Genomic DNA, 69,208 nt, shown 5'->3' on the forward strand with positions numbered 1-69,208 from the left:
TTTGTTTTCTCTATTATTATGTTGCTCTTTGTTGTTTGCTGTCTCCTCTGTTTGTTTTTGTTTGTTTGTTTGGTTTTTTTTTTTTCTCCATACAGGTGACCCAGGAGTTTTTTTTTTTGTTTTTTTTTTTGTCTCTCTTCCCCCCCCTTCTCACCGTCTCTTCTCCCCTTTGGTTTTCTTTCTTTCTCTCCCCCTCTCTCTCTCATTCATTCCCCCTGTCCTATTTATTAAAAAAAAAAAAAATGACAAAGGATGAACTGAAGCTCTGCCATCACGTAATGTCGCATACTGCTGTTTCTGATGTCATTTAGAAAAAAAAAAAAAAAAAAAAAAAAAAGAAAAAAAAAACCTGCCGAACAATGAGGCTGCTGTTGTAAAAACGCCAACTTTCTTGCGTTGGCAAGGGGTCGTTGAAATATCACTAAGACCCTTTCTTTGTGTGATTCTTCGTAAAACTGTTTTAATCGGTTAAAACTGTAAAACTGACGACATAATCTATGTTTGAAAAAGAGCGCGAACAACTATTCACCACCTGGGTCTGTGCTTTTAACACAACAGCGCATTCGAAAACAAGTTATTGGCTGCAACATATTAATATACTTGCTTTTTTACGGAAAAAAAATAAACATAACGAAGGTTCCGTTTTACTTACAAGTTTCTCCAAATGTGTTCTCCAGTCGCTCGAGAAGGGCAGCCATATTGAACAGAATTTTCTGTCAACGTCGTTCAGGTTAGAGAGAAAAGGTCATGACGTCATGACATGCGGAGCTCGGAAAAAAAACATTTACTCAAAAATCATAATTAAGAAAGCAGTATTTACTCTTAACTTCTAAGCCATGTATAATTATAACTGTTTGAATCGTTAACCGAACAGAAAAGTTTTAAGTTGTTTTAACTATGTGAGGAGTTTCAATTGTTATATCCAGAAACTTTATAAGTCAGGTAGACTGTTGGGGTTTACAGTGCATGTGTGTCCGAGTCTTCTATCAAAAGTTACAGCTATTTATATGAAGTTGTACAAAAACGCTTTCTTTCGCCAAGACAGTGCGTTTCTCACTGTTACATGCATTTGAATGGGGAACTCGCCCGAAACAAAGTATAGGTTTTCATTATGTGAATAACTTGACAATCTTAGCTCACACAGCTTTAAAACCTGTTTGCCCAGCACGGGGATATTGAAGTCTATAAGATAAAGCCATAAACATGTGTGTCCGAGTCTTCTATCAAAAGTTACAGCTATTTATATGAAGTTGTACAAAAACGCTTTCTTTTGCCATGACAGTGCGTTTCTCACTGTTACATGCATTTGAATGGGGAACTCGCCCGAAACAAAGTATAGGTTTTCATTATGTGAATAACTTGAAAATCTTAGCTCACACAGCTTTAAAACCCGTTTTCCCAGCACGGGGACATTGAGTTCTATAAGATAAAGCCATAAACATGTGTATCCGAGTCTTTTATCAAAAGTTACAGCTATTTATATGAAGTTGTACAAAAACGCTTTCTTTCGCCAACACAGTGCGTTTCTCACTGTTACATGCATTTGAATGGGGAACTCGCCCGAAACAAAGTATAGGTTTTCATTATGTGAATAACCTGAAAATATTAGCTCAAACAGCTGTAAAACCTGTTTGCCCAGCACGGGGATATTGAATTGTATGAGATAAAGCCATAAATATGTGTGTCTGAGTCTTCTATCAAAAGTTACAGCTATTTATATGAAGTTGTACAAAAACGCTTTCTTTTGCCAAGACAGTGCGTTTCTCACTGTTACATGCATTTGAATTGAACTCGCCCGATAAACCCATAAATATGTTTGTCTGAGTTCTCACTGTTACATGCGCAAATATCATGCACATTTCACCACGGCCAGTAGTGTTAGCTAGAGCCATCCACATTACACCAGGGTGTATGGTGCTTACCAATGCCATTCATATTTCACCACAGCTAGTGTTGTTAGATCAGGCCATCCACATTATAACAGGGTCTGTGTTGTTAGATGAAGCCATGCACATTACAACACGACCTGTGCTACTGGCTGAGGCCAACTACATTTCACAAGGGCGTATGTTGCTGGCTGAGGGCATCTACATTTGACCAGCGCCTGTTTTTATGGCCAAGGCCAACTACATTTCACCAGGTCCTGTGTCGGTGGCTGATGCCATCAACAATACACAAAGGCCAGTTCTCCCTGTGAGGCCACCTTCACCACACCAGAGCCTTTGCTGCTTGCTGATACCATCTCCATTTCACCAGGGCCTGCGTTGCTGGCTAATGCCATCCACATTACAACAGGGCCCTGTGTGCTGGCCGAAACTATCCACATTTCAACCAGGTCCTGTGTTGGTGGCTGATGCCATCCACAATACACAAAGACCTGTGCCACTGGCTGATGCCATCCACATTACACAAGGGCCACTGCTCCCTGTGAGGTCATCTTCACCACACCAGGGCCTGTGCTTCTTGCTGATACCATCTACATTTCACCAGAGCCTGCGTTGCTGGCTGATGCCATCAAAATTACACCAGGGCCTTTGCTACTGGCCAATTCCATCCACATTACACCAGGGCCTGTGATACTGGCTTAGGCCAGCTATATTTCACCAGGGCGTGTTTTGCTGGGTGAGGCCATCTACATTTTACCAGGGCCTGTGATGCTGGCTGAGGCAAACTACAATACACAAGGGCCTCTGCTGGTTGCTGATTCCATCCACATTTCACCAAGGCCAGTGCTCCCTGTGAGACCATCTTCACCACACTAGGGCCTGTGCTACTGACTGAAGCCATCTACATTTCACCAGGGCCTGTGTTGCTAGATGCGGCCAACTTCATTTAAAAAGGACCTCTGTTGCGGGCTGATGCATCAACAATACACAAGGGCCTGTCTTGCTGGCTGATGCCATCCACAATACACCAGTGCCTCTTAGAGTTGCTGATGCCATCTACATTTCACCACGGCCAGTACTCCCTGTGAGGCCATCTTCACCACACCAGGGCCTGTGCTGTTGGCTGATGCCATCTTCACCAGAAAAGGGTCTGTGCTCCTGGCTGATGCCATCTTCACCAGAAAAGGGTCTGTGCTCCTGGCTGATGCCATCCACATTTCACCAGGGCCAGTGTTGTTAGCTAAGGCCATCCACATTACACCAGGGTCTCTGGTGCTGGCCATTACCATCCACATTTCACCACGGCCAGTGTTGTTAGATTAGGCCAGCCACATTTCACCAGGGCCTATGTTGCCGACTTAGGCCATTTCACCATGGCCAGTGCACCCTGTGAGGCCATCTTCACCACACCAGGGTGTGGTTATTACCAATACCGTCCATATTTCACCAGGGCCTGTGTTGCTACTGGCTGAGTCCACCTACATTTCACCAAGGCATATGTTCATGGCTGAGGCCATCTACATTTCACCACGGCCAGTGTTGTTAGATTAGGCCAGCCACATTTCACCAGGGCCTATGTTGCCGACTTAGGCCATTTCACCATGGCCAGTGCACCCTGTGAGGCCATCTTCACCACACCAGGGTGTGGTTATTACCAATACCGTCCATATTTCACCAGGGCCTGTGTTGCTACTGGCTGAGTCCACCTACATTTCACCAAGGCATATGTTCATGGCTGAGGCCATCTACATTTCACCAAGGCCAGTGTTCCCTGTGAGGCTATCTTCACCCCACCAGGGCCTGTGCTGTTGGCTGAGGACATCTTCACCAGACCAGGGTCTGTGCTGCTGGCTGATACCATCCACATTACCCAAGGGCCTGTGTTGCTGTCCGAAACCATCCACATTTCACAAGGGCCAGTGGTGTTGCTGCCTGATGCCATTCACAATACTCAAGGGCCTGTGCGACTGGCTGATGCCCTCTACATTACACTAGGGCCTGTGGTGCTGGCCAATACTATCCACATTTCACCAGGGACAGTGCTTCCTGTGAGGCCATCTTCACCACAACAGGGCCTGTGCTGTTGGCTGAAACCATCCACATTACAGCAGGGCCTTTGGTCCTTCCCGATATCATCCACATTTCACCAGGGCCAGTGGTGTTGGCTGAGGCTATCCACATTACACCAGGGAAAGTGCTTCCTGTGAGGCCATCATCCCCATTACACCAGGGCTTTTGCTGTTGGCTGAGGCCATCCACATTACACCAGGATCTGTGGTGCTGGCCATTACCATCCATATTTCACCAGGGCCAGTCTTGTTAGATGAGGCCATCCACATTACAAAAGGGCTTGTGCTACTGGCTGAGGCTAACTACATTTAACCAGGGCCTTTGGTGCTGGCCTATACCATCCACAATACACAAGGGAGTGTGTTGCTGGCTGTTGCCATCCACAATACACCAGTGCCTCTTAGAGTTGCTGATGCCATCTACATTTCACCACGGCCAGTACTCCCTGTGAGGCCATCTTCACCACACCAGGGCCTGTGCTGTTGGCTGATGCCATCTTCACCAGAAAAGGGTCTGTGCTCCTGGCTGATGCCATCCACATTTCACCAGGGCCAGTGTTGTTAGCTAAGGCCATCCACATTACACCAGGGTCTCTGGTGCTGGCCATTACCATCCACATTTCACCACGGCCAGTGTTGTTAGATTAGGCCAGCCACATTTCACCAGGGCCTATGTTGCCGGCTTAGGCCATTTCACCATGGCCAGTGCACCCTGTGAGGCCATCTTCACCACACCAGGGTGTGTGGTTATTACCAATACCGTCCATATTTCACCAGGGCCTGTGTTGCTACTGGCTGAGTCCACCTACATTTCACCAAGGCATATGTTCATGGCTGAGGCCATCTACATTTCACCAGGGCCAGTGTTCCCTGTGAGGCTATCTTCACCCCACCAGGGCCTGTGCTGCTGGCTGATACCATCCACATTACCCAAGGGCCTGTGTTGCTGTCCGAAACCATCCACATTTCACAAGGGCCAGTGGTGTTGCTGCCTGATGCCATTCACAATACTCAAGGGCCTGTGCGACTGGCTGATGCCATCTACATTACACTAGGGCCTGTGGTGCTGGCCAATACTATCCACATTTCACCAGGGACAGTGCTTCCTGTGAGGCCATCTTCACCACAACAGGGCCTGTGCTGTTGGCTGAAACCATCCACATTACAGCAGGGCCTTTGGTCCTTCCCGATATCATCCACATTTCACCAGGGCCAGTGGTGTTGGCTGAGGCTATCCACATTACACCAGGGAAAGTGCTTCCTGTGAGGCCATCATCCCCATTACACCAGGGCTTTTGCTGTTGGCTGAGGCCATCCACATTACACCAGGATCTGTGGTGCTGGCCATTACCATCCATATTTCACCAGGGCCAGTCTTGTTAGATGAGGCCATCCACATTACAAAAGGGCTTGTGCTACTGGCTGAGGCTAACTACATTTAACCAGGGCCTTTGGTGCTGGCCTATACCATCCACAATACACAAGGGAGTGTGTTGCTGGCTGTTGCCATCCACAATACACACGGGAGTGTGTTGCTGGCTGTTGCCATCCACAAGGGCCTCTGCTACTGGCTGATGCCATCCACATTGCACCGGGGCCAGTGGTGTTGGATGAGGACATTCACATTACACCAGGGCCTGTGTTGCTGGCTGAGGCCATTCACATTGCACCAGGGCCTGTGCTCCCTGTGAGACCATCTTCACCACACCAGGGCCTGTGCTGCTTTCTGAGGCCATCTATATTTCACCAGAGCCTGCGTTGCTGACTGGTGCCATCCACATTATACTAGGGCCTGTGGTACTGGCTGAGGCCATCTACATTACACCAGGGCCTCTGGTGCTTGCCAATACCATCCACATTTCACCAGGGCCAGTGTTGTTGGCTTAGGCCATCCACATTACACCAGGCTCTGTGGTGCTGGCCATTACCATCCATATTTCACCAGGGCCAGTGTTGTTAGATGAGGCCATCCACATTACAACAGGGCCTGTGCTACATTTAACCAAGGCGTATGTTGCTGGCTGAGGCCATCTACATTTCACCAGGGCCTTTGGTGCTGGCCTATACCATCCACATTTCACCAGGGCCTTTGTTGCTGGCTGATGCCATCCACATTGCACCAGGGCAAGTGGTGTTGGATGAGGCCATTCACATTGCACCAGGGCCTTTGCTACTGGCTGATGCCATCCCCATTACACCAGGGCCAGTGGTGCTGGCCAATACCATCCACATTTCACGAGGCCCTGTGCTGTTGTCTCAGGCAATCCACATTACACCAGAGACATAATGAAAACCTATACTTTGTTTCGGGCGAGTTCCCCATTCAAATGCATGTAACAGTGAGAAACGCACTGTCTTGGCGAAAGAAAGCGTTTTTGTACAACTTCATATAAATATCTGTAACTTTTGATAGAAGACTGGGACACACATGTTTATGGCTTTATCTTATAGACTTCAATATCCCCGTTCTGGGCAAACAGGGTTTGCAGCTGTTTGAGCTAAGATTTTAAAGTTATTCACATAATGAAAACCTATACATTGTTTCGGGCGAGTTCCCCATTCAAATGCATGTAACAGTGAGAAACGCACTGTCTTGGCGAAAGAAAGCGTTTTTGTACAACTTCATATAAATAGCTGTAACTTTTGATAGAAGACTCGGACACACATGGCTTCATCTCATAGACTTCAATATCCCCGTTCTGAGCAAACAGGTTTTAAAGCTGTGTGAGCTAAGATTTTCAAGTTATTCACATAATGAAAACCTATACTTTGTATACTTTGTTTCGGGCGAGTTCCCCATTCAAATGCATGTAACAGTGAGAAACGCACTGTCTTGGCGAAAGAAAGCGTTTTTGTACAACTTCATATAAATATCTGTAACTTTTGATAGAAGACTGGGACACACATGTTCATGGCTTTATCTTATAGACTTCAATATCCCCGTTCTGGGCAAACAGGGTTTGCAGCTGTTTGAGCTAAGATTTTAAAGTTATTCACATAATGAAAACCTATACATTGTTTCGGGCGAGTTCCCCATTCAAATGCATGTAACAGTGAGAAACGCACTGTCTTGGCGAAAGAAAGCGTTTTTGTACAACTTCATATAAATAGCTGTAACTTTTGATAGAAGACTCGTACACACATGTTTATGGCTTTATCTTATAGACTTCAATATCCCCGTTCTGGGCAAACAGGGTTTGCAGCTGTTTGAGCTAAGATTTTCAGGTTATTCACATAATGAAAACCTATACTTTGTTTCGGGCGAGTTCCCCATTCAAATGCATGTAATCGTAAGAAACGCACTGTCTTGGCGAAAGAAAGCGTTTTTGTACAACTTCATATAAATAGCTGTAACTTTTGATAGAAGACTCAGACACACATGTTTATGGATTTATCTTATAGACTTCAATATCCCCGTGCTGGGAAAACAGGTTTTGCAGCTGTTTGAGCTAAGATTTTAAAGTTATTCACGTAATGAAAACCTATACTTTGTTTCGGGCGAGTTCCCCATTCAAATGCATGTAACAGTGAGAAACGCACTGTCTTGGCGAAAGAAAGCGTTTTTGTACAACTTCATATAAATAGCTGTAACTTTTGATAGAAGACTCCGACACACATATTCATGGCTTTATCTTATAGACTTCAATATCCCCGTGCTGGGCAAACAGGGTTTGCAGCTGTTTGAGCTAAGATTTTCAGGTTATTCACATAATGAAAACCTATACTTTGTTTCGGACGAGTTCCCCATTCAAATGTATGTAATCGTAAGAAACGCACTGTCTTGGCGAAAGAAAGCGTTTTTGTACAACTTCATATAAATAGCTGTAACTTTTGATAGAAGACTCGGACAGCCATTGTTTCACAATGAACACACCCGAAACTCTGGCTGATTGGGACCCACACCCAGTTTAACACCTTGGCTCGGTTTCACAATGAACACACCCGAAACTCTGGCTGATTGGGACCCACACCCAGTTTAACACCTTGGCTCGGTTTCACAATGAACACACCCGAAACTCTGGCTGATTGGGACCCACACCCAGTTTCACACCTTGGCTCAGGCGATTAGAGGATCATCAGGGGGTCCTTTTGTCCCTCTGTGGGGGGTTACTCCCACTAGGTTTATATCTGGGACTCTCCACCATTTGACCTTAGAACTGAAGAAGCTTCTCGGATGAGAGGTGAAACGTCTTCAAGCAACTTAAAGAAGTCCAGACGCTTTTCTTTGCAAGCTCCTTTGACTACGATGACCTGGATGACTGAGAACCTTCACAGACATATCTGTCTTTAGCTTCCTCTCTATAATCTTAACTGCTCTCAGAGAGAAACACTTTATAAAAAGTCTTATAATTTTAACTTTGATTCTTACAAGTGTGGTGTGTATTGTCAACATAATAATAATGGATTTATATAGCGCTTTTCAAGGCACCCAAAGTGCTTTACAACGCCACTATTCATTCACTCTCGCATTCACACACTGGTGGAGGCAAGCTAAGGTTGTAGCCACAGCTGCCCTGGGGCAGACTGACAGAAGCAAGGCTGTCATATTGCACCATCAGCCCCTCTGGCCAACACCAGTAGGGTAAAGTGTCTTGCCCAAGGACACAACGACCAGGACAGAGAGCCCGGGGATCGAACCGGCGACCTTCCGGTTACAGACACACTTCCCAACCCCCTGAGCCACTGTCGCCATAAGAATGTACCACTTAAAGATTTAATGCCACATTTGACCTCCGACCTGTCCATTTGACTTCTCATATAGTGAGGGTCAAAAAGATCATAATGTTATTTAGAGCTATGTTCCTTACTGCCATTGTTTGTCTTGGCAAGATTTAGGAGATTATATACTAATATATGTGGATTCTAAATATCACATTATAGTTTACATACAAATATCCTGTCACATTTTATCTCTGTGAGGCCAAAAGTCAAATTTACAAATGAATACCTTTTATCTGTGACCTACTCCTACAGCATTTACAGGTTTGTGTAATCATCTGCCACATTTTAATATAATAGTTGCTACTAAAATGTTTGATTTTGAATAGAATAACAAATACACATGTTCAGTCTAAGCTGAAAATGTAGACATTTGTGTGGCAATGAAAAAATAGAATGGCGCTGCTGATAAGGCTAGTCTAAGGAGCTTGGAAAGAACAGCGTCTGGACTTCTTTGAGTTGCATGAAGACGTTTCACCTCTCATCCGAGAAGCTTCTTCAGTTCTAAGGGTCAAATGGTGGAGAGTCCCAGATTTAAACCCAGTGGGAATTTCCTCCCAAAGAGGGACAAAGGACCCCCTGATGATCCTCTACCTAATCACATGAGCCAAGGTGTGAAAGCGGGTGTGGGTCACAATCAGCTGGGGTTTCAGGTGAGCTCATTGTGAAACCTGGCCCCACCCTATCATGTGATTTCCTGAGGTCAGATGGCCCAGGATGAGAGTGATCTCAAAACTGGATTATAGATGGCAGACAGTTGGTGTCGTAAACCACCGCCTCTGTTCAAAGATGGTCGCTCACAGTAGACGTAAATGGTTTCTTTCACTCCTCTTTCAAACCATCTGTCCTCTCTGTCCAAAATGTGAACATTGGCATCCTCGAAAGAGTGACCTTTGTCCTTTAGATGCAGATGGACAGCTGAGTCTTGTCCTGTGGTGGCTCTTCTATGTTGTGCCATGGCTGTTTGGTCTCTCTGATGTAGAGGTCCGGGCATTCCTCGCTGCACTGTACAGCATACACCACGTTGCTAAGTTTGTGTTTAGGAGTTTTGTCTTTCGGGTGAAACAGTTTTTGTCTGAGTGTGTTGCTGGGTCTGAAATGCACTGGGATGTCGTGCTTGGAGAGAACCCTCCTGAGTTTCTCTGATACACTAGCTACATAGGGGATGACAATGTTGTTGCGTCTGTCTTTCTTATCCTCCCTCGCTGGTGTCTGATCTTCTTTCCTGTGTATCTTTGCTGACTTTATAAACGCCCATTTAGGATAGCCGCACGTTTTGAGTGCTTCCTTTACATGTGTGTGTTCCTCCTTTTTCCCTTCAGGCTTAGAGGGAACATGTTCTGCCTGGTGGTGTAGGGTCCTGATTACCCCAAGTTTGTGTTCCAGAGGGTGATGGGAGTCAAAGAGGAGGTACTGGTCCGTATGTGTGGGCTTCCGGTAAACTTCGATGTTGAGTTTGCCTTTCTCTTCAATGTGCACGCGCAGTCCAGGGAAGGCAAACAGTTATCCTTTGTGTCTTCCCTGGTGAACTTGATGTTTTTATCCAGGGCGTTAATGTGCGCAGTGAAGGATTCCACTTCTTGTGTTTTGATTTTGACCCAGGTGTCGTCTACATATCTTTACCAGTGGCTGGGTACTCTCCCTTTAAAAGAGCCAAGAGCCTTTCTTTCCACTTCTTCCATGTAAAGGTTGGCTACAATAGGTGACACGGGGGAGCCCATGGTGCAGCCATGTTTTTGTCTGTAGAAACCCTCGTATTTGAAATATGGTAAATGGCCTGTATTTATATAGCGCTTTACTAGTCCCTAAGGACCCCAAAGCGCTTTACATATCCAGTCATCCACCCATTCACACACACATTCACACACTGGTGTATATGTAGCAATTTACGTCCATTTACGTCCACTGTGAGCAACCATCTTTGAACAGAGGTGGTGGTTTACGACACCGACTGTCATACTGCAACTCAAAGAAGTCCAGATGCTTTTCTTTCCAAGCTCCTTAGACTACGATTACCTGTATGACTGAGAACCTTCACAGAGATATTGCTGATAAGGCTAAGTGCAAGAAAATTGATGTGGCAGATTACAGGGTGCTGGCTTGACCGTGACTTACAAATGACGACTTACTTGACCGCAGTCCAATATTAGTCTAATCAAACTGTTTTATTGTTTTACACATAACATAGTTTAATAACACATAGTTTTAATATGTTGCCACACTTTTGTTACTGTGAAATCAGGACACCTGGTGGTTAGTAGTTTTGTGAGTCTCTGTTGAGCAGTAGTGTTGCAGTTACTTCTAGTTGCTCTTGTTGCTTTGTTTAACTCATATACACAGTGGCCTTAAATTTCATGTCTTGGAATTTGCAGCATCCATGAGTAGTTGTCTTACAGTATCTGTGCTGAATATCTCGGGTCAGGGCTGTGATGCTCGATCAAGTTATAGACCTGCTGCTGTTTTTTGGGAAGCATTGATCAAATCTGTTCCTGCGGGTTTTTCTGTAAAAAAAATTCTCTGTAGCAGGTTTTATGTTATTGTAGAATATTTTCTATTAAATTTGTAGATTGGCTTTTAATATGTTACATTCATATCTATAATGGAGCTAGATTAGTCTGCCCTGTTCCAAACATGTCTATTAAGCTCTTAAATTCTCAACTAGTTAATAAATGGTCTTGATGCTGTGTGGTGGTGAGTGCAGTGGAGGCATCAGAAAAAACTGCTGAAAACAGATGCAAGCTACATCTGCAAACATGATGGAGAGGCAAATTTATGAGATGGAAAAAAACTAATCAGTCCTACTGTGCATAGAGCAGTTGAGTAGGGCACGAAGCAGAAACACTGCTGTTTGGAACACTGGAATACTGTTTGGAAGCTCTGCCAGGGATGAAACATTACAGACGTGCACCATGTATAGATGGGAACACCCTGTGGGTAGATCACTGTGACTGACTCCTATACACACTCATTTAAACTAGAGATGGCACGATACCACTTTTTTATGTCTAATACCGATATCATAAATTTGGATATCTGCCGATACCGATATGAATCCGATATAGTGTTTTTTAATCAACAAAACTGTTTTTTAAATATCTTGCTGCATTTTGTATAAGTTCATACTCAAGTTTAAAACAACAACTACACTAAAGCTATTCTGTTATACCTGTATGCAAAAAAAAAAAATTTTCATAGTTCAGCAATACTGATCAATCTAATAAACTTAAACCTGCACCATCCTCCCTATTCTGGTATTTTAAAGAGTACTTAGCATAAATATTAAGCAACCTAACTAATAGGGTTCCAACTCCCAGCAACAACAAAAATAAATAAATAAAAAATAGGGAACCACCCTTCACGCTCCACCTCATGATGCTTAATCGACGTAATCAACCTTAATTTGATGCAGTGTGAAAAAAAATGCACAGAAATCAATTATTTTTCAAGAAATATTAAATAGATTCAACATCTTTCTTCAACAAAATTGCAGACTGCACAGATGGTACCTTCCCAAAGGAAAAAGTACTATAGCTTACTAGGGTATATATATTAGACTTAATAGTTACTATATACAGTAATTGACTTCTATTCATTTTACATCAAATTAAAACTTTGGGTGTCAGATAATTATTTATTAAAAGCTAGACATTTTAAATGAGAATAAGAAAGAAAAGTATGTCTTTGTGCCCCCTTTTCCCTGTTAATGCCCTATCGGCCCCCCTGGCTAAACTTTGCTAGATCCGCCCCTGCACAGTTACCAGCATCAGCTATGTAGAAAAAGATCCTCGAGTAGAAAGTAATATTAAATAAATTCTAACAACAGCTGATCAAGCTTAAACGTGCTGCTGTTGTTCAGCCGCTGGTTTCCTCTTTCTGGTGCAAAGTGGGCCAAAAGCAAACTAGAGACACGGACTCGCGACAGAAAAGCTGATCAGCTGATCGTTAAGCAGTTTCATGATTGAAGTAGCAGCAGGAGAGGCAGTCGCTTGTTAAGCTTAACGCAGGAATGCTTTACAAACATTCAGAGATGGACTTACACACTTGCTTTACTTCTCTCGGGATAACTTTGTCGGAGATGAAATGCCGGGTTGCTAGCGAAGCTCCACATGCTATCCAGACCACCGACAGGTCCCGCATGCCACAGCCGCTCTATCAGTGATGCATACTGCTCCGACGTGCTAACGTTCTGAGGTGAGTTACTGCGTGTTGCAAGTTTTGTGACGTGCTTTCGTGATATTTAATGGATCGGATTACATTTTTTATTTTTCTCCGATATCCGATCCAGTAATTTAGGTCAGTATCGGACCGATACGTAATATCGGATGGTCCATCTCTAATTTAAACCAATAGTAATCTGTCATTGGAATAAGATAACTGACCTTTGAAGTTAAATAGTTTGAAACTGGAAAGCTGTCTGCTAAAACAATTAGTGCATTAAAGGGGAGAGTTGAAATACAAAACCAAGTTCAAACAATCAGTTTAAATGGGAAAAAAAAGCACAAATTTAAACTATAGATGTACCATCATCTATTCAACCATTAAAAAAAAAGAAGAAGAAAAGACTGGTAAAAAAAACAAACAAAAAAACCCAAACAAAACTTGTAAACCTGCCTGACTTTCATGTCATTGAATTCAATAGACAGTGGGTCAACTCTAACACACTTTCCAGCCGTGGTGCGAATTTACTGCAAGTCAAACACTAGGTATATTTTCTCTCGTGGTAATGTGAATGTACTTTACCACACGTTTCAGTTCACTCCTTTTATTGATAGTCAAACACTGAAAAGATAAAGATTCAGAATTCATCACTACAAATCACGTGATTTATTTTACAAGACAGTCTGTCTTTACATAATAAACTCATATATAAAAAAAAAAAAAAAAAAAAATCATTCCTGTCCACAGAAATTCTTCATTCATATTTGGAATCTCAGTTTGATGTTTAGGACAAAATAAGACCAACTATTTTGGGTCTTTCACACTTGAACACTGGGGGTCTCCCATATTTCATCATCATACATATTTGAGATACATGTGATCCCATCCTTCGAGGACACATCCAGATGGTTTACATCACTGGCTGTTGTCTCCTCAGTATTTGGGATGAAATCACCTGTATAATCACCAACACTTCCTAAAGACTCCACAGTAGGTTCATTAGGTTCTCGTGTAGACCCTTGGTGATTCAGTATACAAGGAGCTTGCTTAACTGCAGAAACTTCACTAGTAACTAAACCCTCCGTACTGCCAAGATCCAGGACTGCTGAATGTCCCTCACTACTAATCAAGAAGGCAAACGGGGACGCAACTTGGATTTTCTCTGATGATTCTTCCCATCTTCCTTCATGCTCTCCGTTTGTAACAGCTGCTGTGCCCTTGTTTCCAGTTTTCTCCTGGTTGTGACATCTGCTCTCCAGCCCAAAGAAGTGGTTTCTGACAATGTAGCGTACACACTGCAGGAGGACATTCCTCTCGTGTCGGATATCTGGAGCCAGTAACTAAACAAAGAGACAAACAAGAGTTGGACTAAATAACACATCTAAATAGTATAGCTTTAAACAGCGTGTCCTTTTTTACTAAATCAAAATCATATAAATACGCACGCAGTGTCAAATGACTTCCATACCATCTCAAGCAAAGTGGGGCGATGTGACTGTGGTAGTCTTCCTCGTCCCGCTCTTTCCCCTTTGCTGTTGGGCATGTGAAGTCTGGAATCTGTCTGAACTGTTTTCTGTCTCTCTGCATTCTGTAAAAAAGCCCCTCTACCCCTGGCAGGTGCCCTCTCCTGAGGGTTGGGTGGTATTAAGTTTAGAAGGTCCTGGTTCTCTTGCACCAGCTCCTTACCTCTCTGAATGGGTGTGGCTAAAACGCAAAAGCACAAGCGTTAGTAGAAACACTGGACATAAGTTACACTTTGTTATATATCCATCCATCCATCCATTCGCGTCCGCTTATCCTTTTCAGGGTCGCGGGGGGTGCTGGAGCCTATCCCAGCTGTCATAGGGCGAGAGGCGGGGGACACCCTGGACAGGTCGCCAGTCTGTCGCAGGGCCAACACAGAGACAGACAACCATTCGCACTCACATTCACACCTAGTGACAATTTGGATTAACCAATTAACCTATCCCCACTAAGATTTGTTATAAACTACATAATAAAACCAAACAACAACAGAGCTACTCCGAGATAAAATTAAAGTACATGTTTAATGTTGAATCTGATGAAAACTAGGGCAAGTTATTGTGACTCAGGACACACACACACACACACACACACACACACACACACACACACACACACACACACACACACACACACACACACACACACACACACACACACACACACACACACACACACACACACACGTATCTGTATTGAACTGTTCGATACAGTGCCTTCAGTTCAGTACGCATATGTATTGAACGTATGGAACGATACAAAATTTTTAATTTATTTGATCAAATATTCTTCTGACGATGCCGTCTGTGTTGAGGGCTCAGTGGATCTGCATTTGATTACTCTGTCTAGGGTGCATTGTCGGGCGCAGATCAACTGAGTGCTGCCCATATGCATTCAGCCAAGTTTGCATGGCAACTCCTCAACGCTACCCAAAACTGAACCTCATCCACCGTCATTCAGATCTGGCGTTTGGAACCATTTTGGTTTTCATGTGAAGTATGACCCTACTTAAGCCTGTTGTGGAAAAAAGTACAACAGTATGTCGGATGTAACAAGCAATGCTCAATTACATCGGTCGGAACGCAACAAATATGATTACACATTTACGCCGACATCACACTAGTGCAAAGACAAGTGGAAGCAGACAAAAACAACACCAACAACAACACCAAGCACGCATGCTACGAACGGCGAGTCATTTAGACACCCGTTAGAACATGATTCTAAGAGGGCAAAGGGCAATTGCTACTTTTAATGCTGTCTACAAAATTGCTTTTCTTTTGGAAAGAGCCATTTCTCTGTAATAAACTCTTTTCCACAGATGAGTGATTTCGCCATCAGATGCAAAAAATAATATAATAACAAAATAAATGTATCGAAAAAAATATCTAACCGTGACACCCAATGTTCCCTCTAATCTGCGTGTGCGCAATTGTGCACTACTGGCATGGCCTTTGGAGTTAGTGCTGTTCTTTAGATTCTCTAGATAATTGGAAAACAGGGTTTTAAAAGCAAATATGTTTGGGCGCTGTTGAGAAAATTTTGTATGTGAAATTTGGCAAAAATAATCAGAAGATTGATAATATATGTTTTTCCTGGAGTTATTTTATCAGTATGTGAGAGGCCAAATAGAATATGTTGAAACTTCAGTTTACATGAGGGATCAATTTTGGTGTTTATAAAATTAATTGATAATTGACAATTATCATTCAGTAATTGACTAACAAGTAAAATTTTCCTATCCACCCATTTCTGAATATATATTGATTTGTTCTTAAATTTAATATCCTGATTATTCCAAATGAGATCTTTATGGGGAGAAAGGTTGTGAGAGTATATCATTAACCAAGAGATAGGAGTTGACTGAAAGTTGGAGAGTTTAATCGGTAATTTAGAGATATTGTAATTGCATTTTAGCAGAAAGTGCATTCCTCCAAGTGAGTTAAAGATATGGTTGGTAATAAAATTCCAAATTGAAATGGGATTTTTTAAAAAGAGTTTGATCCATTTGATTTTAAAAGACACATTTAAGGAAGTGAAATCTAAAGAATTTAGGCCACCAGAACACAACTTGTTTATCATTACATTTTTTTAATATAATGTATTCTCTTTTTCCAAATGAAGTTAAATAATATTTTATCAATTTTTGTGCATAATTCTTTTGAAACATCAGGTACCATATCTGCATATATAAGTCTGGAGAGGCCTTCAACTTTGGCTACTAACGATCTTCCAGTAATGGATAAATCTCTTTGAAGCCAAAGATTAAATCTTTGTTGTATTGCAGTTATAAGAGGGTCGAAATTTTCAGATAATCTAGCATCTTAGTCTTTTTGAATGGTAATACCAAGATATTTAACCTTATTTTTAACAGGAACACCTGATACAATTGTATCTGTGCAGAATTTAACAGGGAGAAGTTCACATTTTGTAATGTTGAGTGGTCTTAAACCAGAGGCTATTGAGAAATTATTGAGAACTTTGAGAGCTTCATCAACTTAATATTTATCCTTTAAAAAAAAAAAAAAGTGTTGTGTCATCTACTAGTTGAGTAATAGATAATGTTCTGCCAGCAACAGAGAGACCCATTACACTGCTGTTCTTAAAATGAATACAGAGTAACTGCATAGGAAGAAGGAAAGGATATGCAGAAAATGGACAACCTTGACGGATCCCACGGTTATTATCAAATCTTTGATATGTTTGATTATATGCAGATGCAAATAGCTCAAAGTTTGAATTGATTTTTTAAACATATTTCCAAAACCAAAAATATCAAGTGCTCTGAACATGAATTCATGTTCAATGGAGTCGAAAGCTTTATAAAAATCAAAAAAAAAAGAAAAAAAAAAAGAAAGGAAAAAAAGAAAAGAAACTATTATCTGTGATTAAATCTGAATGATCCAAAATATCAATTACCAGTCTTATATTGTTAGTTATGTGTCTGCCAGTCATAAAACCAGACTGTTTCATCAATTAGGTGCACATTTTAATTTTTTAGCCAAACACATAGCAATTATTTTATAATCATTATTCAGGAGTGAAATAGGTCTCCAATTTTCTATCAAAAGGGCGTCTTTATGAGGTTTAGGAATCAAAGTAATCAGTCCCTGAGTCAAGGAAGGAGGGAGCTTTCCATTATCAATGCTTTCAATAAGTCCTTTGAAAATAATTTGTAAAATTCAGAAGTCAAACCGTCATTCCCTGGACTCTTAAGTTTCATTTTATTAATAGCACCTTCAATATCTAGTGTTGTGATGGGGCATCACACATAGTTTTATTATTGTCACTAATTTTTTTTAATATTTAATATTAATATAATAAGGAATTATAGAATTTTTCCATGGCTTCTGTAGAAAAATTAGATTTATATAAATTTTTATAAAAGTTCACAAGTCTTGGAAATCACTTGAGGATCTTGTGTGATGACCCCATCTGAACAAAGTTTAGTCATGCTGCCAAGAGTATTGTGATGTTTTTCTAATTTGAAAAACTAGCTAGAGTTTTGTTCTCCCTCTTCAAGCCATTTCCTTCTTGACCGCACAAAGGCACCTTTTGCCTTGTAAATGAAATTATTTCCGACTCTTTTTTTTTCTCTTCTATTTTTAACTATTTCAGCTCCTCTTTTCATTAAAAGGGACCTCAATTCAAATTTCATGAGCTCCCAATTTTTACAAAAAGCATTTTCAACACATGCCTTGTTCTAATACTGATCTATTTTTGTTTTAATTTCCTTTACCAAAGAATCATTCAGTAGAAGAGAATTATTTAATTTCCAATATGAATTCACTCTTTTAGACGGATTACTGGCATACAAACATATCTCCAAAAAAAAATTGTTCTATGAGCTGTCAAGGGTGTTGGCAACATTTTTGATGTAGAAACATATTCAGATAAAGGATCAGAAATTAGCCAATAATCAATACGAGACTGTAATGAACCTGATCTATTTTTCCATGAAAATTCCTTAATGGTTTGATTTTTGAATCTCCAGATATCAATTAGGTCTCTTTCATTAATAAAATCCAACATATAATTACTACTTTCCTAACTTTTACTTGGCAATCTATCTATCATGTTATTGAGTGAATGGTTCCAGTCTCCTCCTAATATAATCTTTAGATTAGCAAATTAAAGATTCATTTTTTTCATTTACTACAAGTATTAGGTCAATATTCTCCTGTTTGTTATTATAGCCGTAAATGTTACCTAGTAAGAGGGTCTGATCATTAAAAGAAAAAAAAGAAAAAGAAAAAAGAAAAACACACAACCAGCAAAATAAAATATCCTTTTGGATCAGTTTCTGAAGATATAATTTTTCCATTAAATTTATGCTTCAAAATCAGAGTTCCCGCTGAATGGTTTGTGCCATGAGACTTCCATAAATCTTCGCTCCATTGGGATTTCCAGAAGTTAGCATCCTTAGTTCAGCATGGGATTCTTGTAAGAGACAAAAGTCAGTATTCAAACTTTTAGCATATAAAAACAGAGCTTTCCTTTTGGTATTGTCCCTTAGTCCTTGTAAGAGCCAGAGTCAATGTTTATGTTTTTCCTTTTTGTTTTGGTGGCACAGGTGTATAGTTTTACCTGCGTCTCAGGTGATGGTATGTGGGTGTGGTCACAGTCTATTTACCTGATGTCGGTGTTCGCAGCAGGTGTGTTGGGTGAGTGGTTTGTGGGCAAACTTTTCTGTTGACCGTCATTTTTTGGCACACCAGTTAATCCATGCGCTAGTTGTAAATTGATTGAAAGCGCAAATGTTTGTTTTTGTTTTGTTCTTAAAATAAATGCGCAAAGTACAAGTACGACTCATTATGGATTATTGGAGGCGCGTCACAGGGACACAACCAACTCAGCTGGCCGCGGCTTTATTTACAGATGAAAGTCGCAACAGTCCTCGAGCATTAAAAGAAATAAAGGACAAAGATGAAATTTTGCAAACTAAATTAACTTTTTACCCTGAGAAGAGTGTGTCAGCTTCAGAGAGAGCAGAACTACTCTGTCTAAAAAAGTGCTTCACAAAACATTTTAACAGCAACAGCATACTATAAGTCTTTAGAACAATAAGGAAAAGAGACCTTGAGGTATATCCACAAATAGGACTCGAAGAGATTTCAGTGAATTTCTTTTCTGTTCACAAAAGCACTAGGCAATTTTCCCTTCCTTACGTGCTTTCTCCACCTGTGGCCATAGCTGGTTGCGCCTCTCGGTACTCGGGAGAGAGATCTTCTTTGAAATGGAGCTTCCTTGTCTTCAGGTAGTCAAATCGCTTCGCCGCCTTCCAGATGATGTCTCGAAAGTGTCTCATTGTTAATTGCAGGATTATGGCGTGGGGCAGTGGCGCAGAAGAGGACTCACGTTGTTGACCGATCCTGTGGACTGAATCAAGTACCTCCGGGAACTTTTCACGGTGGTCAGGATCCATGTTTTGGCAAATTTCAATAACCTTACTGCGTACGTTTTCTCCTTCTTCTTCGGGTAGCCCATGAAGTCGCAGGTTCCATCTTCGTTTATACCGAGACAACTCCAACACCTTGTTTTCCAGTGTTTGAATTTTCTCTTCTGCTTTATCTCAGAAGATCTCAGGGAGCTAAAAGGAAAAGTCTCTCGTACTGAAATAAAGGTGGATAAAGTTAATAGTAACCTTAAGGTCGCCAATACTCTTCTTGATGTTAGCGCCTTGCTCTTCGATAGCCATCTTGAGCGTCGTAATAATGCTTTCCGCTGTGTCAGTTTCCATCACTCTTTTCTTACCAGAAGGTTTTGACAGGGAGGAAGTAGGAGTGATAAGAGCTCTCTTATCTGAGCCCAGGTTTTTTGCCATCACATACAGCTAGTAGTGTGCACCTTAAAGTTCGCTTTGCTGCTTATAAAGGAGTTTTAAGACAGAGCAAGTTCTGTAGCAGACCGTTCACATCTTGGCCCATCTTGGAGATGTGAGCAGGACAGATGGACCAATTGACGGAAAAAGTGTGGACTTTATACCAGTTTTTAAATTGTGTTAATAGGCCACGTAAAACCAGAGTTATGATAAAAATATATGAAATGTTTTGTTTTTTTCCCCTGAATACTATCGTTGTTTATATTCAATGTGGGAAGAAACGGTAAAGACAACGTTTTATAAAGAAAACCATCGAAACACTCTCAGCGTTTGAGCAAAAACAAAACCAGCCCCCAGCCTTTCCCATTGGTCGAAAAATGTACCATGTCAATCAATCAAAAAAAATTATATGGCAACATGGCATTTAGTTATTAAGACACGGGAGGAAGTCTTAGGAGTGTTTTGAGATGTGAGAGATTTGCGATGTTTAGCGCAAATCTTGTGTAGTTAGTGTGTAGTGTAGTCAACAGTTTTGTCGTGTGTGTCAGAACAATGAGGCGACTGCTAAATGTTACAGGTGTTACAGGAATGATACATTTCCTGTTGTCAGGCCTGCAGGTATCAGGCTGTTGTTCTCCTTTAACTCATAGTGGACAGAAATTATTTTTTGGAGTGGCACAAATAATTTGTGTGGCATCAAATTTGATGCAGAACACCTGATTGTTCTGTTAATATTTTGAAATGTTTGTTTAAAAAAAATGCCTTGGCAGCATTTATAGGTAAACAGCTGCAAAAAAATTTGTTTGCAAAACTCAGTAACTTTTTTGTAGAAATAACTATATAATTATTTGCCCAACATTGGTCATTATATACTGTATTTTGCAGACAGAGTTACAGAACTCTCTTCCAGACCACAGACTCGTACTCGTAATACAAGTCAGAGCTTTATGATAAATAAATAAATAAATAAATAAATAAATAAAAAAAGTTGCACTTTCAAAATTGGAGTTCAAGTTATTTTTACTTCCAATAGTGTTAACATACTGCACAGGTCATGAACAAGATTTTTTAAATTTTCATAGTAAGTGGGCTAAAGCAGTTAATTAAAAGTAGTCTAACATAAATGTAAATGCTGTAATTTGATTATTTTAATAAACCATGTAACTTGGATGGATTAGATGCTGGCGTGACCACAGTGGACACGTCTGCTGTTGCTCACAGTGGTCCAAGGGACCGCTCAGGGAGTTTGTGTGTTCGCTCAGACACATGAAAAATTAGAACATTGACATAGACACCAAAGTATCGAAATGAACCGAACTGTGAATTTTGTGTATCGTTGCACCCCTAACACACACACACACACACACACACACACACACACACACACACACACACACACACACACACACACACACACACACACACACACACACACACACACACACACACACACGAAAAAACTCTATAAGTATATTACTCTTGCACGTGCCCACTGACAAATTTACATGTATTGGATCCAAAAGAATACAGTCTGCATTCGTGCAAGCAAGGCTCCATTCTAGTCAGCTTGGTTTTTAGGATTTTCCGGTAGGCAGTGGTACCGTATCAGGTACTTTTTTAGCACTTATTGGGCCGGGGTTTGAAGTGAGCAGAGTTGAGCCGAAAATGAAATGTCATCAGACTGCACCCAAGAGAGGGTAGAAAAGTCCATTTACGTTTGTGCTTCATGTCAAGGAACTTTAGGGTTGCGCTGCTATAACAACCCCACCCAAATTGAGGTGGTAATGTAAAAAGACTGAAACAGAGTAGATGAGTAAAGTAGGTGGTAGTGGAAAAGCGACATAGGTGAGGTAGTAAAAAGTGTAAATTAACAACAAAATAAAAACAATTCAACAAGACAGAATCATTAGCATTTTTCTTGCATGGTGAAGATTTTGGACTATTATCCAGCAAACACTATGTGCTCACCTGGTTCATCATCACTTTCGGTCATTGATCCGTAGTTTGCTACTAGGGATCCCAGAGCTGAGCTCATCTTCTTAGGGGCCACAACCAAGCCACTGGTCCTGGACTCATCTCTGTCAGAATCTTGGAGCCAATGAAAAACAGAGCACTATATATATATCACTATCACTATATACTATCACCTCTGTCAGTGCGCCCCAGGGTGGCTGTGGCTACAATGTAGCTTGCCATCACCAGTGTGTGAATGTGTGTGTGAATGGGTGGATGACTGGATATGTAAAGCGCTTTGGGGCCCTTAGGGACTAGTAAAGCGCTATATAAATACAGGCCATTTACAGGCCATATAGGGGTGTCTGTGTATTTCAATCAAAGAATAACCAGAGGATAACCAGTGAAAGCTTTTTGATCTTGTCCTCTATGTAGGTGATTGTGCACAGGCTTGATTGAACTTTGATCAATTAACTCACCATGGTCACTAGTGGCTAATGCTCCGAGTGGATCCCCGTCCCTGCATGGGTGGGTGAGTGGTTTAGGCTTCTCTGTAACAATGCAGTCCGATGAGTGTGGCCGTCTCAGATGTCGCCCTTGGAGTCCTCTGTTTTTCCAACCACGACCTCTGCCTCTTCCTCTCATTCGTCTGAAAATAAATACATCATTGCTTATGCAAGTTAACTTTTTGGTAAGACAGACTTCATTTCAAATTAAAAAAATGTATATCAAAATAGAAAATAAAAGAGATGCACACCAAAATCCATAATTTATACATTCAAATGTAAACATTTACCCAAACTGAGCTGTTTCCAGGACAGCTCCCGTTTCCTCCCGCACCTCCAGGACTTTTTTCTTCTTCTCAATATTCACAAGTGTTGGATAGTTTCTAGTAAACCAGTAAAGACAAATTAATGACTGGACATGGGAAGTATGCATATGTGGCTTAACTAATGGCAAAATTGCATCAAAAGTTCATGACTGCCACAGTTTCTAACTAACTTGCGTCTTTCCTCTCTCCATTTAGTAATCTCCTCTGGTGTGTCCAGTTTGATTCTTTTAGTTCCTGGTGCATGGTTCTGTCAACACAGAGTATTCACATTAGAAAAGGGGAACTACTACAAGCTAATCACTTTACATCATCTTCTTCCACTTACATTTTTCCAGTGTATGCTGACAAGTTTTTCATGGGCCATGAAGCTGCAGTCAGCCACAGAACACTAAAAGTGGATTCAATTGGAGCTCTCAGTAAAAAGTAAAGAATATCAATGTGAACAGCACTAATATATATCTAGTAAGTAGCCTAGAGTGAAATACCTTGACATGCTGAGAAACATGCTCATTGTACTTTTCCTGGTTTTTGAAGCCCCGGTCGCAGGTGTCACAAAAATGGGAATACTCTGGTTCTTTCCTGTTTTTCTGCAAGGGGTGAAAAGCTCAAAGTTCCCAACAACGTTCCATTCACTTTAACCCTTGTGTGGTGTTCGTATTTTTGTTACTCAGCCAGTGTTCATGGGTCTGGTGGACCCGCTAGAGTTTTGGCTTTCCAAATTAACACTATCAAACAATTTTATGTTAAATTACTCAACAGATGTTTACTTCATCCCAATTACAAGACATATGAACAGCAAACATGGTTAATTTTTTCCCTTTACCTTTGTTAGATCACATTTATGAATTAATGTGCTTCTCGTTTTTCTTTTATATAAAATGTTATAAATAAATCAGTTATAATCAAGTGGAGTGAGTGGAAAGACACAACACATTTACACGTGAAAAAAAATTAATTGTTTAATTTTTCTTTTGAAAAAAACTGAACACGGGTCTCACAGACCCGAACACCATACAAGGGTTAAATATAAATACAAAGTTCTCAGAAATGTCACCTTTTTTCCATGATGGCTGGGAGCTCGGTAGCTTTGATGTCCACCTCGATCCCATTCATGACTAAAGTTTTGACCTGAAAACACACGCAAGAAATTCAAACACACCTTTCTTTAAAAAACAGACACACGGACATGTCCTTTATGGCGACTAAAGGCGCACTGCATGTATCTTAAACTACACATCTGCTATCAAAGTTATTGTGGGGATGTGGTTTTGTTTTTAGTTTATTTTTCCTTGTCTTCCACGGATGTATCCGTTCTGTCACTAGTTGGCTTTTATGAAACTAATTCAAGTGTTTTAACACCAAATAACCCACTGACGCCACTTGCTGCATTCACACATGCTATAAAGCTTTAAACACTTATTCCTTAACTGCAACATAACTGCTAAATCTATGACTTTTTTGTTAGAGCAGAACCCCATGGTGTAAGTCAGTCTTTACATTATGTGGTCCTTCATGTGCACTTTAGGGCGACAGTAACATGAAGGAACCCATCTTCAATAGGGAAACTACTGTATATTCCACTCACTGTATGTATGTGTAGGTCCGTGGTTTCCACGGTTTGATGAGAACCCATAACTTGCCGCTGACCCGTGGTGCCTGCCAACACTACTGTCGCAGCCCCAGGTGTGTTCGGTAGGCGTTTCGCTCCAGCTCCACATGGTGGGATGGAAGCTACTCGAGTGCGACTGCTGCTGCTGGAACGACTGGAAGGAATTGGAAGGAGGAGAGCCAAAGTCGGGCGGAGGATAATTTGCCGACTCGTTCATACCGCCAGGCCAAAATCTTTCTTCACGCTGAGAATGAAGGTAGTTCTAGAGAAACTTCTCCTCAACGCGTTGCCCTCATAGGCGCATGTATTTACTTTGAGCGAACTATGGTTTCGTCACATCCGCCAAAGAAGGAAGACCATAAACCAACACAGACGAAAACGAATAAATATATGTCTATACATACTTACGTTAAGTATTTTAATATGTATAAAAAGTTTTGTGGTAAAAAAAATTATACTTGAGACTTAGACTGCAATTTTGATTTTACCAGTAGTTGGCTACAACTTCTCGCGAGGTTTAATGTAACAAATTCTCTTGGGTTGCCATTTTTGGTGAAAAGCCGCCTGGTAGATATTATAAATGCACTGCATTGTCTAAAGAGCAACACATTAATCTTGTAAGCGTCATAAGCTAAGTGGCCGCTCGCTCGATTTTATTAACCTGTATGCCGTGTGCGTAATTAAACGTATTTCAAAGTGTATTTTTTCCACAATAGAAGCAGAAACATATTCTAAGGTAAAGAAAACGTATTGACAATACGGTGCATTAGATACACCGCGATACACCCATCCGTAGAAACATTTTCTTCCGCTTATCTATAAATAAACCCTAAATTGTCTTTTTAATGTTAAGCTCGGGGGATAGCGACCGATGTGAACGAACCTGGCAACCCAATAGTTTCCTGGTGCCCTGTCCACGCCGCGTGTGTTTCAGAGTGAGAGCAGCAGCGTGGTGATCGAGGTGGAAACGTGAAGGCTCCAGAGGTGTGCGCAATAACTGCACTAAGGCGTTGCCAAAATGCTCGTGTTGTTTGAAACCGCAGCTGGATATGCAATATTCAAAGTAAGTATTCGACTATTGTTTGCAATCTTTTTAAAATGGGCGACTTTAGCACAGGGGCAATTTGCGTTAGCCCGGATTAGCCATCCAGCTAGTTCACTGAGAGTCGGTAGGTGTCATAAACGTGTTATTTACGGTATGAAAAAAGCAATCTCTTCGTTGTACTTGTGGATATGGATTACATTTTTATTTAAAGGTGTTTTGTTTGCGCACGAGCTTGGCTAAGTCATAAGTGAACATCAAGCTTGTACTGTGAAGGGCCTGCAACCACGTGTGCACACTGAGGTGGTGCTGACTCCACATGCATTTTAGAATTGTAGGTTGTTCAAATGCGTCCATCAGCCATTACTTTAAGTTACATTCTTAACGATGTAAGCCATCTCACTGCTTTACATATTTCTTTTAACTAATGTCTGTGTATTGTGTTTTAAGGTTCTCAATGAATCCAAACTGCAGCAGGTCGACAGCCTGTATAAGGAGTTTGAAACTCCCGAAAAAGCCAATAAAATGTAAGTGCTGATGTTACATTTTACCACGTGGCGGCACTCTTTATGCCTGAAATATAACAATGGACTTATTACTATAAATCGTAGATGAAATGTAACTTCCATATATTTCCTTTTGTCCTACCAGCGTTAAGCTGAAGCATTTTGAGAAGTTCCAGGACACAACAGAGGCTTTAGCAGGTAATGAGAAATTTGAGCCCTAATGTTCACCTGAGATTAGTCTGTGATGCAAAGCTGTGTCTGATTAAACATGAGGTATTGCTCAGTCGTCACTACCGCTGAGACCAATTCCTCCTCATACATATGAGAGTTGACACTTTTTGTGTTTTGTGCAAGCGCTTAGCACAGCTAAGCTTTATTTTAGTCTCTATTTCCACTTTTTAGCTGCAACTGCCCTTGTTGAGGGAAAACTTGGCAAGAGTCTGAAGAAGGTCTTGAAGAAAGTTGTTGCCAAGGAAGCTCATGAGCAGCTGGCTATTAGTGATGCAAAACTCGGTGGCGTTATCAAAGTAAGTCACTGATATTTCTGTCAGCCTAAAAGACAGCATTGTTATCGAACGTTGTGTTTCTAATGACTTCTGGTCTTCAGGAAAAACTGGACCTGAGCTGTGTCCACAGCCCTGCTGTGGCTGAACTGATGAGATGCATCAGGGGTCAGATGGAGAGCCTCATCACTGGACTTCCTCCCAGGGAGATGAGTGCTATGTCTTTAGGGTTGGCTCACAGGTTAGTGGTGCATATATTATGTTATATGAATCCAACTGCTGCCTATGATTACATTTGCTGTCTGAAATATTTGTGTAGATTTTTCTCAGCATTCGTCACTACCACTGAGGCAGCAATCCTCTAGCTTATTGAAAATCCCTTCATTAATCTAGAAATTTGAATTAACTCGTGTTCTCATCTGGTTGCAGTTTATCCCGCTACAAGCTGAAGTTCAGTCCTGACAAGGTGGACACAATGATTGTGCAGGCTATTTGTAAGTGTTGTATTACACAGTTATGTCTGTTGTTGTGCCTGCAACATGTCAGACAGTAGTGCAAGAGAACCATCAGCAGTTTAAATTATTTTCAGAATGTCCAAAAACCTTCAGTTTGTTATCATTGCAAACAAAGAAAACATCTAGATTTTTCTTTTTGGGATAATAAAAATGTCAATTATTGATATTTTTGCTCTAAAAATTATCATTTGAGCAGTTAACATCAGCTGTACTGTGTTTTCGTCCTTGCTTCTAGCTCTTCTGGATGACCTCGACAAAGAACTTAATAATTACATAATGCGTTGCAGAGAGTGGTATGGCTGGCATTTCCCTGAGCTGGGAAAAGTGATCACAGACAACTTAGCCTACTGCAAGAGTGTCCGCAAGATAGGTAAGGACCATCCTGCTTTTGCACAACACAGTCAGAGAAGCATATTTAGATATCCTAAATATTTTGAGTAAAGCCAGCAAAAACACAGCATCCTACAATTTCCACATTCAAATTCATTAGCACCTTTTAATTTTATTCAGAGCCTCTTTCAATCCTTTAAAATTTTATGGTTTCCTGTCAGGCTGAGTAAACCACAGTGCTCTGAGCTTGTTTAAAGTCAGCGTATTGTTGCTCTAAGACTTGCGTGCATTGGTTTAACTTCCATGTGGTGACATTCCTGAGTAACTGCCATATGTTTGTGTCTGCAGGTGATCGCACAAACGTCGCCAGCTCTGATCTATCAGATATCCTCCCAGAGGAGATCGAGGCAGAGGTTAAACTGGCTGCTGAAATCTCCATGGGAACAGAAGTGTCAGAGGAGGACATTGGCAACATCAGGCACCTATGTGATCAGGTGGTGTGCTCACTGTTTGCTACAGTGACTGTGATGGCAATGACTGTTGTCTGTTGCAAACACAGGGTTTTCTGTGCGTCTTTGCCTTTTGTGACTGGTACCCTGCATTCATGAATTTGTTTTTGAATGTTTTCTTTATTTTTTTTTTTCTCCCATAGGTGGTAGAGATTTCAGAATACCGGGCTCAGCTCTACGACTACCTGAAGAACAGAATGATGGCAATCGCTCCCAACCTCACTGTAATGGTGGGGGAGCTGGTTGGCGCCCGTCTCATCTCACATGCAGGTGAATTGGGGGGGGGGGGGAATGTCATTTGTGAAAACTGGCCTAGCAGTGATGATGATGACACTAAGTCACTTTCCTGAACATGACTGATGGTTTTAAGTCACTACCTCATCTGAGCTGGCAGTGAAAGCACTAGTAGTCAGGTCTTTGAAGAGCGCCATAGCTACAGTTCTTTGTTTCATTCATTGTGCGATCCAGGTTCCCTTCTGAATCTGGCAAAGCATCCAGCCTCCACAGTCCAGATCCTTGGAGCAGAGAAGGCTCTTTTTAGAGCCCTGAAGACGCGCAAAGACACACCCAAGTATGGTCTCATATACCATGCTTCTCTAGTGGGCCAGACAACTGCTAAGAACAAGGGCAAGGTATGTTCTTAGAGTGTGATATGTGACTGAATAATGGTTGGTGGCCACAATGTGAAGCTGTCAACTCAGGCTTTGGTTTTCTGTAATGCCAATGCAGATTTCCAGGATGCTGGCAGCTAAAGCAGCCCTGGCTATTCGCTATGATGCTCTCGGAGAAGACACAAATGCAGAAATGGGTGCAGAGAACCGTGCAAAGCTGGAGGCCAGACTACGTCAGTTGGAAGATAAGGGGGTAAGTACAGCTACAACCCCTATTCCAGAAAAGTTGGGATGCTATTTAACATCCTTGGCCCTGACGTCCACATATGTGGACATCACATTTTGGGTTGTCTGACCAAAATACTAAATCTTGCTCTACAAGGGCCTGATATCCACTTACAAGGACAGTATACTGCCACTGTTGTATCGAAATTTAAAACAAATGTCCTCATAGAGCTGGGCAATATGGCCTAAAATCAATATCACGGTATAATTTGAAGCATGTGACATGTATATCGCAATATTCTGTATAACGTATTTTACACACTATAAGGCACGCTTAGGATCCTTTAATTTTCTCAAAAATTGACAGTGTGCCTTATGTATGAATTCTGGTTGTGCTTACTGACCTCTAACTGATTTTATGTGGTAAACGCTGCGCAGAAATCTGTCAAAAAAAAAAAATTTAATACGACTTTGGTAAGCTATGAAGGCGTACAGCTTGATGGATTACCGGAGCCTTACGGCTGCCGTAGTCAGGAGCCTCGTGGAGTAATCTGGGTCCAAAACTCCTCCTTCAGGTCCCAAAGTCAGTCAAACACTACAGCATCACTGAGAGTTAAAAACTGTCTAAATTCTTTAATTTTTAATAAAATAATCAGCGTTGCGGCTTTACCAGGTTTAACAATTAAGTTTAACATCCAGGCATCCATGAAAACAGAATTTATTAAATTCAACGGCGTTAGAAGTTAGCAGGAAGTTTGCTCACTAGTTTCCACCTAAACATGATATGCCATGTTCTGACTGAGAGATTAATCATTAATATATTGCAACAACATGGGAATAGAGCAGCTGCGAGAAAATTCTGCATTAATGAATCAATGGTACGGAAGTGGAGGAAGTGCAGTTTTTGGCTTTTCCCATATCCCAAAAGTGCTTTGTCTCTTTGCTGTTACTGTCGCCCGGCATAATTTGCAGATATTGTTCGCAGCCGCTGCAATGTTTTCGACCAAAACAGGCACCGCTTGATGAGACCGTCACCATGCGCTATCGCGGTATAGTCAAAATGTCTACCGTTGGTCAAATTTATATTGTTTCTACTGTATACTGTTTATACCGCCCACAGCTATGTCCTCATATGTGGAACAAAAAATGGGCAAAAATAAAAATCTGGTAATTCTTTGTTTTTACATTCATTAGGTCCCAATATGTCCAAATATCAAAGAGAAATTAAAAATGCATGTCATGGAAGAGTTTGGGTCTTAGCAGTTTTTAAAATCCAAAACTTACCATTTTTAAGCAGCAAAAAAGGTAGTGTTGAATGATGGGACAAAGCTGTTTAATAATTAACACAGCATAGCACCCCATTTTGTTATAGCAGTCCTTAAATGTCTGGGAACTGGGAAGATGAATGTCATCCTTTTCTTGTCTTCGTTGTAATGTGTCAATGGATTCCAGTGGTCAAAGGTCTGGGTCAGACCAGTACCCAACCTGTTCTACTGTGAAACCATGTAATAGATGCCTTATGCCATTTAGTTTTGTCTGGTTTAACTATGCAAGGGTTCTACTCTGGATGGTAATCCTGTGTTGCTCTAAATCCAGTGTATACCTTTCAGTATTGATGGTGCCTCTCCAGATGTGACAGTTGCATAACCATCAATGCATCCCTGTACTATCAGAGGCTTTTGAACTGACTGCTGATAAGAAGCCACATGGCCTCTCGCCCCTATAGTTCACAGGACTGGATATCCCTATTTTCTAGAAAGAATTGCAAATTTGATTTGTCTGATCACTGGAGAGTTTCTCGTTTTGCTTTAGTCTGAACATTAGCCCTAAGAACACAACAGCAGTTCTGGCTCATGTTCACAAATGTGGCTGTACCTCAGGAGGTGGAGCAGGTCATCTACTAATCAGACAGTTCGCCATTCCATGTCTGGCTACTCCAGTATCCCCAGTCCTTGAGCAAGATGCTAAATGCAAGTAGTATCTTGCTCCAATATAGCACTTTTGAGTGTCCAGGTAGAAAAGTACTATATGTAATGGATTTTTGTATTTCTTCTGAATCTGTTATCCTGGTAAAATCCCTGTTTTTGTTATTTTTTCCCCCTCCTTTAGTCATTGAATCCACATTTTCTTTTCAGATCCGAAGAATCAGTGGAACAGGCAAAGCAATGGCAAAGGTAGAGAAATACCAGCACAAGAGGTTAGTTGTCACTTGCAGCATATTTTGCATATTTCCACATCTACACATGTATGGTGGTTAATGCCTGCTACTACTTTTCCTTCACAGTGAAGTGAGAATTTATGATCCGTCAGGTGATTCTACGATTCCGTCCACATCGAAGAAGAGGAAGTTTGAAGAGGTAGAAGAAGAGGATGCCACAGAGCCCACGACATCAGCAGTCAAACCCAAAAAGGCAAAACGGGAGTTGGTAATAGAAGGTGAGTGAGTTTGGAATCAATCCTCTGCCTCCTGTGCATTTGGATCTGTGATGCTGATAGTGTTCTGGCTCTGTGTTTAGAAGAAGAACAAGCAGAAACATCAGCGGCAGCAGAGGAGACCCCGAAGAAAAAGAAGAAAAAGAAGGATAAGAAAGCAGAGGAGGAAATGGAAGAACCAAAGGAAGAAGAGGTGGTAGCAGTTACTGAGGTAAGATGGAAGCTAAAGTTTTAAAATTATCCCTTTTTTTTCTTCCTCCCCTTTAATGATCGAACTCTCTCTCTCTCTCTCTCTCTCTCTCTCTCTGTCTCTCTCTCTAGACAACAGAGAAGAAGAAAAAAAAGAAAAAGAAGGTAAAGGAGGAGCAGGAAGAAGATTGAAAAGAGGAGAGTGTAAATAGATTTTTGTCTTTTATTTTTATTATTCAATTGTATTTTCTGAGGACTACAGTATTGAGTGCCTGTCTGTGGACATCTGAAAAGAAGTTCGAAGTAAACATCAGAGTAATCATTAGATCTCATTCTTTTCTCTGGTCATAAAGAGACTGTACAATAAAAGTTTTTTGGGTTTTTTTTTTTTTTTTTTTTCAAAGATGTTTAAGCTTAATCTACCAGAAGCCTCTGTAGACAAGCATTTGTTTTATTCATGAAGAGATCTAGTTTTGTCATGAGTTCAGTACAGATTTCCCAGTTCTCTTGTGATAAACAAAGCCTGGTGAAATAAAACCTTTTGCTCAAATGCTGTGTGTGTGTGTTTGTTTTTTTTAATGTACAAATAAATGCATCCAGCAGGGGTGGGAAGTAATTAAGTACAAACACTTCACTTATTATACTAGCTAGATTTAGCTGTCTGCAATAGTATGAGTATTTATTTTTCTGACTACTTTCAATCCCTATATTTTTCCACAACACTTTCTACTTATATTTTCAAAACAGATTTGTTACTTTAGGTTCAGTGGTATTATCTATAGTGTTATAAGTGAGGTTTTTCTAAGTAGCATGTAATTTCAAATTCAACATTTTTATCAGCTAAACAAATGTCAGCAAACTGTGTGAACACAGTGTGTCTGCTAGCTAAAGGTACAGCTGCTGGGTTTCCCTGGGAGAGAAAAGAGTAACTTCACTCAAAGATGGAAAAAGATATAGTATATGTTTTGGGTTGTTTTTTTTTAAGCCTCATGCCCAGTACATTTGAACTTGAATCAAAGTGTTTGGAAAAGTGTCAAATTTTGGTCCTATAACATGTGAGGGTAGGATGCCCCACCTCATTCTGACATAGTCATAGGACTGCATGATGTGAGGAGTTTGCTCTAGTGATTATATTTAAAATGACTTGCACTCTAAATAAAGAAAATAACATGAGTGCAAAGATACAAGATTGTGTGGATGACCAAATGGTGCCATTTAAGGACAAGCAAATTCAAGCAGTACCTAATCAGTAAATTAAGAAAACAGAATTTGAAAATATTAGTCCTTGCTTTATGAATTCAAAAAATGAAGCAATAAGAGAGGGCAAGCCAACCGGTCGCTGCAGATGGTCGCCCTTCCCTGAGTCTGGATCTCCCGGAGGTTTCATCCTGTTACAAGGGAGTTTTTCATTCCTACTGTAGCCAAGTGCTTGATTTTAGGGGGCCATTTAATTGTCAGAGTTTTCTCTGTATTGTTGTAGGTTCATACATTAGAATATAAACCACCTTCAGGCAATTTCTGTTGTGATTTGGCAGAATACAAGTAAAACTGTATTGACTCAAATAAGGCAAGATGCATGTGTATAAAGTGTAATGTGCACCTTTGTTTTACAGCACAGAAGAACTGTTAAGAAAAGTTTCACACACTGTCACGGAATGACAGCAAAATCTCACAACGTGAGAATTAATATTCGAACCTAAGGCTGTATCAAGCCATACTTAGTTATTTGTTTAAAAATTGGTTGACATTTTTTGAATACTTAGAAAGCAAAATTATTTTTTTTAACAGTTGTGTAATTATTTATGAGTTAATAATTTTCTCTGTTGATGTCTGGCACTATTGGAGAGGGGTTGTCTGAAATTTCAAATTATTTATTTTGGCACTAAAACGGTCCAAAATGACTCGGATCATTTTCAGCATGTACCATCAAAATGTGTGCAGTAGAGGGTTAAGGCCACATTAAGAAAAATAATATTGTTGTTCATTCTGAGAATAAAGTCCAAATATTGAGATTAAAGTTGAAAGTGTATTTTGAGGAAATATCAAAATGTGGAGATTACAGTTGTTTCAAGACAAACCATACTTCAGAATCAGTTTAAGTAACAAGAAAGTAAATGATTTCTCTTTTAGCTCATAGACACAGTGTGGTGATCAGTATAAAGACATTAAGAAGATGGTGTAGAAAGCTGGATCTGGTTAGGTGGAAAACAACCAATGGCTCTTAATGCAAGGTTATTGATGATTACACCCTCATGCAATGAAGATGATGTATCAAAAGACAGCTGATCAATTTGTTTCACTAAGCTATCTAAACAATGAATTGTAATTGTAATCACATGTCAACTTTTTTTTCTCAAAATAGATGTTCGACTTAATCTCGAAATTTTTACTGTACTCTCAAAATGATGAACAATATATTCTTTTCTTAATGTGGCCCCAATACTCCCCCCACCTGTTGAATCCCACCGTAATCCCTGACTTTTCTTATTTTACTGTTGGTGTGGAGGCAAAGTCACCCTATAAGTAGGCAATAGAAAATAGGTATAAAATGTTCTCAAACTGAATACATTAATTTGAATCAAAATTTAAATAACAATAATATTTATATTTTCATGTTCTAATATTATTTTTATTATTACATTTATATAGTATAAGGTTACCTTTGTACAAAAATGGTTATAAAAAATTTCCTCCTTGGAGCTCATTTTTACTTTCTTTCTTTGAGTACATTTCGGAGTTTGTACTTTTGCTTTAGTAAAGAATTTACATTTTTAATTAGGCAAAAACATTTAAACCCTTTGAAGCTCTCATTACATATAAAGGCGATATACTCAGACCTGATGCTTTGGACTCGTGTTTATACTCATATGCTAATACATTGTATTGTCAGGTGAAGCTAACCTTCGTTTTTAATGATTAAAAGTGCTGATAAGCTATCAGAAGTTATGAGGAAACTTTGGTATTGGTTATTTTGTTCACCCAATGTAAATAAAAATATTATTTCTATTAAATTCCACCGTGTATACTGACAAATGCTATCTCACATCGATGAATGTAAAAAGCAGTCTCTAGATCTTTTAGGTCATTAATACAAACATTTTACATTGATGTTCATCTAATCATCGTAATAACTGGTTCGTAGAGGATTTATCATTAAATACATTACCGTTGAGTTCTGCCATCCTAAGGAAGTCAGTCCGGACTCCCGAGTGACCAAACTTGGGTGCTTGGGAGAAGCGGAAGTTCGCATACTGGCCAGGCGTCACTAGACGATCGCAGAGCTTCTGCTTTTCGTTTTGCAGTGGTTTGTTTCGTACCACATGGCAAAACTGCACGAGAAGCGTGTTATGAGGATTCCTTGTATTTTAATATTCTAGAGCTCGTGGTTGGCAAAATAAACACTTAGCTAAAAATGTCTCAGATACAGGCAAGATTCTTCACAGAAGACAAAAGGTGAGGTTTAAAAGAAAGAAAGAAAAAACTCAACAGAAAATGACAAACAAGCAAGCGAGCTAGCTAACTTGCTAGCTGTAATTTAGAGTAAACAGTATCATCTCATTGTGGGATGTTCTGTCTTTTCCTCTAGCAAATTTTTTTTTTATCTGTAGTTCTGATCGTGGCTAGTTCGTAGCGATGTTTTTTTTAAATGCTAATGCTAACAATGTGAAGTTATGTAGACTCCGGCAGCAGCTAAAATATGTCTATCTCTGTAGGTACGTTGTAGATGATGTCCCGTTCTCCATCCCAGCTGCATCCGAAGTGCAGGATCTCAGCAATGTAATCAACAAGCTGCTGGAAGCTAAAAATGGTAAGCTCACTTTATCATAGGCACACAAACTATTCCCCACCTTCTTTACAATTCAGCCTCCAGCTGCAGAGCTGTAAACACAGAATAAATAGCATTATAATCCTAATCCTCAATCACAGGGGCGGATCTACATGGAGTGGCACGTGGTGGCACCGCATGGCAGATCGATGGGCTGGCATGCCCTAAAATATTCTTGTAAGCAACTGATGCTTACGATTGTGCCAGAGTACATTTTGAATCAATGCCATGGGCATTTTTAGATTTCACACATGCATTGATTGTTACACTCTGGGGTCTATGGACACGCCTCATCTCCAAATCACCTGACCGATTTAAGATGCCATAGCAACAAGCTGCAGCCACGTTTAATCTCCATTCAACTTGTGTTGAAAGTTCAGGCTTCAAACTATACACCAGTTTTTAAATTTTATTGATAGGCCACTAAATCCGGAGCTACAATCATAAAAATACATGTGATGCTTTTTTCTACTATTGTCACATTTAATGTGGGATGAAATGGTAAAAAGTTTGTTTTCTAAGGACAGCACAAAAAAAGATCAGGAAAAAATGCCACCCCTTTTGTATTAGTGTAAAAGTGTACCATATTGACCAATAAAAAATTATTTGGCAACACATGGGATTTGGTTATTTAGGAAGAGGTGAACATTTTCGGAATGACGGCTGCGGGAGAGAGAAAGAGAGAACGAGTGTCTCCAGATGAAGAACAGACTGAGTGATGCACCTCCTGCTGTTAGGCCTGCAGGGTTTAGGCCTGTGGTGTTCTCCACTTTCTTGTAGCAGACAAACTATTTTTTGCACTGGCACAAATACTGTGTGTGGCATCTTATTGTGGCACCTGATTGTTCTGTAGATTTAGTTTTAGTAGTATTTTTAAATGGTTGTGCTATATGTTTGTGTATGTGTATGTCAAATGTAGTCCTTATCACAGACTGTACTTCTAAAAATCTCAGATAATTTATTTGGTTCTCTTAACAGCTTCTCACAGTAAAGTGGACTTTGACTTCCTGGTCAGGGGTCAGTTCCTGCGAACCTCACTGTCAACTCACATGGCGACAGAGGGTATATCGACGGTATGGCCTGCTATAGTGCTTAAACTCGTATGGCTATATTGTATAAAGCGAGTCACAAGCATCCACATGAGTAAAACAACATTAACCAGATGTTTTACTCTGTTTGCCCATGTTCCAGGAAGAAGTTGTGGAGATAGAATACGTGGAGCGGATCACGGCCCCAGAACCCGAGGAGTGTATGATGCATGATGACTGGATTAGCTCTGTAGATGCTGATGCTGAATGGTAAGATGGTTAAGAGCAGACCATCAGTGTGCTTTTTATTAATTGGGAAATTAGATCAGCAAAAAGTTTGTTGTGATGTGTTCATATTTTCTTTTTTTGTCTTCTTGGTTGTTCATTAGCTAAACAAAAGTCTTAAACCACCCCTTATTCTTTATCTTTTACTTTCAAGGAGCCAGACTTTCTATTCCTTTTAAAATAGTGCTGCAGGCTTTCTGAAAGTCTTGTCTAATTTGTCTTTAGACATTGGCTTCTTTTTCAGTTCAGTTCTTGTACATGGCAAAGAACCAGAAGCTCGAAGCTTCTATATGAACATAAAATTTCACAGCAACATTTTTTTTATATATAATATCCATAAAATCTTTAGTGAAACTGAAGATGTTTGAGCAGAAGGCTCATAATGATTTGAAATGGAATGACCCTTATTTTTTCCCCTGCAGGATACTAACAGGGTCATACGACAAGACTGCCAGAATTTGGTCTACTGAGGGCAAGCCTGCGATGACTGTGGCTGGACATACAGATGTGGTCAAAGACGTAGCCTGGGTCAAAAGAGGTAAGTGGGACAAAATGAAACAGACATGTACTGCTATGTTAATAGTCAAAGGCTTTATTAAGTCCTCTTTGTGGATGTTTTCTGTGTAGAGGGTCTGACCTCTCTGCTTCTGACGGCCTCTCTGGACCAAACTGTGTTACTGTGGGAGTGGAACTCGGAGAGAAACAAGGTGAAAGCCAGACATTGCTGTCGTGGACACGCGGGGAGTGTTGACACCATTTCTGTAGACCCCACAGGAACGAAGGTAAGGTTGGAGAGGGCAAGACAAAAACTTAAAAGACAACAAAGAGTGCTGCGATTAATGACTTTGGATGTTTGTGGTAAACACTTTCAGTTCTGCAGTGGCTCCTGGGACAAAATGTTGAAGATCTGGTCAGCAGGTATGATCCCAGAATGATTCAAGGCCTCTTTATTGTTAAAAAAGGTATTGTTGTGATGCTGCTATAAACTATATTTCCTGTGCTGTCAGTGCCTACAGATGAGCAGGATGAGATCGAGGAGCCGGCTGACAGACCAAGGAAAAAACAGAAGACTCAGCAGCTTGGCCTTACCAGGGTGAGTGCACAACCAGAGTATGATTGACTGGAGATAAGCCCACTAAGTCATTGCAAAATGAGTTTTTGTTTTCTTGGGCACAGACTCCCTTGATGACATTATCGGGACACAGCGAGGCAGTGTCATCTGTCCTGTGGTGTGACAGTGAGGAGGTTTGTAGTGCGTCTTGGGACCACACCATCCGCATATGGGACGTCGATACTGGAGGGATGAAAACTACGTTGGTGAGAAAAATAGAAAGTGACTGAATTAGCGATAATAAACACTTTTGGTTGTTTCATGTGACAGATTAATGAGCATCATCCTACAGTTGGCAGTTCGTCTTGTAATCGGAAGGTTGCCGGTTTGAGCACCGGCTCCGACAGTCTCGGTCGTTGTGTCCTTGGGCAAGATACTTCACCCGTTGCCTACTGATGGTGGTCAAAGGGTCAGGTGGCGCCAGTCTCCGACAGCCTCGCCTCTGTCAGTGCGCCAGGGCAGCTGTGGCTACAATGTAGCTTGCCATCACATGTGTGTGAATGCGTGGATGACTGAATGTAGTATGAAGTGCTTTGGGGTCTATAGGGACTAAGTAAAGTGCTATACAAATACAGGCCATTTACCATTTACAGGCTTTTATTCTATTAGCTATGTCACAGAGGGTGAAACACAGGTATAAATGATAAAAAAGACTCAGAGCCACAATTTGACTTGTTTCTTCAGTGTATGAGTGATTTAAAATGCCTATAATAGAGGAAATCAAACCAGTGACATACACTACGTATTACTGCTATATGCCTGTGTGTAGTGGATGTATGCAATGCATGTCCCAATCCTAAGAAAAATTAGGGTTGCAGACTAATTCAAAACTCGGTTAACATCTCAAATAGTTTGAAATAGCATATTTATCAACCACCAAGTTTACCTTTTGTTATCATATTCTCAGTTTTCCAGTATTTACCAGTTTCACTGTTTTTCTTTTCACAGACGGGCAGCAAAGTGTTTAACTGTATTTCCTACTCACCTTTGTGTCGACGGCTGGCCTCAGGTAGCACCGATAGACACATCCGACTGTGGGACCCTCGCACCAAAGGTACGACTGTTCTAAATGTCACAGACATCTATGTTTCGACTTGTATTGTTGTTTGTCACTCTTGTCATCTTTACAACTCTTCTTTCAGATGGGTCTCTTGTTCTGCTGTCGCTGACCTCTCACACTGGCTGGGTTACCGCTGTCAAGTGGGCACCATCACATGCGCACCAGTTGGTCTCGGGTTCCCTTGACAACCTAGTCAAACTTTGGGATACCAGAAGGTAAGTGAAGCTCATAATTGGTACTACTGTTAAGGGCTCCGCTCTAGTCACAAGGAACATATTTCTAATGGGACATGACCAGAGGTGGAAGTATTGAAGTACAAATACTTAGTTACTGTACTTAAGTAGAATTTTCAGGCATCTGTACTTGACCCAAGTATTTATTGTTCTGATTACTTCTTTAACAGAAATATTTTCTACTCTTTACATATTTAAAAAATTTCTCTGTTGTCTCCCAGCTGTAAGGCTCCTCTGTATGACCTGGCGGCCCATGAAGACAAAGTATTTTGTGTGGACTGGACAGAAAGCGGGGTACGATGTGTACGATATTTGCACACCAACAGTTGATAGATGGAAACAGTGATGTTCTCACAGTGTCCTCTCTCTGTTTCTGTTTGCAGCTGATGCTGAGTGGAGGCGCAGATAACAAGTTGTACACCTACAGATACTCAGCCCAACAGGCAGAGGCATAAAGATTCAGCACACATTGGACAGACAGACACAAAGACAATATTCAGGACTTAAATCAAGGACTTCAAAGTGTTGGACAAATATCTTGGCTTTGTTCTTTGCTTTCCTGATTCGTTTTACACAAATGTTCTTACAGCTCGTCCTCGTTTCAGTGTTATCCAAACAGATTATAAATTAAATCTTTCTCCTAAAATGTTGTCTCCTCACCTTCATTTAACTATACAGTATTTATATATAACAGTTTATAAAGTGTGTGTGTGCTCTGGAGCAGGATATCAAGGATGTCACTGTACTGATTCATCTTCCCCTCAACCCTGACTAGTCTTCCAGTTACTCAAGTTAAAGAAACATTTGACAGATCAGAACTGTCAGTGGAAGCAGCTGCTGGTCATCTTCTACACCACCATCATCCAGTCTGTCCTGCACACCAGTCACTGTTTGGTTTTGCTCAGCCGCGAAGAAGGACAATGGGCAATCAGGTCTGCAGAGAGGATCGTTCAGTTCATTTCAATTAGCAAAATGCCTACACAACATCAGTTGGACAACCTCAAGGTTTATATTAATAAACTACCTTTTAAAAATGTTTAACACATTATAAACTTCCTCATATTTCTCAAGAGCCAAAGTCAACCTGTTGACTATTTCCTCCAACTGGTTTGTCAGTGGAGGTGTGATGAAAAAAGGAGCTCCAACTCCTCCTTGATTAATATGCCTAACATAACTTTCTTAACAACTTGACGACTGAAACCAACTGATATGACCAGATAAGCTTTCCAACATATTGGTGCTGAAGTTCCTAAGGGACTCATTCATTTATAATAAATAATTATATCTACATTCATTTTGAATTTTAGTTACATTCACTATTTATAGACTGACTCATATAGCCAGTATCACGACCATCAGAATCTCTAGTTTCTTTTGACATTATCACGTAGAACACATATAGATTTAACATGCTATATATTTATTTATCACGCCAATCACGTCCAAATCACGTCCATCTTTACGTATCGGAGGAAAGAACCGATTATCCTCTGGTAGGTTATCCTGTCAACAGACGATCTTTGAATTCAGCGGTCTAACAGCGGCTTCTAGTGTTCATACATCGCTGCAGCTGCTTAACCATATCCTGTTTCTGTTACTCAGATGGTGATGGCTATCGTCAGAGGAGGCTAGCTGAGCTGAATACATGCACAGAGTGCTGGAGAGAAAGTAAATAAAGGTAACACTGTTTTCACCTTACAGAGGATGAAGCCATACAATGAAAGACTTTCAGTAAAACGCACGGTCGCTCAGTTAGATGGTCTCAAGACGTTTCGCAGCTTTAACCATCAAACCTGCTACTAGCTAAACTGCTGCTAGCACACAAGCTCCTTTGCGGTTCCTTAGTTCGTTTACTTCGTTTACGTGTTTACCCTTTCATAATTGTACTCTGTGTAGATAAATGTCCGAACGACACCTGGTTTGGGGGGGGGTTTTACGTGTCAGAGAGCTCTATTTTGCTGAAATGTAATGCTCGATATCCAGCTGTCTCAGTTCTCCCTGACTCCTTGAAGTCGCAGGTGTCTGATCCCTGCTCCATATTCGAGGCATTTTAGATTAGCTTCTTTAGCCCTCAGCACCGAGGCGTTTGGGCCAAAATAAACCCACATAAGCGTTTGTAACTTGATTATATGTCAGCTCAGGCTTCAGGCATGTTTACTGCTTTTTTGTGTTTGTGTGTACATCGAAGTCATACAGGAAGCTAAACTGCAGGAATATCTTTTATTACTCAATGATGTGTTAAACGTTGAATAGATGGATTTTATTCACTTTTGTACAAAACCCTTTCCCCCCTATCATATCTGCTGTCTGCTTATGTATTTTTGCGTTGAGGAATCTTCACCTAGACAGAAACCTAAAATGATTAATTTATGCTTTATGCTACTATTCTCTCCATCTGTCTAAACTGTTGTTTTGTATACTTTTAGAACAGTGGTTATCTACTATGGACGGGTAGGTGAAAATTTGTTATTATTGTGAGCATTATATGCAATTTATACACACACACACACACACACACACACACACAGAGAGAGAGAGCCTGGTAAAAAATGTTGCTGACAACGTCATGTCCTTGGCTCCAGGTTTGCCGGAGACATGCTGAGTGGTGGCCGGGCTCTGCTTGGCGAGGACAGCTCAGTGATGGCCCGTATGCAGAAGAAATTTTGGAAGACCAAACAGGTCCTCATCAAAGCCACAGGCAAGAAGGAGGATGAGTATGTGGTGGCCTCGGATGCTGACCTGGATGCTAAGCTCGAGGTGGGGAAGAACAGGCTTAAGAGTGTTTTAATATTTGGCGACACACAAGATGATATTCATTGCTCAAAATTTGAAGGAAAATGAGGAATTTATTCAAAAGAGCCTGGGGCTGTTCAAGAAAAAGAAATTCTGTTGAGAAAATACAGTTTTTAAAATTAAATAACAGCTTCCAGAGTAGGAAAAAAGCAGCTCACAAACTTGAAGTTTTGAGGAATGGCTTTAAGCACAGGAACTACAGGATGTTTGTTTTTCCTTTATTTTCCGTCATATTGGTTTGATCTTGTTCGACTCTTCTGTCTTCCACAGATAGCCATAACTTATCCTAACTTAGCTGTTTTAGGTCAGGAGACATTGGGATTGTGGAGGGCAGATGGGTGGATGACAGATGTAATTGGGAGAGGATAAATGAATACATATAGTATATGTATTAATGGGGTTACAGTTAACCCTAATTCTAACTTGTGGCTTGTGAGGCGCAGGTGTCGACCTCCATTCTTTTCCCTGGGAGGCCGGGAATCTATGCCAGGAAACAACCTTGCCCCATTCAGCAGTGAGCAAGCCAGCTGTTTAAGATACAGCGATGAACTTGCGATTTTCATCCTGTTCTTTTCAAAACCTTTCAAAATAAAACCCCCTACAAAGTCCTGCTAACTCACAAAGAAAGCACAAAACATTCATTCTGTTTTCACATAATACATTGATATTTTAGAAAAAGTTTGAAGACAAGAAAATATTCTTGTCTTTTTTTATTTAGACAAGACAAGAATATTTTCTTGTCTAAATAAAAAAAGTTCTCTGCTGTATAGTACTCAGGCTAACTTCCTAAGGATTTTGTCCTTTTCCCAAGGGAAGGATTTGGTTTCAGTTGAGTAACCACAGGAGTGCTAAACTCCCTGCTTGAGTTAAAAGCACGGCACTGAACCAGCATTTGCCCCGGTGGCTTCACGTCCATTTGCTCCTGGAGAAAACTGCATCTGCAAGTTTAGTACAGATCACAAACTCTTCCACCTACCTGTTGTTGTTGTTGTTGTTTTTTTTTTTTAATCGCTCACCTTTTTCACAAGACAACAGCTAGAATAAGTGAAATGCGGTTCATTAGAAGGCAGACAGTATTGGATATCTCTTCTTAGAGATAAAATAACTGTTTAGTGTTCACAGTCTTGTAGGTGAGTGGAGAACATTTCAAAGGTCTCTAAAGCAACTGTGGCCTTGATCACTCAGTAGTCAGCAGTAATCTGAATATCAAAATAATGAATGCATCTTTAAACTGTCGTAAACTCTGTTGCCTGCTGTTTTGCTGCTGAGAGGAAAATAAAAGGAATCACACATATCAAAATAACAACCGAAAAGCTCTTACCTACAGTGCATTGTTTCCTGGTGTCCATTGCTTACAGAGATCTTTTCCCTGTCCACTTACATGAGTGCTAATTATTCATGAGACTTTTGCAACAACAGCTGGATGGGGTACAGTGTGCTCTTTTACTTCTCGTCAAAGAAGAGCACTTCTCTGGGTTTGCTGAAACACGGCTGTTATTTAGTCGTGCAGGTTCTGCCCTAAAGGCCTTTGTTTTGCTCTGGTACGAGATTATCTTTCTTCTGTTCTTCTGCTCTCAGGAGAACAGAAGAAATTCATCCCCCTGTGAGACAGACAAAAGGTACCTCTGTGCGTCTTCAGATTGCTCTTTCTGCTAGTATTGATTTGTGACACGTAATCTATTAAAATAAAACCTCCCGTCATATTTACGGAGCAGCACATTGTTATATTGCATATAGAAGAATGGAATTCATGATTAATGAATTTTGTATATATTGTTCTGTGTCATTGTGTTTATGTTCTAGAAAATCACAGTAAGTGCAAAGCTTGGTTAGTAATGCTCGTTTTACTTAGAGGCGTTGTGCAGGAGAAGTCACCTGTATGCTGATATGTTTGGCCACCGCTGAGGTCCAGATTAAAGTTAATGACTGTTTACTCTACAGTTAAAGAGTAACTACACATGTTCAGCACACCCACAACTTCTGCTGTCTCACAATCTTCAGTGAGCCCGTCTCTCTGCTAAGAATAAGACAAAGAATCGGAATAATTTATTAAACCCAGAGGAAATTATGTGGACACAGTTGCTCCAAGACAGTAACTAACAAGTTAAAGAACCAATGTTCAGTGTTGCAGTATATTATAAAATAGCTCTAGTAATACAAATAGAGTGTACATGTACTTTCTATACTGTAGTGCTACTATTTTATTTATTTATTTTTTAAACTACTACTTACTATTCTTCAGCAGACTCTAGAGATCAAGGTGACCCTTTCCTTTCTGTCAGACAGCAGCACTAAAATGGCCTCAGAATATGTGTTGCTATGACACATGTAGTCACTGCTGTTGTCTACCAGGCGGGAGAAGAGGCAGCTCACTGACAACAGATGGAAAGGGCCATAAAAATCTGTTCTGTTTTGTGATTGTCAGCAGTGAAGAGGAGCAAACGTCGCACTGTTAAAGAACAAAACTTGACTTTAAAAAAAAAAAAAAAAGCAAAAAGGTTAATCAAAAGGAGATGTTTTAAGAAAAGATCTCAAGATCGTTCCTGTTTGTCTCTGCAGTTCTTCCGCTCCGTTCAGTCTACGTGCACAGAGCTGCTGAAGGTGATCGAGAAGTATCAGGACAGGATCACACGTGAGTCAGATTCTGAGTCAGCTTCTCAATGAGGTAGGAATTCCAGGTGTTGCTATATCAGAGCACTCCGGAGACATACAACTAACCATTATGGGTGAACATTTTGTTGATGCGTGCAGCTTTCCAGAATTTAATAGTGTAAGTAAATGAAGGGCATTTTCCATCATTCAGTGTGAGCTGCTGTCACATTTCGTAAGTTGAAGTGTGAAGCACATGATGTAGCACATATAGCACTCGAGTAATTCCTGCTAAAAACTAGGGAGAGCTGATTGAAAAAATTATCTAAAGTTTTTTTGAGTGTGCAGCTTTATTCTTTAGCAGTGTTAGTGCTGCAGGTTTATGAGAATCTATCAAACTGCATTAGTCACTCATTTATGAAAGTCCTGCGATTTCATTGTGCAGCTGTCTTCGTTTCTCTTTCTTCAGGCTTGTCTCAAGAGGAGAATGAGCTCGGCCTGTTCCTGCGATTCCAAGCCGAGCACGATCGCACAAAGGCTGGAAACATGATGGATGCCACTAGCAAGGCTCTGTGTGCCTCTGCCAAACAGAGGTTAGCAGCAGGAGAGAACACTGGCACTAGTGATTATGCGCTATAAAAATGCGAGTACACAAACACGAACTGTTTCCTGTCTTTTTTCTTCAGGATGGCACTTTGTCCGTCACTGCACCGTTTGCACCAGGAAGTGGAGACGTTCCGGCGGCGTGCCATTTCGGACACACTTTTGACAGTAACCTGCATGGAGAAGGCTCGCACAGAGTACAGAGGAGCTCTGCTCTGGATGAAAGATATCTCCCAAGAGCTCGACCCAGACACCTACAAACAGCTGGAAAAGTTTCGCAAGGCATGATGTGGCCCATTTGTTCGGGTTGGTTTTCTTTTGCAGTACTCTGTGTATGTATGTGTATATAATGCAGATGTCTTTTTGTCCACAGGTCCAGGCCCAGGTAAGAGGGACAAAGAGCCAGTTTGAAAAGCTGAAGAACGATGTGTGTCAGAAGGTGGACATGCTGGGAGCAAGCCGCTGCAATATGCTCTCCCACTCCCTCTGTACCTACCAGGTACAAGTTTTTATCATTTCTAGGAATGGCTTCCCCACTTTGTTAATGCGGTGGACAAAATGTGAGGAACACTTCTAAATGTAATGAAGTCTAGTACGAGTACTGCCGATTAACTCTGTCCCAAATGTTTCTTGAGCTTTTTTTTTTTTTTTTTTAAGCGACTAAATTCCAACCAGTCGTGGCAGATGGCCGGTCTTACCTGAGCCTGGTTCTGCCAAAGGTTTCATCCTGTTAAAAGGGAGTTTTTCCTTCCCGTTGTTGCAATAGTGCTCGCTCATAGGAAGCTGTCTGATTGTTGGGGTTTCTTTGTATTATTGTAGGGTCTTTACCTCTTGTAGGAGCAAGCTGGCAAAAGCTAAAACTGACTTTTTCCATTGTAAGTGAGCAAACTTACAAATCTAGTAAGTGGTGAATAATTATTTCACCCACTGTAATCTAATCTTCTTTTTTTTTTTTTTTTGCTGTGTAAAAACACTCAGGCCCTAAAAGTTGATTCTGTTCATCTGGACGTAGCGTTTTCAGTCAGAGAAACGTTTCGTCACTCATCCAAGTGACTTCTTCAGTCTTAGCTGACTGTAGGTTTCCCCAATCTTATAAACAGTACATTTGCTTTATGGCTGAAACTAGGACCACTGAAAGAACAATGGGCTTGGAGGTCAGTTCCTTGATCATTAATATGCAAATTCTCATGACCATTAATCAACAACTATTGATCAAAGCTCATTGATCAAAGACCACTAATCAGTGACCATGAGTACCATTCACAGAGCCTAAAAGTCATAAGTTAAGTTTAGGCTCTTGTTTGTTGAAGAGAGATCAAGCTAACCTGTAATAAGACTGATGTGTTTAGGGACTCCTAAAATTAATGTTTTCAGTGATTGGGCTTTCTCTGTGCTGTTAGACCACCCTGCTGCAGTTCTGGGAGAAAACTGCTCAGGCCATGTCAGAAATCCACAAGGCCTTCCAGGGACATGTACCATACCAGTTTACCACACTCAAGGTATTTCAGAATGTTGCCCTTTGCTTCTACTTAAACACCAAACTGTAGTGGTTCAAAGTACTTGAATCTAAAGTTTTCCATAGATTGAAATGTACCACTGTTTGTACTTCCCTCAGGATCTGCGGGATCCCCTGGAGCAAATCTCAGACTCTAAAAAACAAGAGGAGAAAGAGAAGGCAGCACTGCAGAGCAACACAGAAAGGTATGAGAACATGATGGGACAAATCTGAATTGAAAAGTGTCTCATGAAATCCTTTTGTACGATCAGGACTTGGAGCAGTGTTTACCCAAGTGGTTTCTAAAAGCGTCTCCAAATCAAATCAAGGCCACTGCATTGCTATAAATAGCAAAAGCATCCTATAAGACACTTTTTATCGTTATTTACCCTTTTCTCTCTTTCGTTTCTTAGTCTGCTTTCCTTGGATGATGACAACCTGTCAGGAAGTGCCACCGATGCAGGTATGTACTGCCACCTGTCGGCTAAAAGGCAGTCTGCACCAGCTACACTCGAAGCATCCAAGCATACCTATAAAATCGAGGAAGAAAAATATCGTCAATAGCAAATTACACATTACTAATGAATTGTTTTATTTTCCAGACCTCCCACTCAGTAGTGATGGGCAGAGGCAGACTGATGACTGCGGTAAGTGACTGTCTGCTTGTTTAACTGTGTTCTGTAGCTGGCACTCGTGCAAATACAACATGCATGCATGAATTGCTGCTGCTGATTGTGGAATGGATGTCTATTGGCTTTATGATCGTTTGATCTCAGCTCACCAAATTGCTATCACATCCACACCAGCCCTGCAAAACCTCAGTGGACTGTCAAGAAGCTCTGATGATGACCTGATGCTTATGGCCTGTGACATGCCACAGCCCACAGCCCCAGCAAATGCCCTACACCAGCCTCAGGGCTTTGGAAACCTCGAGTTTGGCCTCTCACAGCTGCCTGCCCCCGGTAAACTGGTTGGCTGTCTTTTTCCTCTCATTCTAACTTCAACCTGCTTCACTAAGTGTCGGCGTCCTACTTGACTTTGCTTGGTGTCATCAGAAATTCACTCCTACTGAGGTTTCAACTTGTGGGTTCAGTCTTTTTGCTTCCACTATCAGTCTTTTCTAAATGTGTGATTAACATTAAGCAATTGGGACCAATTCATCTCTTTATTTTCGGACTCATTTTATAGAGGACGGATACATAGCTGCGTTTCCCTCATTGCATGTTGTTACTCAACAAGTAGCTGAACTGAAGTCTTAACCTTCTGTTCTAATTTTAGTCCTCTTTTTCATGGTCAGACCTCATCTGACTTTGTTCGTTTCGGATGTGTTTTGTCTCTGGTTTAATAACTTTCCTGTTCTTCCCCCTTCCCTCTAGATGGGAGTCTGCACACTGGCCGTCAGCCACAGGAGGACGGTGAACCAGGGGACATGGCCTTCCTCAAAGACCTTCTTAGCCCTGGTTCAGGAGCTAGTGATGAGTTCAGCAAAGAATGGCAGGATGCTTTTGGGATGTTTACCTCTCCCAGTGTCCCCACAACCAGCCAAGGAGCACAGAGTGGTGCAACAGCAGCACGTCCACCCTCTAACCCCCCTAGCCCCACAGGCTTTCTGCCCTCCCAGCTGCTGGATCACAGTTTGAGTTCCACAGGTGAGCCACATGTTGCTTACTGCAGCATACTATCTGATAACTGATTGTGCTACTGGATTCTTCACAATGGCTGTTTACCTTTTAGGTTGGGCAACCCCTCCTATGTTCCAAGCTCCACCCCTGCAGGTTCCTCAAAGTCCAAACCAATCAGCTCAGCCAGCTCCCAAATTTGCAGGTAATGGTAAGCTCTTCCTCATTCCTCAGAAAGTACACTACTTAAAAATACTCCCTGGAGGAAGTAATTTGTGTTCCTTGTTACGCATCTTATGCATCCGTGGCCTTGGATGCATTCTCACATAACTGCCAGTTAAGAGACTGTACTGTAACTTTAATTAGTTGATATTTGCTAAATATATTGCTGATCCAGGTGTGGCTGCTGTGCAGTAAACTTATAAAATGTATAAATATGTGTGTGTGTATATGCAGCTACCCCTGGGGGATCCAAAGACATGTCTGCCTGGTTCAACCTGTTTGCAGACCTCGACCCTCTTTCCAACCCTGATGCCATCGGACGATCTGCAGACGAGCTGCTCAATGCCTGAATATGTGCTTGTGTGTATGTGCGTGCATCTTCTCTCCCCAAGGATTCTTTGCAATGTTCCATGTCATCATTCAAGTAAACAAACACGAACAGTGAGAAAGACGCATATGAGTAAAAGATGGTGTTTTAAACAGGAAACATTGTCAGTGAAGACTGTTAACACTACCTGTGAAGTCATGTACACAGCAAACCTCATGTTTTGGGTTTCAGGTTTACTTTGAAGGGTTTTTTTCTGTGGGTCACTGTCAGGGACTCAAAATGTCTCATCATAGGATATATTACATGTTTTACACTATTTTATATAGTGTATTTCCAGCTGCACCAGGAACACAGTGTATCACCATCACTGGAGAAACTCTGAATCTTCGCGTCTGCATTACTTTGATTTACTTTATTGATAGAGCTCTGTAATAACTGGCCTGCATTGTATGCTTAATCAGCTGGAGTTAGAGTGCAGGCACAGAGTCTTCTATCTGTCCATCTTCATCTGTGATTTCACTCAAACTGGGTCAAAATGTATGTTTGAAATAGTCTCATCTGTTGTTTAACAATCACAAATCCAGGGCCAAGAAAAATCTGTGAAGGATTTATTCTGTACTTTTGAAGGAAATTTTGGCCATGGGATTTTTATTGTTATTGGTACATAAAAATGTACTGATTTACAAATGACAGCACTATTACTGGTTGGAGAAACGGAGTTTTTGTTGTGCAGCGTACTGTAAAGATGGAAGAAAAGCAACACTATCAAGTAACACTGTAACTGACTATTTTAACTTTGTGTGGTGTGTATTTTGAAGATACACAGATATATATGGTTTATATGGAGGAATCAACACTGGAGAGCTGTTACCATGTCACATATTTAAAAAACATGGATCCTTCACTTGCTGTAGATTTAGTGATTGTACTTCTTTGAGTGCGAAAAACTGCAGAAACCTGCATTTCTGAGTATTTATAAGTTTAGTGAAAAAATGTGCAGAGCTGTGTTTCTAAAACCGATTTGATGAAAACGAGTTATCATGTAAATATTCTCTCCACATGCACAGACTGAAACCAAATCCTTAGTTACGATATTTGTGTGCCTGTATAACCACACTCAGTTGAGCTAAAGTAATAAGACCGTGTGTCTCGAAGTTGAGCAACTCACAAAAATGACTTAATACCAGCTGCACATTATTATCTCAGCTTTTGGGAATACAAACAAACCTCACTACTACTCAGCAATTGAGGCAAGGGGACAAGAAAGCAAGAAGGAAGCCTGACACTATAACTATGTATATGTGTGTGTGTGTGTGTGTGTGTATATATATATATATATATATATATATATATATATATATATATATATATATATATATATATATATATATATATATATATATATATATATATATATATATATATATATATACACACACACACACACACACACACACACACACACACACACACACACACACTCTACTGACTCTTGATTTCCTCACTTTAGGTAAAAGAATGTATTTCTCAAGTCAATCACAGATGCTTTATTTAACTATTCCTTTTTATTTCACTCAAAAGAATTTAACTTGGCAGTTGTTTCCAATAAACGGGACAAGCAAACAAAAAACTGACGTGTCGACTTTTTGCTGTGTCGTGCCTCACTCCAATACGACTAAAAGTGGGGAATAAATCTGTATTTTCACATATACAAATCTTTTTGTTCCTGTAAACACATCTGAAAAAGACAAAAGGGAATATGTAGGTGTGATTGTTTGTCAGCATTTTCTTCATAGTTTAAACATGTTTTTTGTTACATAATCATTTTTTAGGACTACCTATTATTCTGGACCAGGTCACTGAACAATGCTTCTGTCTACTTCAGCTCTGCTACATATTTAAGTAATTCAGGATCTCCACTGTGTGAGGCTACATAAACAGCAGCTGTTGGTTTGCTCTCGGTTCAGTAAACTTGTTAGTGCGCACTGAGAAGTCTGAGTATCTTGTTTTCTGTGCACTACAACCTGAGATGGATGATGATGAAATCTCTTCAGGATTAAAACTCTTAAGACCCAATTACACTCCTATCTGATAAATAAATACATTATTATTATTCACAATAATGAGACATGTAGGAATTCACAGTACTTGGTGAGAGAATAGGAGGGGGGAGTAGGGGAGTCGTACACTTGTGACTCATTCTGATACATATCTTTTTCAGCCGATAAATACAAACACATCGTGCCTCTATATTTACAAACCCGGTACATTCCTATCCTACCATAGCAGGCACAGTCGAGTAGTAGACATATACAAGAATACAAGAGGATGGGCCGAGGCAGGGAGAGGCTGGTGACCCATAAACTGCACAAGAATACAGTTGTCTTCATACAATGATCTTTCATGTTGCTCGCTGAATTTAAATCACAGACTATACTTTTGTGCGCCAATCAGATGTGCAGCTGCAGACAGTATAAAAACAGATGCAGTGAAGCTGACATGGAAGTGCCTTAAAACAGTAATCTTAAGACAGAAATCTCAGGGAAAATCACCCTCAACTATCTCGCTCCATGAGCTCAGTAAACACTTGATTACTTTAAAGCAGGTGTGGGGAACCCCAGGCCTCAGGGGCTGGTGTCCTACAGTTTTTAGGTGTGTCCTTGATCCAACACAGCTGATTTAAATGGCTAAATTACCTCCTCACCTGGTAATGAACTAATCATTTGATTCAGGGGTGTTGACCCAGGGTGATATCTAAAACCTGCAGGACACCAGCCCTCAAAGCCTGGAGTTCCCCACCCCTGCTTTAAAGGCTCAGTCCCCATTTTCAGGTGTTGCTGAACAGAACAGCAAGTCTGTTTTTTAAAACTATGCTCACTCTAAAGTCAGAAAGTACAACATTCAGGATTCACTCCTGCTACATCCGGGTTTTACTGTCTACAGTTACATCAGATCCAACCACGGTTGTTTATTTTTACACTACATTCAACTCTGATATTATTTTTTAATATTACAATCTATCTTTTACCTTTATCTTTAGTCTCTACAAATTTCTGAGGGAACTATCTGTCTAAATAGCTCATTAATGCTCTACTACCTTCACCACTAGTCTCTAATCTTTCACTTCAAATTGCTGCCCGTCAGTTTGTAGACCGAATCTACACAGTAAAGTGGGTTCTAATTTGTACGCCCCCCCATCGACCAGTCTGCTGTGTAATACTCAGGTTCACCAACATCTCCGTACTCTCAGCCCTGCACGTCAGAAGGGAGCCTGTCCTGCAGGGAAGAGGGGCCCTACTGGACACATTTGAACACAAGCTGAGCAAGTCAGAAGGAAATTAGCATTACGGTGAAAGTGAGAGAAAAAAGGGGATAAAGAGCTGGAAAAAGATGGAACAAATACGGCGGAGTAAAAAGAGGGAGACTTGGGAAGGAGGCTGAACATGCTGCACGCTTAGCCCTGGCCTGTGTTCCTCAAAGATACAAGCTGCCCAGCAGGGGACCAGTTCACTGCTACCAGTTAGCGTAACAAAGGCACTGCTTTGTCCCAGTTTTAGCTAACTTTTGTGGCAAACAGCTAATAAAAGTACAAAACAGATGTCTGGATTTGGTTTACAAGGTGGTCCAAATAAAGTATTTACTTGTTTCAAGGTGTGAATTATGCACCGTCTCATTGTTTGCTTGTTTTGAAGATGGTTCAGCCTTTCTCTATGAATATATGGCCACGATAGTGCAAAGATGTCTCATCTAAACATCAACATCATCAGAGCACTATGATGACTCAGGGAAATCAGTGAAAAATATCAGGCACATTTTGAACTCGTCTTTTTCCCCATCTCTTGAAGTTTTGCTACTATATTTTCTGGCAGCACCAAAATTAGCCTCTGTGGTCAAACTCTTGGTCACTAAGGAAACCAGCAGCCTTTTTTTGTTATCATGGAAGGCATATTTCATATCAAGAGAAATAACTACAGATAGAAAAAAAGATATGTCCGTGGAAAGGCGCCATGGTATAATACGATGAAATAAAAAAGTCTGTCCTTCCTCCCTTTTCCTCCCAAAAAAACAGGAACAATAACCAGCACTAAGGTAGAAGAAAGCGATGAAATGTTAGCTGCAGAGGTCTGCTCAGGCCTGCAGGACTCTCACATTGTAGTTGTCTGATGAGGAGAGGCAGTGGGAAGCGCTTTTTGAACAAGATAAGGACATCAGAGAGAGCTTAGCTGGCATGCTGAAGGCAGTTTTTTAGAGCAGAAGGGCCATTTCCTCAAATGTTTTTGGATTATGTTGGTGGGGGGAGGTTGTTTTAGAGGAAAGGAAGGGGTGTGTGCGGACTGGAAGGCTGCAGGGGGGGCATCAGAAACTCTCCGGCTCCTCCAGGAGGCAGGGCTGGGTGGACAGAGGCACAAGGGATGGGGATAGGCTTTGCAGGCCCACGCCGGAGCGAAAGTTGAGGTCCGGGGCGGGGAGTAAGGGCTTGAGGATGCTGACGAGGCAGAAGGCAGAGCCGCTGTTAGGAATGAAGTTGACCTTGTTGCGGTCAGGACACAGAAAGGGAGGGATCTCCTGCAGAGGCTTGGGCCTGGAAACACATGCAGAGTCATATTTAGCCTACATGTTAACCTCTTGTTTTTATACAAGTTCATCATGATTTTGCAAAACTCTTGACACACTTAGAAAAACACTTAGACACCTTTAATGGCGTTTGGACAACAATGTAACTGTGGAGAGATAAATTAAGGTTCGCTCACACACACACAAACAGTACTTGGCATATTTGATGTCGATTTTGGTTGTTCTATGTGATTTTATGGGACACCAACTGGAAGGACGCTGAACACCTCCTTTTCCACTCACATTGACTCCTCAGACACTTTGACCTTCTCACAGCCCTCTGGAGGTTCTCTCTTGAACATGTAGCTGTTGTTGGGTCTAGGAGAGGCGGCGTATTTGGGCAGCGGGGAGCAAGGTCCCAGCTCTGAGAATAAGCAAGAAGGTGGGTTAGCGACACGTCGAGCTCACAAAGGCACCGCTATGTGTCTGGTTTTGACTCTTGTATGTATGCGTGCGTTGGTCACCTTTGTCCTCGTATGGGCTGCCTCCACACGTGTCGTTGAGGACGGTGAGGTAGGAGGGTGAGATGGAGTCGGGACGGCTACTGCAGTTGCTATGGTTACTGCTCAGGCCCCCGCCAGAGGGAGTCTGCGTGTCGATGCTGCGGGTACTGCTACTTCGCTGTAGGGGGACAGGAGGGGGTGCACGGTGCCCATCGGGGACATCTTGTGGCTGTTGCACGAACACACACACACACAAAATCACAATTATATCTCCAATCTTTAAAAAAGAAACCAATCTGAGATTAGTTTTTTTTTAGGGAAGGACACGACATTTAACACACTGGGAGCACGTTAACTCATTGAAACTCACAACAATAGTCTCATCCTTCTCGGGGGTGTCACGGATGATGATGCGTTCGATCTCCTGGTTAAGGCCCTCCACGCTGTTGCGGAAACGAGGGGCCGACGACTTGGATATAGGGATGGGTATCAGAATGGTCTTAGGCATAGGCGACTGCAAAAACACAGACAAACCGAATTTATTACAAACGTCATCTGGGGGTTTAGTGACTTTAAACCAGCGGTCCCCAACCCCCGGGCCATGGACCGGTACCAGTGTGTGAGTCATTTGGTACCAGACCGCGAGAGTGAGACTCGGGTGTGAAATGTATGGTTTTCAGGGTTTTTAGTGTTATTTTGTTATCGTTTTTTTCATTAACTCGGTTTTCCTGGGTCTTTTCACGTGTGTTATGAATAAATCTTTTTTTTGGTACCGGTACTAGTTTTACTTTGTTGTATTTATCCGCGACACCTTAAAGGCCATTCCGTGAAAATATTGCCGGGCACAAACCGGTCCGTGGCGCAAAACAGGTTGGGGACCTCTGCTTTAAACGGTCAATGCCATAGAAAGAAACAAATGTGGAGATAATTTATCAGAACTAACGTTTGCTATAGCATAAATGCACTATATCTGAGCCAGTCATTCATTTTCTTCCAGGACATCCAGAATACAGGACAGCTGAATTGCAACAGACTCCACAGGGAACGTGTGAGTGGCCCTACTGCCATCTCTGTCGCATACAGTAGAATGACATGAGTGGCCACTAAATGTGTACATACGTCTACATCACACACACACTGGAGCTAAATAAGGACATCGAGAAAGTGGGACGTCCTCAAAAACCCAGATCGGGTACCCAACACAGTCTTCCTCCAACCTGCATGCTGTCTCTATTAGTCACCTGCGATTGGATAATGGTGTGGCTGCCATTGAAAGGGGCCTTGCGCTCTTTGTCCCTCCGATGGCGGCTGCTGCGTTTGCTGCGCTGTAGCTGCTGACGCAATTTGGCGATCTGAAGAGAGCACATACAGACATCAGTGTTAACAGTGGCATGCTGAGAAACAAGGGATTCAGTATGCTCCAGGACCCGTATTGTAATTTGTTGTTTATTTGGGCCTGTAATCAGGTAAGAAAGTGACCTCCTTGAGCTGGTCGGTGCTCCCACAGGAGGCCGAGCGTTTGTGTGAGCCCCTCCTCCTCTCATCTGCCCAGGCCCTGGGAGTCTGACACACACAGATCCACACATACACTGTTCAGAACTAAAGCTCAAACACACAAGCTTAAAACTGCTAAACAGGAAAAAAAAATACAGCTGAAACCAAAAAACATTTGACAGTTCTTAATCAAATATATAGGGATTATTTAAACAGACAACACCAACTCCCCATTTATAGAACTGACTTATAGGATGGGTGCTGAACATGTTTTTTATGTTATAACTGAGAAGCCAGTTAAGAGCCTGGGGAAGGTCTTCCAACAGCAAACCGAGTGACACAACCATAACTCATGAAACACAAGAGAGCTGAAAACCTGGCTTATATTGTTGGACAAATCAGTAAAGTGTTGGCAGTAAAGTTCAAGGGCTGGATTTACTGGCATGGCATCCTGCCACACTGCTGGTTTACAATGTCACACTGGCCATTATGGGTTTGGGAGCACGATTGCTAGTAGGTGGTTGGCCCTTCCTTGTAGCCTAAAGTGGATTTGTGGTTCAGCAAGGGTAGCACGCTGACAGTCTGTTAGCAGTCTGGGATGGCCTGTCTACCTGTGGAGAGCTCTGTTATCAAGGCAGTGTATAAAGTGTCTGGTAAAACCGGTTTGTGCACCACTCTTGCTTATGCTGCTGCTGGTTTGTCAGCCAGCTGCAGAAAAGAGTGCAGTCATAACATACAAAGTGCTGAAGTGAAAAATACTGCAAACACTGTTTCTGCTTTTCATTCTCTATTTTAAAAAATATATATTTTTCATGGTTCTTCTGTTCTCTTCTGTTCAGCTGTTTGCCCTGTTCCACCCACCGGTGAACCAATCAGCATTTGCCAGACACACAGTTATGTTCAGCTGGGATTTTAGAGGACTGCACGGAAGCATATATCTGTCCGCTTACTGTCCGAACTGAAGCATGTACGCAGATAGACACTTTTGCAGGACTGTGAATTACACAGAGGCAGCTTTATATGGGAGGAAGAATAAGATGTGACTCCTCTTGAGCAGACTATCAGAAGAATTCATGGTTTTCAGTCAAACCCAAACAACAGAGATGATGCTGTATAGAGACTCCAGTAACACCAGAGTCTCCTTGGTTGGCATAAGAGGTAAGGACAGGCAGGAAGTGGAGAGCTCTGGAACCTCAATAGGGCAAGGCCCAAGGAAGGGAAAGAAGCCAGTAGGTCCAGGAACTGACCCAAGCAGGGGTAGAGGAAACCCAATGCAGTAGGATGGTTGGGACACGGCAGCAAAGAATGTGGAATTTATGGGAGCAGTTAATGAACTGGAATATCTTGTGGTTAAAACTATGGAAGGCTGAGCCACCCTAGATCAAGTTTATCCAGTCAGTCTATAATGTCCTCCCAAACCTAACCAACCTCTCTTCCTGCAGTCTTGCAGAAACCACCCACATATACCTGCTGTGCCTGGGAAGAGGATGACTGAAACGCATCTTAAGCTGTTGCCCAATAAGCCTGAAAAAGGGCAACATAAAATTCCTACAATTTATTTTTAAGATTGTTAATTTTTCTTCCTTATGTCAGTCAGCACTTTGGGTTCTTTCCTCTTCCAGTAACAGTAATAATACTTTTACTATGTATTATGGCCTACACATATAAACAAAATGCAAACTTTGTGTATCTCACAATTATTACTACACAAAGAGACGCTATACTCACCTGCGTCGCTTTGTCCCTCATGTAGGGAATGTGTTGTTGCTGGCTGTCGTCCTGAGGCCAGGGACCTGTCAGGTGAGAGCCAGCGAGCGTGCCCTGTGAGGGCCACAGCTGGACGCGATGGCGGGAAACCGAGAGAAGAATGAGGGAGCAGACTGCTCAGAGGGAGAGAAGGGGGGAATGCCGGAGGCGTGGAGGACAATCAGAGGAGAAATCTAGAAGGTTAAGGCCACAGATGCAGTCTGAAGGGAAAACAGAAAATGAGTTTGAGTAGATCTAGAGATGTAAAGACGTTTGATGTAAACACATCAACAAATCACCAGACATACAGCTGGCCAATGGGATAAGCTCGCAATGTCTGTCTAGGTCTGTGTGTATTTACTTTTGTGTCAGGGAGTCTGTGTGTGTGTGTGTGTGTGTGTGTGTGTGTGTGTGTGTGTGTGTGTGTGTGTGTGTGTGTGTGTGTGTGTGTGTGTGTGTGTGTGTGTGTGTGTGTGTCCGTGTGTGGCCAGATTGATGTTAATCCATCCCATGCTGGGCAGAGCAGCTATGCCAGGCTCACACGACCCCCTGGTTAATGGCATTAAGACACCTTAAATGAGAGCAGGGGAGCGTACCCAACTGACCCTGGCTGCAGGTTGAGGTTTTGCAGTGATTCACTGACACCCATGGGTTCTTGCATCCAGGGTACCAGCACCATCAGTGAATTGCACAAAACCTCTAGGATTGTGTATAGGCAAAAATTTGGTATACACAGTATATTACAACCTTGTATATAACGCCACTTATAGTGATTCTGTCCATCTCACTGTAGGGTTGTTGATATAGCATTAACAACAGCTTCTTTTATGTAATTCTGAGTCTATGCATTCTCTGAGAACAGAGAATTCTTTGCATTCTAATGAATCACATTTTCAATATTGAGATCATGATTATTTACAAAGTTTAAATACCAAAAAGTACAGTTCAACATCAGAATTCTCCCTCATCTGCTATGACAGCAGAACGGCAGTGCAACAGTGCAAACACACACTGCAGACAGTTTTAATGGATAACAAAGAATCAACTCATTCATCTTCTCTTATAATGTTGAAATGAATAGAACATGAATCCATAAATGCAAACACACAGCTCTGACTGGTAGTGTGTGTGTGTCCTTGAGCTAAATTCGGCAGGGGCCTTGACCAGTGCATATAGCTGTTGCTAGGAAACGTCGGTGGTGTGTGTGTGTGTGTGTGTGTGGGGGGGGGGGGGGGGTTCTGATCATTATTAACACACAAGAGAACTTGGTTGTGTGTGTGACTAAGCGGGGTTTTCAGCATCAGCAGTCTGCCAGTGAAATGCTCCCACCACTTTATTTTGATGGCAGCTTTTTCCTGCCTCAGCGGCTGCCCACAAATCACCTGCACAGTGTACGCTACCAGCAATAGTAACACTGGTAGCAGCAGTAGTAGTAGCAGAAATAATAGAAGAGTGGCTCAACCTTCTGTTATGTTGTTGTCAGAACAACATGAACAGCAGAACATTTTTTGGCCTAAGAACATGACCCGAACCACTAAGAGAATAGATGTGGTTTTAATTGTAAATGTTGAACATTGCCTGTTTTATTACTATCTATCCTCCATGCTAACTTGACATATTAGGGGATGAAATATCCCTTAGATGAGAGGATCTTAATACGAAAAATAAATGCTCCCTGCACGTTCATCTCCATACAAAAGCCTGCACGGTGAAATGTAGGCCGATTGTGTTTGGTGGGAAGCACGCCACCCCTCCTCACACATACAAAAACATATTCCACGCTGGTGCTATAATCCATGCTCAGGAACAGCATCCAAATTTCTGACCTTGTGTATGTAAAATCAGACTCACCTGCAAAATGCAGTCTCGGTGCGCTGCATGCAAAGGGGCATGGGAGCTCTTCGGCAGCCCCGGACCCTGTTGCCACTACTCGAAGATGCTACAGATGCGATGAGAAAAGGCAGGGCAGAATGACCAGGGTGAAGATTACAAGTAAGGAAGGTAGACTCAGATATCAAAGGCAGACACCGAAAAAGAGGGAAAAAATAGAAACACGGCCTTCGTGAGGACAGCAGCGATACCGCTTGTGTCAAAATGGGCGTTGCTGTGTTCGCACCCTGCCTCCTCGAGACGTCGGGGATGGATGTTTTTCTCTCCCGGCTGAAGCAACGCGACAGCTTTAAGCGTCTAGCCAAACGCTTTGTGTTCGAAGAAAATAACTGTTAAAAACAGAGCGAGGGTGCCTCGTCTGTGGAGTTTGTGATGAGCTGGAAAAAAAACTAAACAAACAAACAACAACAACAACAAAAAACAAGACAGGAATAACACATTCAGAAAGGATAGAAAGAAGAAGGCGGTGATGCTGGGCTAGCCTCCGCTCACACAACGGGAGAGGGACCAGTGCAGTGTGAAGTCAGCCGGTGTAACCGATACTTCCGGTTGTTATCCTCTAAATCAAATCTGCACGCTGTCAGGTCCACGTAATCATGATCATTTGGTACTTTCACTTTAATATATATGATCACGACCACAGTCATCTTTGGTATTTACATCAACACCGGCAAATGAGGACAAGTGGGGCCGATGGCGCGATATGACAGCCTCGCTTCTGTCAGTCTGCCCCAGGGCAGCTGTGGCTACAACTGTAGCTTTGCCTCCACCAGTGTTTGAATGTGAGAGTGAATGAATAGTGGAATTGTAAAGCGCTTTGAGGGCCTCGAAAAGCGCTATATAAATGCAATCCATTATTATTATTATTATTATTATTATAAGTGCAATACGGAAATAATTGTGTTTTTCGTTTTTGTATAGACACACACACACACAACTTTATTGTAGTTTTGTATTATTCTTTTGCACTGAGGATTGCATCTTAATTTCGTTGCTCAACTAATGAAATCATTAGAAAGTTGTATAAAGCAGATAACCATAATTTTTATAGTATCATTTTTACAAATAAACGATTATATTAGCCGTTTTCCACTTTGAATTTCTTAGTTATGATGATACAAAATAATAATAAAAAAACACGAAAAAGCGTAGGTTTGTGGCACTTTATTTTGAATGTAATGTGATCGACTTCCGGTACGTCCTGGCTGCTCCCGGCTGACTTGGCGCAGAAGAAGTAGTGCTCTGACGTAGCTTACCAACGCTGAGCTGCTCGTGCTGATGCTGCAGTTGCTAGGGCGCGTGGAGCAGACAGCGGAGAACAGAGGTGAAGTAAACAAGCGCGAGAGGATATGACTACCTAGTGTTGATTAATCACTGAGAATTAAGAGGGTTGGTCGACAGGGGTGCAAAAAAGACAAAAGCAAAACAAAAAAAAAAACCCAACCGATATTATTTCTGTTTGAATGATTCCATTGATTTACGTCCAAGACAGCCAAGTGTTTCATCATGCGGCTGTATTAGTGTAGCTTAGTCCTTTGGTGCTGGCACTGTTGTTCTGTTAAGCGTCTTAAAACACTTTAGACTCTTTCCTTATTCACAAGAGGCCACCACAGCGATGTTTGAGTTGGAAGATTATAACGCCGATGTCCTTCCTGACGAAAAACAAAAAAACAAACAAAAGCAAAAGAAAACAATAAGTAATCACCTTTTTTTGTCAATATTGGCCTCAGTGACAGCTATCAGCAGATTTACCAGTGGCAGTGACCAACATTGTACCACATTAATTTTGCACAAACAAAATGTTTAAAAATTGACCAAGACCAGAAAAGACTATACAATATAGTTATTTTGAAAAAAAATTCTTGTTTTCATAGCATAAAAGTGGTAAATATGGTGTTAAATAAATAAAATAGCTATTTCACAGCAGGTTCTAACCTTGCACATCGTCCACAAATGTTTTTCTTCTGAATAATGCTGACAACACCTCAGGGGCACCAAAGGCATGAACCCAAACACAGATTAAATGTATATACCCAACAATTATTTCATACATTTATTGAGGGGTTTTTCTTCTTCCATATTGACTTGAAAATGTTTACAGAAACTGTACCAAGCAGATGCATAGCAATGGAATCAAAGGCAATGTCCATTGAATGCAAAACACAATACCATAAAAATGATGCAAATATTAATGCGATACATGTAAGGATTGTTTTTTTGATACAAACTACAGATTACAAAAACATAAATGAGATCTTTTCATATGCGCTGAAGCAGCGCTGAAAATACAGAATGAGTATGTCGACATTTCAGCACGCCTGTACAGCGCGAGTAAATAACACGTGCACATTCACGCAACACACACACATCACTCACTCCACCGTCAGGGGATGAGACGACAAGAAACAAAAAAGTAATATCCAGCGTGCTTCAGTGTGTTTTTTTTCTTCAGTTTTTGATTTGTGTTTGAACAGCAGAATCTGGGGTTTGTAATATTTCATGTCTTGCAGACAGACAGCTAAATGCAGAGTCCATACTGAGGTCAAATGATAGTGGTACAGTGACTCCAGTCAGCCACTGTAACAGATGCCTCTGTAAGTTCAGCTCCAGTGATTGTAAGACCCCAGAATGAGATTTGTTACTGGTGTAATTGTGCAAGCAGACAAGTTCCACGTCAGCCCACTTTTAAGTCAGCTGGGACTGATTCTTTTGTGTTAGCGTTCCCATAAAGATAGTCCAAAGAGGAGGATTGTCAGCTATTTTCTCCTCGTGAGTCAGGTTGGGGGGAGCGAGGGTTATAATAGTGTGCGATGGATTGTTTACAAAACGACTGTGACTATTCATAAGTGCAACAGAGATTAACATATCAAAATAACAACAGGATAAAAAAAATTGAAGCAATAAAAACACTGAAAGCATCTAAAAGCTACATCCTATTGCACAATTAAAAGGTATGATACAAAAAGAGGATACAAAGTCATGAGACAACAATTGGTATTGCATACAAGGAAAATGTTTAAAAAGTTGCTTTGTCTTTTAAGACCATTAATTTGTTTACAGAGCCCACTCTCACTTTACTCGATAGAGCAAAGGGGGAGTAACCGAGCGCTCGAGTGTTGATTGTTTTTTCATCGCCTGTTTAAGTTTAGAGACCAATCTTCGTCTTGGTCGCAACAGACACGTTTAGGAAACACTGATTTCAAATTCATTCAAAGTGCACAAATAAAAAAAAAAAAGAATTAATGTACCACTATGAAACTTCAAACCAAGATTTAAAAAACACAAAACAAACAATGCAGAAACAGAAGCCAATGAAAATGCTGCATAGCTGGATTCCATTTAAAGCAATGCCATCAGAAGGACACACAGGAGCGGGACAGACCTAATTACTGTACATGATCAGACTCTATTGTTGGTTTGTGACATATTCCATAGCTTCCTCGTGCTGATTCAGAGCAGAGAGCTCCACACAAAATAAAATAATAAGTGCTCTCTAGATAGTGTTGCCGGGCCTGTTAGAGGGTCCAAGTTTACACATGCGTGTCACTGGGTTCGCTGGCCAAGCTGCCCCCCCGCAGGTAGATGGCTGAACTGGACTTGGGCCGGTTCTGACTGTGACTTTGACCTCGGGTAGAGCCATTGTTGTTAACTTCTGGCCCCCGGGTATCTGTAGAGATGACCCATGTGGTGGGTCGCCACTTTTTCAGAGAATAAGGGGTTTTGACGCGCTTCTTGATCTTATCTCCGGTCCCCAACGCTCCATCTGGCTGGACTAAACCATCTCCTGGAAAACAGGGTGGAACAATGATTAATGAGCAATGTAGCAACACCTTTGTGCATGAAAATCATTAAAGAGACCATGAAAAACTACACATTTTGATAAGGACCTTCTTTTCTATTAACCACTGATTATTAACTGAATTGCTGGATTAGACATTTAATTTCTAAAATATTCTAAATGAAACAAAGAATAAAATATAATGTTTCTTATTTTGACCAACAATTCAGTTTAAACTATTGATTTCTACATTTCACAAGCCTCTTTTTTCCAACATTATTATTATTATTATTATTTTTTTAAATAGATAAAAAACTACTGATAATAAATCCAATAACTGGAGCACAAAAAAGAAGAAGAAGAAAAAAGAAGAATGACCAAAATCAAAGCAGCAGAAGCAGCAATTTTGACTGTGTAACCTACAAAAAGCTTTGGACCCTACATTTCCCATAATGCAACAACACTCTCTGTGCCTAGTAAACATTATGTCTTTCAAACTTCATGCTTCCATTATATATTGCAGACATCTGTTATGAGCAAATTGACTTTCATGTGCATAGTTAATAACGGATGGATTACAATTAGTTATAATACAATTTAGCAACAGAGGGCTGTTTGAAGTACTTTATTAAATGAAATATGCCAAACATTTGTAGGTTCCAGTTTGTCAAATGTGATTATTAGATTTAGTCTAGTGATACTCTGGGGCTTCTTGCCAATTCGTTTTATCTGCAGTCAAATTAACACTGAATGTATCTACAATATGTGTGGTTCAAAGCCCGAAATATATATAGACACTAGGGCTGCCACGATTTGTCGACTAGTCACGATTACGTCGACTATCAAAATCGTCGACGACTGATTTAATAGTCGACGTGTCGTTTGAAGCTTTGTAAGATCGCAAAAGACGCAGGAATAATAGCAGGATTTAAGAGTGTAATAACGGACTGAAACAGAAGATGGCAGCACAGCATGTACAAGGATGCCAGCTGCCGTTAAACCCCGAAGAAGAAGAAGCAGCTGTGTCCCAGAATTCATAGCGCGGCCCAGCTTAGTTTCCAACAATGGCGGTAGCTAGTTAGTTTTAATATTACTCTTATTATTCTTTCTGGGTCACAAAATAAACGTTTAACATATTTTCAGGCGAGAATGTAGCTGTGTAAACCTCAAATATCTGCTCAGTTTATCAGGACACCACATATTTTCAAAAGCGCTCCGACGTTTTCGGAGACGTCTGTTACCCACTAGCTCGATAGCTAGCCGGGGGCTAGGTCACTAGCGCCGTGAGAACACCGGACTCCCGGCAAATTGTTTTCAAACCCACCGCCGTCTTTCGCGACTCAGGTTAAATATATATGAGTCACTTAGATAAATTAAAAATGTTATTGTTTGGCTTTTTTTTAGTATTTTATTTGTTCCTGAGTAAATCGGTTTGGCTGAGATTAAAGTTATAGTTTTTACACAGCTGATTATCAGAAGTGTGAGATGCTGGAGAATATACTCCGGTGTCCTGTTATATTTTAGATAGCAAGGAGTTTATTAAACTTTACCGAAACAATCTGCAAATTTCATTAAAATTGAATAAACTATCATCTTGTCTTTATTTTTAGTTAGCACCTTAAAAGCTTAAAGCTGTAAGCTAATGATAGTTATATAAGAGCAGATGCTGCTGGTGCAATAAGCTGTAGTTTTATGTCCAGTGGATGATGATCTGATTAGTCGACTAATCGCATAAATAATCGGTGACTAGTCGACTATCAAAATAATCGTTTGTGGCAGCCCTAATAGACACACACACACACACACACACACACACACACACACCTTTGTGCTTCCAAAAATAGTCAGTTTAGCAACAAATTGGATTAGCTGCCACTGAAAACAGCCCCTCATGGAGATGTACCATTTCTCCATGTTCAGTAATATTTAATATAAACAACAGAGACCTGCTCTGTTTGGAAATTACTGAACCCTCTGAGAAATTTAAGAGTTGTTTTTAGACAATTAAACTGCAGTATGATCCAATGGGCCAATACAACTACAGAATACTTGCAAATGATTTTCACCTAGTGAGGCCAGGTCCTGTGTTGTGAAGGACAGATCCAGAGAGTTAGGTCTCTCTGGCCTACGGGCTCTGGGCTGCCTGAGCAGGGCCTCTCCTCTCATGGTGACTGGAGCTTCCCCCTGGGGGTCTGTTGCAACAGTGCCCGACAGTGAGCTTTCTCCTGGGGGCACCGTAGTTTCCCTGCTTGTCCCCTCACTGCTTCCCTCTGGCTCGCCTTCATCACTTTCTCCGCCGCTGTCGCCATCCCCCTGGCCATGCCCTGTGTTGCTGTTGTTGTTGTTGGTGTTGGGTCGGGCCGAGCGGAGAGCGGTCACATTCGTGGACGCGTCTCTTTGATCAGGCTGCTCTCGTTCTTGGCTCAAAAGAGGCTCGTGTTCATCGGGGCTCGCTGTGATGACGCCGAGGGACAGCCGGCTGTCATCTGACCTCAGAGCTCCAGATCCATTGTGAGTTATGTTGGAGCCTCCAAAACCTGTCGCTCCACCTGTTACTATGGATGAGATCCCAGCACTGATGTGACCATTGACGGTGCCGTTAATGGCTGCATTGGCATGTGTATCCCGTCGAACAGGTAAGTTGTTTGTGCCTGTGCCTCGGTGAACCTCTCCAGCCGAATTTGTGCCCGTAACTGTACTAATGTTCATCTTTGTTCCCTCCACCTGGCGCAGGTTGGACTTTCCTGAGCGCCCAAACTTAAACCTTAGTGAAGAGGAGGAGGATTCCTTCTTGACAGGCTTGTTGCGCAGGGGCAGACTGGATGGTCTCTTGGGCAAGTTTTGCTGCTTGGGCAAGGGAAAGATGGTAGGGGGCATTGTGGCAGCAGTGTCTGATGTACCGGAGACCTCACTCGCCATCTTTATAAGTGGATAAAGCAGGCTGGAACTGCCAGGACTAAGTGGGTCTGGTGAGCAGAACTGCTTCTGGGAGTGCTCCATTAAGTTCTCATCCGAGCTCTCCTTCAGGTTTTTGTCTACTTCTTTAGGGTCCAGCTTTGTGGTTTCCAGGTCTTCTTGGGTAAGATGTAGGCACACGGGCACTGTGGTGGCCCCTGCGAGTCCCTCTGACTCAGAGATGATAGTGGTAGTCGTAGTAGAGGCTGAAGGGCTACCTCTCATGCCCATGCTGGTGGTGCTGCTTTCTGGGCTGGGCAGACGGGCGTTTGCTTGCTGCTGACGCTCCTGGTTGATGGAATTCCTGTTCCTCTCTCCGGTCCCAACCCCAACTCTACCAGTCAAAGAACTAGTTGCATCCACCTGCGTGTTCTTGGCTACACCTTCATGCTCTTCAATGTACGTAGACGAATGGTCTGTGTACGGGCCAGACTTTGGCGTCATGCGATTTCTGGATCAAAGAAACAGTGTTGAAAACCTCAGCAAGATCATTTGAAACAATGAATACAATGACAGGATGTGGCTTTGTTGAAACATACCTCTCGTTGTGCAGTGTAGTGGACATGGGGTTGAGTGTAGGGCTGACAGACTTGGAGCGGTCCCATATGAGGAGCAGCTCCGCCAGACGCTCCTCAGCGCACTGAGCTGTGAGACGAGCCTCTGCGTCCTGGTCCCAGCAGTCCTCCATTGTCTCTTTCAGAGATCGAACCGCCTGGAAAACACAGCATATTATGGCTATTAACTACATGACTAGTATCAACAATATCAACACTGCAGTGCTTGTAATAGAAACACTTTCTGCATTTTGTCATTTATCCCCTAAGCTGGAGTAACTTTAGAAAATGAACTCTCCACCTGCAACACACACAGAGAAATTATAAACAATTGGGGGGTTTGGTGGTTTGCTTTGGACTATGTAATCAAGTGTATGTCCAATTGAACCAAACCCAGAGCTAGGTTTCTGGAAACAGTGGTCATTTCGACTGCAAATTTTGATTTTGTTTTATTTATTCTTTTCACTAAAACTTCTAAGTTCTTAAAATTTTAGTGAACTAAGTATCATAAGACTAAGAGATATCATAAGACTAAATCTAAAGTTATCAGTTGATTTTTAGTGTTTTTACCGGTGAGATTAGCTTCACAAATTGTCCTTGATATCAATACGTCTACTCTTCTCTCCTTCTGAGCACTGGCATTTTGTTGCATTTTCATGGGCTGAGGCCATCCTCCCAGCCTGTTTGTTGGGAGCAGATCAAATTGGTACATTCTGACCTTACTGAGATTACTTCTGATTGGATCGCTTCCAAACTCGTCCTGCCTTTCTACACAACTTCATCATCTTCACCATCCACATGTACGCAAGTATTTTTGTAAACATTACTAGTTTTTCCCTCACACATAAACAGGATTTTGGAGCTACAGAAAAATTAGCTTCTGAACAAATAAAGCCAGGGTAAACATCTTTGGAAAAGATTGATGGGGAAAAAAATATTTTGCTATATAGCCAAGCTCCAAAACAGACTATTTCTAAGCTTTTTTGTTTGCGGAATTGTTTTGCTATCCTGTTACAATGTGGCAGTATTCTCAAAGCATTCTCATTTTAGCCCTATTCCCTACATACATACGCACCAGACTGTTCTCTTTCCAGGCCTCAGGGAATTTAGGCCTTTGCTTCTCCCTGGATACCAGAACTTGCATGTCCTCAAATGTTGGGTGGTTCCCTGCTTCCGCCTGGAAGGCCATCTGGTACTCTGGCACAGACTCTCCTAGGGATAAGCAGGGACAGGAAGAGAAAAGCCTCGTTTTAGATGTCTATGACATATCAGAAATACCCATTAAGTTTGTTAAAAATGCACCTTTCACCTGGTGCTTCCTTTCCTGAGCATAACACAAGTAGCTTTACAGTCTTTTCTATATTTAATGTGTGCCTTTTTCTTATTTTGTATACATTTTGTCTGTTTGCTATTTATTCCTGCTGTCTTACTATTTATATTTTACTCCTGCACAGTTGGTGTGCAGCACACATAATTTCGTTGTACATGCAGAATGACAATAAATGGCTATTCTGTTCTATTCTTAAGTTGCAGTCCCACAGTAGGAATGACTTAACACAAAGCAGATATAACTCACCAGGGAAAAGGTCAGTACATCTCATGAAGGTCTCCCAGTAGACTAGGCCTAGGGCATACATGTCCACCTGCTTTAGTGCTGCCTCACAGTCCCTCAGGTTCACCGCGCCCTCAAGCACCTCGGGGGCCATGTAACGGATAGTCCCCACCTGGAAGACAAAGAAGGTGTAAGTGGGGGTGTGGTGGAACTGTTAAACTGTCCAGAAATACTGTAACACCGACACAGGTGGGTTTTGTTTGCTGTGGATGTAGTTGGATCACATTATTAGATCTCATAATCTCAGCTTTGACAAAATATCAGCAGGCTATATCTTTGCTGACAAAGTGCTAAACTAAATGAATGCATATATGCCAGAAACCACATTGACTGTTTTCTATAGAAACATAATCTCCTGTAGCCTATAGCCTCTCCGTGTTTAGTTCAGTAGCCATGCCATTTTATTTCATCTGAACTTGATGCTTGTAAGATGCAGTCTATTCTTTGCTGTTTGCTGTCTACTCCCGTTTTAGTAAGCAAATACAGAGACATGCTTAACCCTGACTGCCTGCCTCTGCTGCTGTCTTTCTAGTAGACTACACTCATCAATACAGGTGCATCCTCTGCTTCCTCTTGAACACTCACCTCACTTATAGCGGCGTTTTCCTCTTCCCCGTGCCGTGCTGCTCTGTTCCCTGTCAGCTTCATGGAAAGGCCAAAGTCGATAATGACACACGTGCCATCGGCTTTGACGAGGATGTTTCGGCTGTTCAGGTCCCTGTGTGAAACCGCTGGCTTATACAAGTCTTGAAGGGAGAATTGCAAAATTTAGGCTAATTTCTTTTTCATTAAGGATGTTAGCATGTACAGTACTCCCAAAACCTCTCAGACAGCACACTCAAGCAGGTTTTGTGGGATTTGCTAATGAATGATAATTGATTAAAAAAGGCTTCATATATGCATAGATTCAGATTTCCCTCATTACTCACTGTTCAAAACAAGCTGCACTATTAACAGACAACTAAATCCTCTAATCTAATCTACAACAATGGGATTAAGATCATATCAATGGCCTCCACTTGCAGTATCCTTCTGTCCAGCAGAGGGTGCACGGAAGACTGCTGCAAGCTGTGGAAGTCACCACAGCTATGTGCTGCCTGCTATTGATGTGCAGGACCAATGGGGGGGCGGGGGGGCGGGGGGGCAAGAGATTCTGCTGTTAGCTGCTGCACAGAGCTAACAAACACCAGCTCCCTCTGTCCCTGTTGCCTGTGACTTTAGCCCCCTCTGTCTTTTTTCCTTTGCAAAATAATACAAGTTTATCTTGTTTGTGCTGCAAGTTGGGCTTACAGTCTCTCTTACTCACAAAAAGTATTAGTGTACCTTCTTTCCCATGCCATTTCTTAAAAAAGAAAAAAAGGAGGGCCAAGTGTAGCCAATCAGTCTGAGGTTTGGTGACTTGAGACTCTGGCTCCAGCGAGCTCTACGCTACAGGGATATTCGCATATTACCTCAATTCCTATCTCTCCTCTCTTGTTTGTCTCCCTTTTCCCCTC

At 41.5% G+C, this 69,208-nt stretch overlaps 6 protein-coding genes, 1 long non-coding RNA gene and 1 other non-coding gene across 15 annotated transcripts in view; 4 read left to right on the forward strand and 4 right to left on the reverse strand.

Annotated features, from left to right (window-relative positions):
- Positions 1-13,420: 13,420 nt before the first annotated feature.
- nufip1 (nuclear FMR1 interacting protein 1) lies at positions 13,421-24,916 on the reverse strand. Of its 2 annotated transcripts, none has more exons than XM_026158474.2 (10): positions 24,548-24,916; positions 24,017-24,090; positions 23,448-23,549; positions 23,288-23,350; positions 23,133-23,209; positions 22,927-23,019; positions 22,610-22,779; positions 22,146-22,265; positions 14,278-14,536; positions 13,421-14,172 (listed from the first exon to the last, which is right to left on the reverse strand). In XM_026158474.2, exons 1-10 carry the CDS (start codon positions 24,786-24,788, stop codon positions 13,959-13,961), a joined length of 1,413 nt encoding a protein of 470 aa, XP_026014259.1. In that variant the 5' UTR covers positions 24,789-24,916; the 3' UTR covers positions 13,421-13,958. The 2 variants fall into 2 exon arrangements, with proteins under 2 accessions (XP_026014259.1, XP_026014257.1); XM_026158472.2 differs by having other exon boundaries at positions 14,301-14,536; positions 24,548-24,914.
- Positions 24,917-25,472: 556 nt separating this feature from the next.
- nop58 (NOP58 ribonucleoprotein homolog (yeast)) lies at positions 25,473-31,984 on the forward strand. 2 transcript variants are annotated; one of them, XM_026158475.2, is made up of 15 exons: positions 25,473-25,634; positions 26,064-26,140; positions 26,265-26,317; positions 26,522-26,646; positions 26,727-26,863; positions 27,052-27,116; positions 27,373-27,507; positions 27,816-27,961; positions 28,120-28,246; positions 28,445-28,608; positions 28,706-28,840; positions 30,948-31,009; positions 31,097-31,248; positions 31,329-31,456; positions 31,567-31,984. In XM_026158475.2, exons 1-15 carry the CDS (start codon positions 25,590-25,592, stop codon positions 31,624-31,626), a joined length of 1,611 nt encoding a protein of 536 aa, XP_026014260.1. In that variant the 5' UTR covers positions 25,473-25,589; the 3' UTR covers positions 31,627-31,984. The 2 variants fall into 2 exon arrangements, with proteins under 2 accessions (XP_026014260.1, XP_026014261.1); XM_026158476.2 differs by having other exon boundaries at positions 31,332-31,456.
- LOC113017027 (small nucleolar RNA SNORD11B) lies at positions 28,286-28,369 on the forward strand. Its single transcript, XR_003271359.1, has one exon. It is a non-coding gene; the product is annotated as a small nucleolar RNA SNORD11B (small nucleolar RNA).
- LOC145424425 (uncharacterized) lies at positions 29,976-34,728 on the reverse strand. The gene is made up of 2 exons (XR_013905505.1): positions 34,601-34,728; positions 29,976-31,318 (listed from the first exon to the last, which is right to left on the reverse strand). It is a non-coding gene; the product is annotated as an uncharacterized LOC145424425 (long non-coding RNA).
- wdr12 (WD repeat domain 12) lies at positions 34,664-39,623 on the forward strand. The gene is made up of 13 exons (XM_026158477.2): positions 34,664-34,887; positions 35,148-35,242; positions 36,239-36,333; positions 36,452-36,558; positions 36,996-37,111; positions 37,201-37,355; positions 37,446-37,491; positions 37,581-37,666; positions 37,750-37,890; positions 38,633-38,738; positions 38,827-38,959; positions 39,199-39,271; positions 39,361-39,623. The coding sequence occupies exons 1-13, from the start codon at positions 34,847-34,849 to the stop codon at positions 39,430-39,432; spliced, it is 1,266 nt and encodes a 421-aa protein (XP_026014262.1). The 5' UTR covers positions 34,664-34,846; the 3' UTR covers positions 39,433-39,623.
- Positions 39,624-40,526: 903 nt separating this feature from the next.
- On the forward strand, positions 40,527-49,539 carry ical1 (islet cell autoantigen 1-like). 5 transcript variants are annotated; one of them, XM_026159356.2, is made up of 15 exons: positions 40,527-40,655; positions 41,404-41,428; positions 41,560-41,734; positions 44,330-44,402; positions 44,829-44,952; positions 45,046-45,244; positions 45,336-45,461; positions 46,363-46,461; positions 46,578-46,663; positions 46,871-46,920; positions 47,060-47,104; positions 47,264-47,419; positions 47,834-48,106; positions 48,192-48,281; positions 48,533-49,539. In XM_026159356.2, the coding sequence occupies exons 2-15, from the start codon at positions 41,421-41,423 to the stop codon at positions 48,646-48,648; spliced, it is 1,620 nt and encodes a 539-aa protein (XP_026015141.2). In that variant the 5' UTR covers positions 40,527-40,655; positions 41,404-41,420; the 3' UTR covers positions 48,649-49,539. The 5 variants fall into 5 exon arrangements, with proteins under 5 accessions (XP_026015141.2, XP_026015139.2, XP_080153860.1 ...); XM_026159354.2 differs by having other exon boundaries at positions 48,192-48,287; positions 48,533-48,785; XM_026159355.2 differs by having other exon boundaries at positions 40,542-40,655; positions 41,409-41,428; positions 48,192-48,287; positions 48,533-48,785.
- Positions 49,540-52,549: 3,010 nt separating this feature from the next.
- fam117ba (family with sequence similarity 117 member Ba) lies at positions 52,550-59,351 on the reverse strand. 2 transcript variants are annotated; one of them, XM_080297735.1, is made up of 8 exons: positions 58,775-59,351; positions 56,906-57,144; positions 55,163-55,246; positions 54,925-55,035; positions 54,054-54,197; positions 53,705-53,912; positions 53,484-53,604; positions 52,550-53,208 (listed from the first exon to the last, which is right to left on the reverse strand). In XM_080297735.1, exons 2-8 carry the CDS (start codon positions 56,924-56,926, stop codon positions 52,983-52,985), a joined length of 915 nt encoding a protein of 304 aa, XP_080153861.1. In that variant the 5' UTR covers positions 56,927-57,144; positions 58,775-59,351; the 3' UTR covers positions 52,550-52,982. The 2 variants fall into 2 exon arrangements, with proteins under 2 accessions (XP_080153861.1, XP_080153862.1); XM_080297736.1 differs by lacking the exon at positions 55,163-55,246.
- Positions 59,352-60,852: 1,501 nt separating this feature from the next.
- Positions 60,853-69,208, reverse strand: part of LOC113015709 (bone morphogenetic protein receptor type-2) — a 39,531-nt gene continuing 31,175 nt past the window's right edge. Inside the window, exons 8-13 of the mRNA XM_026157863.2 lie at positions 68,298-68,458; positions 67,677-67,824; positions 67,176-67,312; positions 66,086-66,258; positions 64,658-65,997; positions 60,853-62,597 (exon numbers count right to left, since the gene is read on the reverse strand). Coding sequence (XP_026013648.1) covers positions 62,344-62,597; positions 64,658-65,997; positions 66,086-66,258; positions 67,176-67,312; positions 67,677-67,824; positions 68,298-68,458 — 2,213 coding nt within the window. The 3' untranslated portion in view covers positions 60,853-62,343. The remainder of the gene's footprint in view (positions 62,598-64,657; positions 65,998-66,085; positions 66,259-67,175; positions 67,313-67,676; positions 67,825-68,297; positions 68,459-69,208) is intronic.

Source organism: Astatotilapia calliptera, chromosome 23 (genome assembly GCF_964374335.1).
Source record: "Astatotilapia calliptera chromosome 23, fAstCal68.1, whole genome shotgun sequence".
In the NCBI taxonomy this organism is placed as follows: Eukaryota; Metazoa; Chordata; class Actinopteri; order Cichliformes; family Cichlidae; genus Astatotilapia; species Astatotilapia calliptera.

What these genes read in the sequence shown, in the direction of transcription:
- nufip1 (XM_026158472.2), bottom strand. Translation starts at nt 24,788, where the DNA reads ATGAACGAGTCGGCAAATTATCCTCCGCCCGACTTTGGCTCTCCTCCT. An exon ending in ATGTTTCTCAGCATGTCAAG is followed by an intron (nt 23,351 to 23,447) that starts GTATTTCACTCT and finishes ATCCACTTTTAG; the next exon opens with TGTTCTGTGGCTGACTGCAG. An exon ending in CGAAAGTGATGATGAACCAG is followed by an intron (nt 14,537 to 22,145) that starts GTGAGCACATAG and finishes TTTGCGTTTTAG; the next exon opens with CCACACCCATTCAGAGAGGT.
- fam117ba (XM_080297735.1), bottom strand. Translation starts at nt 56,926, where the DNA reads ATGAGGGACAAAGCGACGCAG. An exon ending in ACACCATTATCCAATCGCAG is followed by an intron (nt 54,198 to 54,924) that starts GTGACTAATAGA and finishes GTGTTTTTGCAG; the next exon opens with TCGCCTATGCCTAAGACCAT. An exon ending in CAGCCCATACGAGGACAAAG is followed by an intron (nt 53,605 to 53,704) that starts GTGACCAACGCA and finishes GCTTATTCTCAG; the next exon opens with AGCTGGGACCTTGCTCCCCG.
- nop58 (XM_026158475.2), top strand. Translation starts at nt 25,590, where the DNA reads ATGCTCGTGTTGTTTGAAACCGCAGCTGGATATGCAATATTCAAA. An exon ending in CCGTCTCATCTCACATGCAG is followed by an intron (nt 28,247 to 28,444) that starts GTGAATTGGGGG and finishes TGTGCGATCCAG; the next exon opens with GTTCCCTTCTGAATCTGGCA. An exon ending in CTGCTAAGAACAAGGGCAAG is followed by an intron (nt 28,609 to 28,705) that starts GTATGTTCTTAG and finishes ATGCCAATGCAG; the next exon opens with ATTTCCAGGATGCTGGCAGC.
- ical1 (XM_026159354.2), top strand. An exon ending in GTATCAGGACAGGATCACAC is followed by an intron (nt 44,403 to 44,828) that starts GTGAGTCAGATT and finishes CTCTTTCTTCAG; the next exon opens with GCTTGTCTCAAGAGGAGAAT. An exon ending in ACTCCCTCTGTACCTACCAG is followed by an intron (nt 45,462 to 46,362) that starts GTACAAGTTTTT and finishes CTGTGCTGTTAG; the next exon opens with ACCACCCTGCTGCAGTTCTG.
- wdr12 (XM_026158477.2), top strand. Translation starts at nt 34,847, where the DNA reads ATGTCTCAGATACAGGCAAGATTCTTCACAGAAGACAAAAG. An exon ending in GAGGGATGAAAACTACGTTG is followed by an intron (nt 37,891 to 38,632) that starts GTGAGAAAAATA and finishes TTCTTTTCACAG; the next exon opens with ACGGGCAGCAAAGTGTTTAA. An exon ending in TGGACTGGACAGAAAGCGGG is followed by an intron (nt 39,272 to 39,360) that starts GTACGATGTGTA and finishes TTCTGTTTGCAG; the next exon opens with CTGATGCTGAGTGGAGGCGC.